The sequence below is a fragment of the Cupressus sempervirens genome, chromosome 8, assembly GCF_028749045.1.
Source record: "Cupressus sempervirens isolate cs-2001-9-10 chromosome 8, ASM2874904v1, whole genome shotgun sequence".
Classification (NCBI taxonomy): domain Eukaryota; kingdom Viridiplantae; phylum Streptophyta; class Pinopsida; order Cupressales; family Cupressaceae; genus Cupressus; species Cupressus sempervirens.
The window spans coordinates 9,916,761-9,988,849 of NC_143125.1; positions in this window are offsets into that span (position 1 = coordinate 9,916,761).

Consider the following 72,089-nt stretch of genomic DNA (forward strand, 5'->3'; position numbering starts at 1 on the left):
GTGGGATAAGAGAAATGAAAAGAAAGGGAGTCACAACAAATTTGAGTGCTTATGGAAAGGTCATTTCAAAGTACATGAAGTAATTGGACCTAATTTTGTGAGATTATATTACCTGGATGGTGAAATCTTGCCATATACCTACAATGAGCAAGATCTAAAGTTATTTAAGTTTTGAAAGTTTTCCCTTTCTTTGTACATATTTAGTTTAGGTTCCTTTTTTTTTCTTGCTTTTGTTTCCTTGCTTTAGGTTTGCCTACCCAAGTTTCTAAGTTCTCTAGTTTTTGTTTGAAAACTAGTCCCCAAGTGGAGCCCATGTTAGTTCAAGGATTTTTAGAGTCGTTATTTCTTTTGGTATATTTTTTTGATTCACTCCTTGAATTGTTTATTTTTGAACCATCAATTCGGCCTTTTGTCAGTCTCTTAAATTGAGATGAAATAAACAATTTTTAGTAGCTCATTAGTAGACCTTTTCCTAATGGTATCTTTGTCTCGTTCTTTTCCTATAGTTGACCAAGTTTGACCTGTAAAACCTCCATGAAAAATGTATTTTTTTATCATGCCAAAAGGTTCAAAGTTTCTTTACAAAGGAGTCCTGAACCTCTTTGTACCCCTTGTATTTGTTTCAATAGTTAAATGGTTCTTTGGTTCAACTTGTTTTTTATTATCACATGAGACTTTTTGGTGGGCCCTAGTTGGATGCACTATGAAGTTCAAGGAGAAATTGCAACAGATGGATGTCATTCTGGAACTAACACACTCATGTGCAATTTGATTATTTACAGAAAGGTGATAGATAGTTAATGTTTTGAGATAGAGTCATCATTAATAATCACCCCAAGATATTTATTAATGGATTAAAAGTAAAGATTTGGTGCATGTGAAGTAAAAATATGACTTGAGCCCCTTGCTTTGTAATTAATGTTAAATGTTGTAGTAGTCTCATCCACCTTTTTCACGACATGTAAGGATTCATTATGCTTATTTCATAATTAATGCCTTTTCCCTATCTCAAAGTCTATATGAGGTAAATATTTCTTTCTACAAAGAAATATAAAGTTTCCTTAGGTGATTTAAATGCTAGCTGTAGAATTCTAGAGAAAGAAGCTTTCATAGTTGTTGCTCATCGGGAAACTTTCATATTTCCCATTCCTTCTTTTTATCTTTTTAATGCAAGTAAGAGGTGTAAAATCCAAAGGATATCCTACTATACCTTTTTATAACCTACTCAAGACTAGGGTAGAGATGAATTGGTTTTTTCCACACACCAACTTCACCCTCTCAAACTTTCCCTATCTTCCAAATAGTCTAAAACCTTCCACAAGCCACAAATTCTCACACACACACGTGTGCCTCACTTCCCCTACATTCTCTAGGATCTTAAGCCTCTATACAACCTAATACATCCTTCTCCACTATTCCACCAAGATTCTTTGCCAACTGACAAGTTTTGGGCTACTTCCTAAACCAAAAACAGAAGTTAGACTAGGATGCCTAATAGGGGCTCAATCCTAGTAGCCCTGTTTCACCCAAACTAGCACTAAACTTCACAAAATTAAAAACAACTTCCCAAATAAATTTTAAATCAATTATGTCACAAAAAACTATATTTTAATCCTCAGATGGGTTATGGGTCTCAACTCTTAATCCCTTTTCTCGTGAGCCATAGTTTATAGGCTTTAAGGCTTGAAAACATTGTTTAGCCTTTTAGGATTCCAACCTTGAAACCCATGATGGATTTTCTCCTTCCATAAAAATTGGAATCATGCCCTCTTAATAACCACTAAAACTCCAACCTCCAATTCTCCTTATCTACTCTATGTGTCTATGTGACACAATCTTAGTCAGACAACATGTCCAACAATATGATTTTTGAGACTTAGCCGTTAAAGAAACAACATTTATAGATAGGTGCAAGTAGTTAAAAAAAACCATTGGTATCTTCTCCATCCTTATACCTTCCTACTCACCAAGAATCAAAAATTTTTACCATGGAAATTAGGAGATATACAATATTTTCATTTAAACCCTTATTGTAGGCTAGGGTAAATAGCAGATCAATAAAAATCCAAATCAAACAAATTTTTTCTCCGATTCAAAAAAACAAGTGATTTCCTTCACTAATGAACAAAGATAAAACTTTCTAAAAATGTAACCAATCACCTATTATCACCTCTACAACAAAATGAGAAAGATGCTTGCTGACTGTGTGTAGTTTTCCCTCCAAAAGATGTATAGTTTTCATTCCAAATCTGTACATGTACTTCCAACCCCTAACTAGGTTGAAGATAAAAAATTTATCTGAAATCACCCTTGATCTTACAACTTCATCTACTCATGTTCGATCCAAACTAAGTTTTGACTGTTGGACTTCTAGTTTGCAAGAAAATTGCAAAAAGTTGCATGACAACATTTTATTGCAATTTTTACAATTTTACAATTTTTGAACAACCTTTACATAAAAACTTCAAAATGTCTACCAAATGTTGGAATTACAATAGGAAAGGTAAACTTCTAACGCTGAGGGGGTGAATCGGTGCTTTAAACTTTAACCTATAAAATATTCACCACATATCCATCTCATACATTTAACAAATAAAATGAGAAAGATGCTTGTTGACTGTGTGCAATTTTCCCTCCAAAAGATGTATAGTTTTCATTCCAAATTTGTACATGTACTTCCAACCCCTAACTAGGTTGAAGATAAGTAATTTATGTGAAATCACCCTTGACCTTACAACTTCATCTACTCATGTTCGATCCAAATTGAGTTATGACTGTTGGACTTCTAGTTTGAAAGAAAATTGCAAAAAGTTGCATGACAATGTTTTATTGCAATTTTTACAATTTTACAATTTTTGCTCAATCTTTACATAAAAACTTCAAAATGTCTACCAAATGTTGGAATTACAATAGGAAAGGTAAACTTCTAAGGCTGAGGGGGTGAATTAGTGCTTTAAACTTTGACCCATAAAATATTCACCACATATCCATCTCATACATTCAACAAATAAAATGAGAAAGATGCTTGCTAACTATTTACAATTTTCCCTCCAAAAGATGTATAGTTTTCATTCCAAATCTGTACATGTACTTCCAACCCCTAACTAGGTTGAAGATAAAAAAAATTATGTGAAATCACCCTTGACCTTACAACTTCATCTACTCATGTTCGATCCAAACTGAGTTTTGACTGTTGGACTTCTAGTTTGCAAGAAAATTACAAAAAGTTGCATGACAACATTTTATTGCAATTTTTACAATTTTACAATTTTTGCACAATCTTTACATAAAAACTTCAAAATTTCTACCAAATGTTGGAATTACAATAGGAAAGGTAAACTTCTAAGGCTAAGGGGGTGAATCATTGCTTTAAACTTTGACCCATAAAATATTCACCACATATCCATCTCATACATTCAAAAAATAAACTGAAATACCATGTAAAACATATACATCTAAAGCATGTAGGTAAGTAATTATGCACATATATATGAGACAATATATGATTACCTAGAAACCCTCCAATGAGAAGGTAAAACTAGGGTGGGTATGACACCCACAAATCTTCACTACTACAATAATAAAGTGTATCCAATGAAGGTTACAATGTTTGACCATGAAATATGATCTACCCTATGAAAGCTCTACCCTATTAAAGGCTTATAAAGACTATTAGGTCTTACCTTGTTAGAAGTGTTCCTTGTTAAAGGACTTCTACTCACAATTAAGTAAGCACCTTGTTAGAGGATTTCAATATAGCCTATTAGGACTACTCTGTTAAGAGATTTAATTGATTCCCCTATTAGAATGTCTCAACATTGATCTTATGATTAGCACTCTTATGCTTGATGACAGATCATCTCTATCTTGTTGTGTACTTGATCTTTCTTTATCAGATGTCTCTCTATTATTCACTATTTCATTCCTCCATTCTCCTTTAACTGATTCTACAATACAATTCAGATCATGATACCTTGGTCACCATAAATGTCTTGGTTTGCACATGAAAAACTCTCCTTGATCATTCATTCATTCTCTTTTATGCTCATAGAAATTTTAGGGTTTGGCTTCGTTAAGAAGCCCTAGGTGACTTAGGGTTATGTATGCATCAATGGCTATGATTCATCCATATTGCCACTTAAACCATCCCTTTACCTTATTGGGTGCATATAATGCATAGGGATTCCAACTTAAAATTTGTCCTTATCGCCAAAATATCATAATTCAATCTTTAAGTCAGCTCAAAAAATAGTTTGTATAGTAGTTTGTGCCAATACAAATAACTATGACAAAACTATATTACTCGGCAACTGAAGTCTCTGGTGCTCGGCACACACTGACTTCAATACTGTCACTCGACGTTTGAATGACTCAGCATGCACTACTTTCTCAATTCCTAAATCACTTGGCGCATATTGTTTGCTTAGCACTTGAGTGACTTGGCTCTCACTATTTACTTGAAATGCTCTAACTTATATGTTGTGCTCGACATATGTTACTTGTTCGGCATAAACTATGTAATTGACTTATGTGTATAGACACTCACTAGTCAAAACCATTCTAAGATCAACAATCTCCCCCTTTGAAATGAATATCAAAAACACTTGATCATGTATTAACACTCTTATTCTTACAAGAATAGATAATTGACTATTCGACTTCTATACAAAAATTTCAAAATATCAAAATTTTGCAACTTATACCTCAAAAATCTCATAACTCCCCCCTGATTTGTTTGATCTATTATGTTTTGTATTTTGTATCAAAATCTCTCTTGTTGAGGAGATTTGCCTCAACTAATACTCTTTAACATGCTTTTTTCTCTTACTCCCCATTACTGCTCTTACTCTCCCATTCTTTCTCTCTCTACTCCCCCATAGCTCTTATTACTCTCCCATTCTTACTCTCTCTCTACTCCCCCATAGCTCATACTCCCTCTTTTTGACACTGATGTTAATGGGTCATACACTAATAGTGTATTTTTCCAAAAAGGATTTATGGGCCTCAAGAATAATCTTAAGAGAGGCATCCCAATTGTCAGAAGCTACCTCCAAAGACTTAATTTGGATGGCCAACTCAATAGCAAGGTGTACTTGGCCATCTAATGTAAAAAGATTGGGATCTTTCTTCATAATATTTTCTACATAGCCTAACTCCTTGTGTAGAATCTCCACATGAGGAGTCAATGTAGTCTGGATGCTTATCAGTTTAGCCCTTATGTTTGCTTCATCTATAGCTAGTATTGCTAACTGACTTTGGTTTTGCAACAGGGTCCTAAAGTGTTTCTCACTTTGAGCTGGACTCATGGACAATTTAGCTCTAGATGATTGCATTTGACTTTCCAAGCTTAGGATGTGATTCCTTATTTCCTGTGTGAACAGTGTAGGATTACACAGTTTGGTGTACAAAGAGAAAATGTCTTCTAGCACCTTCTTTACACTTTCTATCTTAGTTACCAATGCAACTTATGTAAGTGTTATTTCACTAGATATCTTCTCATTTACTTTACTTTGAAAGTTCTTCTCAGACCATTCTAATAATTTGGCATTAGTATCAAGGTCGGTCTCACTTACTCTTTCCACTATGTTGGTCAATTGTTCAATGATTGGCTTTGTTTCATCTAGAGTAGGTAGACTAAATGCATCTAAGAAGATGTCTTTGATATCAAGAAAAGTTTGCTTCTACCTATGCTCCCTTCTAAGTAGTTCTTGATGTTTCTTTCTTTCTAAAGCTTCTTGAAGTATACTCATCTGCTCAATTGTTATTGCCACAAGATCAAGCTTGGGCAATATAATTTCTTCATCTAGGTTAACATCTCCATAGGTTATTAACTCTTTGCCTTGGATGAACTAGCACTCTTCACACAAGTTAAATCCTCTTTTTCCTTCTTGAAAAGTTTGACTAGAATGAGTACTAGATTCTGGAAAAGTTGCTAATGTTTGAATTGCTTCTAGCTCCTTTGGCTTGGGTGTTAAATCAATCTCTTTAGGCTTGTCCTTTTCTGCCTCATTGATTTGAATTGCACCTTGTTCTTGTGTTGGAGGTGCAGGTGAATATACCTAACCTATTTGACTCTATGTCTCATTAGTGAGTAGTGTTTCCACCTTATCCTCTCCAATTGTCTCAATCTTATATGTTGCAACTTTTGGTACATTTTCTGAGACTAGAGTGCCATATGCCTATGTACTAAAAGTGCATTTTTTTGTCTCCTTCCTCTAATATACAACCAAGGGTTGTAAAGGTTGTACACTAGTGACTTGAGGAGTGATTGTAGGTAGTTTTTGTGTTTTCACCTCCTCCCTTGCAGTTATAGTCATGAATTTTTGAATTTCATCTACACTTACCAATATAGGTTTGTCACATAATTTGGCGTGTAGTGTGGACTGGTCAAGTATCTTTTTCAAATCTTCCTCTGTTAAGGGATTGATATTCTAAGTATTAGGATCTGAAACATCCTTTACTATAATAGTTTCAATACTTACACTTATTATCTATGGAGGGATGACACTCGACATTTGTGTATCTTGTACACTTTGTTCTTGTTGTTGCTCTTCCTTAGTCATTGCCTAATCATCTATATTTGTTGCTCTTCCTTAGTCATTGCCTAATCATCTATATTCATATCAATGCCTCCCTCAACTATGCCTTCTTCATTGTCATCATCTTCATCATCTTTGACCTCAATAGGTTCTTGTTCACCTTCTTTGATTGTGGCTAGTCCATATGTGATCTTCCACATGTGTTTGGACTTCTTTATCGCTTTAGATATTTATGCTTTGCTATGTTATGGCATAACTTGAGCGGGGTTTGTCTCCCTAATTTACCTTTCTATATCTAAACAATAGTGTCATTTTTGCTCAACTCTTTCGTATAGACTTTTAGGTATGGAGCTAGAAATTTCTAGAGGAGTTTTCTTAAAAGTAGCCATCATGGCATATATTGCCACCTCCACTTGATTCTTCTCAACTTTTCCAAGATTTTAAAAATCAATGTGCGAGAAATGTAATAAATCAGCATTGTTTCTAACATTCTCACATAAGTTATCCAAATATTAATATGGATTATGAATCACCACTTGGAATTGGTTGTTGTCATCAGATTTAGTCCTTTCCTCATCAGATTTAGCCTAAGCAACATATTTTCTTCTAGGTATTTTATGTGCTTCACCTTTCTACTCTCTAGGCTTGGCTTTCTCTTTAGCCTTTTGTGCAATGACTTATGTACTGGCCCTTGTGGTAAGTGCTATTGGTTTGGGTTAGCTTGGTCTAGCAACATTTTTAGGTCTTGTCACTACTTGTTCCTTGGCCTTTCTCTTCTTCTGATTAGTAGGATCAGGTGCTTCCTCACCTTCTTCTTGCTCGGCACCTTCTATAATCTATATTTCTTCCTTTAGTTGATCCTCACCCTGACCTTGTGTCAATGTCAATGATGCTTGAATCTAAGTGACTTCCTCCTCTTCATCCTCTTCCTCTTCTTTTTCCTCCTCAAAACCTTCACCAAATTTTTCTTTTAGTTTCTTTTAGTTTCTTCACTCCATAGTAATGTTTGATTTGGCCAACTCATAGTTACCAAAAGCTTTGGCATCTTTGTCCACTGCTTCTACAAGTAATGTTGTGATCGTTGTGGAGGCCTCATCATTAATCCTCATAACCTAATGGCCTTAGCCATCTCACTCTAGGAATTGTTGTTTGAACAAATGTGTGATCAACATCAACTAGGAAACAAGCATCATCATAATATTTTTCCACTGATGACACTAGAATTCTTAATCTCTTCTTCATGGTTTTTTTGAAATCCTCAAAATAACTAGTCATTACTGACTCAAAGTTATCACCTAACTATTCAATGAACTCTCCTATTTGAATTTCAATAGTCCTATTTGTCTTTCATTCAACATTACCAGATGTAGGAAATGTGTTCTGTATATAAAAGAAGATACATACCAAAAAAGATCCAAATTTACACCGAGCACTCTTTGTTTTCCTTATTATTCCCATATTTTTAATCAATTGTTGTAGCTGCAGCTCGACAAGATCATATGTATGATCCTTCTTCACAATATTGTAACCCATATCCACTACAATTTAGGGTACACTATTCAATCTACTTGATCAATAAAACTTATGTGCAATTACCCTCACTACAAAAGCTATTAGCGAATTTTTGATTGTGTCTATGGTCATTCCCCTCTTGTTCCACATAGCCCCTGTGTTATTTTCAATAACTTCTTTGGACTCACTTCTCATAGTCTTTGGATGATCTAGGATTGGATACCCTCTTACCCTATGAATTATCCTCTTTGTAATTTTGATTGGTCCATTATCTAACCACACTGAGCTATCATGAATTCTACTCAAAAAAATCTTGATCCACTCAGTTTTGAAAACATAGGAAAATCTAGGGCACAAGTTAACCCTTTCTTTTCTACAATCTTGAATTCTTCCCTCAATACACCATTTTCACATAATCTTCTAGACTCCTCTCTGATTTTCATGTCACCAATACTCCCAATCTTACAATTATAACATTTTCTGACATCTTGAATCATTAAAACTTGCAGTGGTATCATAGATAACACACTAGAGGGGTCTTTTTTGTATCTTATGTTTGGAATAGGCTTAAAAAAGGTGGTTTTATCTCATTTCTAACTAACTAAACATTTAAAACCTCTTTTCCCTCTACACCTTTCATTTTGGAAGAACTAGACACCATTATATAAATCTAGGATTTACAAAATTTGAAACAACGTAGCTTGGCACACGATAAATACCTTGTAAATTCTAATGAAATGATGTCGAACAACTACTCAAATCTCTTGCAAACACTTTGGATGAAATTTCTAGATTTCCTTTAGCTCTTCTTGCTCTCTCTCAAATTTGAATGATTTTAAAAGAGCATAAATTGATCAAATAGCCCTTTAAAACACTACAATTAATGCTAAGTGCTTACACAATTGTAAGCTTGGATTAATTAATTTCTAGCTCACTTGACATTCACTTATCTTTCCATTCACTTCGCAACCATTACGAGCTCAGCATCAACTAGCCAATCTGTTAGCTCGACATCCACTAGCATTTCACTTGACAACCATAGGAAAAATTTCATGCTTTTGAAATAACATGAAAAACTAACAAAACTTAAAGGTTTTTTTTAATTCCTAGTAACACTTTGTATCTTTATTCGTGCTTATGTAATCTTTTCAAAACTAAATACTTGGAACTGATGTATGATGCATCCATTTTAAATATTAGTCCTGCATACCTCTTGATTACTTAGTTTGATGAGGTGTGATCATCTGACCCATTGGGTGAAGTGATCCCTTCTGCACTTGATGTGCTAAATCCTCATTTCTCTTCCATGATTTGTTCATCTTATCTCTTACATTTTCAATGTCTAGCTTGGCTTTGCCTTTGTTGAACTCACAACTTGGTTCCTTTAACCTTGTTGGACAATATCGACTAATGTGACTAGTCTTCAAATAGCTAAAAAATGTGGTTTGACTCAACCACCTTTTGTAGTCACTCCTGAAGTGTGTCCCAATACAGTTTTCAGGAACATGTCTATACTCTTGACAGTAGTGACAACTATACCTTGTGTTGTAATCCCATTTATAAGATTTTCCATTTTACTTTACCTTTGTTTGCTTGTTTGATGACCACATGGATTTGGATCTACACTCAAAATCTCTATGTCCATACTTCTGATAGTTATAACAATATCCTTCAAATCTTTGAGTGTGTATGGTCTTGGTTCTACATTCATGTGCCTGATGACCTTTTTGTTGCACATATGGTAGTGACCCATGCTCTTTTGCTTAACTTTTTGATTTACATTTTTTCTCTTGCACACGTTGGCAATATGTCCTTTCTTACCACAATTATGACATGTAGGTTTGGAATTCTTACCTTTTTTACTCCTTTCTTTAGCACTTTTGGATGATTCTCCTTCTTTAGTACTTGTGTATGGAAGTCTAGATGTATCATTGTTAGGTCTACGGGATCTCATCAATTTTTCAAAGTACTTGATGGATTCACTAGGTTTATTGAAACTTTCAGTAAACTCTTTTTTCCTTTTTAGATCATTGCTTAATTATTCATTCTACAACTTTAGTGTTGTTATCTCAATGTCCTTGGCATTCAGTTCATGATTTGCAACCATTATTTGACCCAAAGTTTCCAATTGTATGTTAGTGATCCTAGTTACCTCAAATGATCTCTCTTCCAATCTACTAGTCAAAACTCTTTTGTCATCTTCAATCATGGCTTTCTCTTCCACTACTTTATTTTTTTGTTTGGTCACCTCACATAGTAATATGGCTTGTGATTCTTTCTCTAACTTAAGATTTATGATTTCTTCAGCTTGAATTATGTTCTTTTCCTTTAAATCTGTAACTACTGCATCAAATTTATTGGAGTATCCATTCGCAAATAACTTACTAGTGTCCATCTCTTTGTATTTTGTGTCATTTTTATCAATAGAAATTTCTTCCTTCTTCTCAAAGATTTCTTTAGATCTTCTCTTGCTTCATTCAGCTGATGTAGAATGAGTTGTATTTCAATCTCTTGGTTCTCAATAATCTTTCTCAACTTATAGATTTTTATTTTTCAAGATCTTTCCTCAAAGCTACAAAGCTTCTCTTTCAGAGAACTATGCTCTGATACTAATTTTTGGAATTAAAATAGGAAAGGTAAACTTCTGGGGGGGGTGAATCAATGCTTTAAACTTTGACCCATAAAATATTCACCACATATCTATCTCATACATTCAACAAATAAACTAAAATACCATGTAAAATATATACATCTAAAGCATGTAAGTAAGTAAGTATTCACACATATATGACACAAGCTATGATTACCCAGAAACCCTCCAATGAGAAGGTAAAATTTGGATGGGGTGACACCCACAAATCTTCACTACTGCAGTAATAAAGTGTATCTAATGAAAGTTACAATGTTTGACCATGAAACATGATCTACCTTATGAAATGCTTCCAAAGACTGTTAGGTCTTACCCTGTTAATGGATTTCAACACCATGTTAGAAGTGTGTCTTATTAAAGGACTTCAACTCATAATAAAGTAAGCACCTTGTTAAAGGATTTCAATACAGCCTGTTAGGACTACTCTGTTAAGTGATTTAACTAATTCACCTATTAGAATGTTTTAGTATTGATCCTGGGATTAGCACTCTTATGCTTGATGACAGATCGCCTTTATCTTTCTATGTACCTTATCCTTCCTGATCAAATGTCTATTTGTTGTTCATTGTTTCCTTTCTCTATTCTCCTTTAACTGATTCTTCAATACAATTCAAATCATGATACCTTGGTCACCATGAATGTCCTAGTTTGCACATGCAAAACTCTCCTTGATCATTCATTCATTCCCTTTCACACTCATAAAAAGTTTATGATTTGTCTTAAGAAGATCTAGGTGACTTAGGGTTAGGTATGAATCAACGGTTGTGATTCATCCATATTGCCGCTTAAACCTTCCCTTTACCTGATTGGGTGCATGTAATGCATAGGGATTCCAACTTAAGAATCATCCTTATCACCAAAATAGTATAGTTCAATCTTTAAGTCAACTCAAAAAATGGTTTACATAGTAGTTTGTGCCAATACAAACAACTATGAAAAAATTTTGTTACTCAAAAATTGAAGTCTATGGTGCTCGGCACATATTGACTTCAGTACTATCACTTGGCATCTGAATGACTTGGCATGCACTACTTGTTCAATTCCTAAATTACTTGGCACATACTATCTTCTTAGCACTTGAGTGACTCAGTACATGAGTGACTTGGTACTCACTATTTACTCGGCATGCTCTACCTTATATGTTGTGCTCAACATATGTTACTTGTTCGGCATGAACTAAGTAAATGACTTAAGTGTATAGACACGCACTAGTCAAAACCATTCTAAGATCAACACCAAAGTACCCAAAAACATGTAACAAGATTATGAGACTTGAAAATGATGATTTTTGGTCAACTCCCAATGTTTGACCAATCATTGACCACCCTTTGACTTTGCTTCTAACCCTATTAGAACATGAAAACCACTTGCCTAAATGCATGATAAGAATGCTTAAACTATCTTGGGTCATCATGGACACTTATTGACCTCCATTACTCTCTTCCTTGGTGTTTGACCACCTTATTCGGGACGTAGGGACCCTACCCATACTCCCCTCATTTGAGAAGCTCAAGTCCCTTGAATTGCCAGATGTTGAAGAGTTGTGCCATGCTTAATAATATCTTCTTCAATCATCCATATTGTTTCCACCTTATGTAGGCCCTGCCATTTCACCAAATTTTCCTTGTATGTCGTGTTCCTATTCTTTTTTACTATCTTAGTATACAAAATTCACTCCAACAAAAATGGTTGATTGGATGGGAGATCCTTTATCCATTCTACTTTATCATTTGCCTTGTTGTTGCTACTAAAATCCACATTGTTGTCCCCTTTTTTTAATTTTAGGTTTGCAATATTGAAAATTGGTGATATGTGAATCCCTTGTGGTAGTTCCAACTCATAAGCATTGTTCCCATATTTATGTAAAATTTTGCAGGGACCTATCTTTTTCATCTATAGTTTCTTTCCTGGTCCTTTAGGTAAGCTATCCTTATATAGGAAGGCCATCACTAGGCCAACTACCTAAAAATGAATCTCCTTCTTATAATCTTCCTTGTCCTTTTATTTAGTTACTTGTTTCTCCAAATGATCCTTGACTTGATCACATACAGTCTTCATCAATTCAATAAGTGTCTCTGTTGTAGCACTTCTAGACTTCATTTTTTGCAAATCCCTTAGTTCCAAGGGTCCTCTAGGATGAAAACCTTATAATACTTCAAAAGGTGTTCTTCCAGTAGACCTATTGACCAAGTAATTAGATGCATATTTATCTTGACTGAGCAATTGATCCCAAACCAAACCATGTTGTTTTGTGAGACACCTAAGCAGATTTCCCAAGGATCTATTCACCACCTCAGTTTGGCTATCATTTTGAGGGTGATAAGATGATGAATAAGCCAAATGGGTGCCAAGTTTCTTTCACAAGGTTCTCCAAAAATGCCAAATGAATTTTGTGTCTCTATCAATCACTTTGTCAAAGGAAGTCCATGAATTCTGACGACTTCTCTGAAGAAAAGTTTTGCAATTTGAGATGCATCATGGTTGCTCTTGCAGGGTATAAAATGAGCCATTTTTGTGAACTTATTAACTACTACAAAGACCATGTATAATCCTCTAGTATTTTTAGGTAACCCAAGGATAAAATCCATGCTTATGTTGTCCAAAGGTTTTGTAGGTATTGGAAAAAGATGATATAAACCTACATTAGATGATGTACCTTTGGCTCTTTGGAAAATTAGACAACTTTCCACATACCTCCTAACTTTATTCTACAATCTAGGTCAATAGTAGAACCTTGCAACTTTTTTTAGTGTCTTTTCTACTCTAAAATGTCCTCCAAGAGCCCCATTGTGTTTTACCTTGATGATATTTTATCTCATTGATGACTTAGGTATACATAACATGCTACCCTTAAACAATAAATCATCTTGCAAAACATAATCAGAAAATTCACCATGAAAAGTGTGAGCATACTCCAAAAAAGTCTTATATGCCTCTCTAAAATTAGAGTCTTCTTTATACAAAACCTTGATCTGCTCCAATCCCACACTTTTTAGTTTGACCTCTTAGACTGCTAGTACCCTCCTTCTCAAAGCATCTTCCACCTTGTTGGTTGTTCCTTTTTTTTGTTTGATTGAAAATGTAAATGCTTGAGTCTGCTCCACCCACTTAACATATCTATGGTTGATTTTATCTTGCCTATTTAGGATATTAAGAGCATGATTATAGGTATATACTATGAACTCCTTGGGCATGAGATAGTGTTTCCATTTCTTCAATGCTTGAACCATGGAGTACAACTCAAGGTCATACATAGAATAATTTTTCTTTGCTTCATTCAATTTTTATGGAAAAAATGCAAAGGGATGATTCTCTTGACCAACAACTGCTCCTATAGCATACTTTCTAGCATCACACTCTACAGTGAACAACTTGTCAAAACTTGGTAAAATTAGGGTGGGTAATATTGCCACTTTCTTCTTCAAAAACTAAAAACTCTTCTCTGATATTTTAGTCCACCTAAACTTACATTTGATCCCTCCTTTTATGGTATCAAGTATGGGAGCTTCTATACCATTCAAACCTCTAATGAATTTTCTATAGAAGGTAGCTAGGCCATGAAAAATCCTAAGATCCCCTACTACCTTAGGACTTGGCCAATTAAAAATAGCTTCTTTTATTTCCAAAAAGTGAGATTCTAAGTCATGAGGTCTACCCTGCTTATGTTTGGAAATACTTGTAGTTTTTATAGTAAGTCACCTATCATATCAGATACAAACCTCCTAGAGGTTAATTTAGAGGGAATAACAGAGAGGTTGTGTGAAAGACTTTCATAACCCTTTTCCACCAAATTTTTGGATTGTAATTTTCTAGCGGCTTCAACTTCCCACCTGCATATTCATGTCCAAAATTGATTCAATAATGTATTCAAATGTTTGATGTACCTAGCAATAATATTCTAAAAAAAGATGGGAGTGTCTTGCTAAGAATTACTAGAGAATCTATTTATAAATCATTATGCCTTGAAGAACAATAGTTTTCCAACATGACTCCCATGTCATCTTTGGTGAATTTTTTAGCAACTTCAGATGTCTATAGGAATGTCAATGCAAGCAGCTAGACTGTATCATTTTACAAAGGTGGTTCTAGGTTGTTGAAAACTCTTAAGAAGGATCATATGTCCCCACGAGTTCATGACATAATAGTTTTGCTACAGTAAATATGTGGTTCTCCGTATGTCTGTTTGTTTACATCTAGATAGTGTTGGAAGAGTTGTATTTTTTTTTATTGGACCGAGTTAATTTCTAGCTCTTTGAGGAATCAACTCAAGTGGGCTTTGAACCTAAAGAAAGATTTTTATATGTCCTCATATTTGATGTATATGTTAGCCAGTACCCAAGATTTGGAATATTTACCTAATGAACCCTAGATATAAGACATCATTTTGTATAATTATTGTCCAATGTTGCATAAAGACAGGGCCTTGAATTTTTTTAGAAAAGCCCATGATATTTTCGCTGGCAAGCTATGTTTTGAAATGAAGGGTTCTCCTCATCATAGATTCTCTCATGAGTCTTAGAAACTTGTTCAATCCTATGGGGGCATATACATTCAGTATCCTAAATTTTCTTATTTGATGATAGGAGGCTTTGATGATGAACCCATGCGACTCCCCAAATATGTTCTTGATTGTTTTATCCTAGCAGAGGTGTCTCAAATATTAGTTGTTGTCATGAATAAATTTTTTACTGAAGAAGCATTGTATGTTATCTTCCCACTTAAATTAGGCAAACTAAATTGTAGACATATGGAGGATTACATATGTATAAGTTCAGACTTAGTCAACTTCTATTTTGGCTTCCATCATGCTCGGCATGATTTTGATAGTAAAGGGATATTTCATAGCTTGTTTGGAACAAATATAAAGTTTTTTCATGTTCATAATGTTGAAGACTTTTGGGATGATTGTGCAGATGAGTTGGAAGTATGGGAAAGAGAATCCTGTAGGTTTTCCATTTCTTAGATTAAGTTGTATCAGCTAAGTATGGATGTGGACACCACAAGTGTCAAAGATGATAAGTTAGATCTTATTGACACTCAAATGGTTGAATCCATAGTTTCCAAAAAAGTTGTAATAAACTAGGATTCTGAAGGGGAAGATAACATTCTTGAAAGGACAAAAGTTGTCTTTAAAAGAAAAAATTCTTGGCTAAAGATGAAAAAGAACAAACATGTTAAAAAATCAACTGATCCCAAATGTTCTAATGCTACCCTTAAACTTGCAAGTAATAGGAGATCTCCAAGAACTAGCAGTGTGAAGGGTACTTATACTTGCTCAGTGCAAAAAACCCATTCCAAGAGAAAAGTTAGGATTTCAACATGAGTGGGACTTAATGAAGCTATTTAGGTCAACAGTGAACTTGACAAAGAACAATTTGGTGAACTTATTGGCAATCGTCAACGAGTCTAGATAATAGTGGGCACATCTCCTTAGAAAATAGAAGTTATGAATACTCCAACCAAGAGTAATGAACCTCAAAATGTTGTTACTTCCACTCCAAATTGGTTCATTTCCTTGGTAAATAATAAACAAAGCTTGGTACCTATTTTATTTCCAATAGATGATATTGTGAGCAAGTACACTACTAGGAATCCAAAATGTAATAGAACTATGAGCACAGCCAGGATAGGATTTGACAATGCCATAAGAAAAAGCATTGTGAAAGTAACTACATATAATCACAAGGAGGGTACAAATGAGATTGTGTAGTGCCTCTCCCATTTGACTTTTGTAAGTCATCCTAATGGATGCAACCTTTTTGATCTCTCCTAAAGAAGGGATCATGATTGGGACCATGACTGGTCTACACCCTTGAGGTGATTGGATTTATGTTTCTATATCAGTTACTTTGGTTATGCTTATGGCTGATCTATGAGATTATGATGTGATTTTTGTTTCATTGGGGTTTGTGCCAATGATTACCAAGATCAATGTGGTATTATGAGGTTGTTCCATGATTACCATGAGATGCATGCAAAGATTGCACTGTATACTATTACCATGCTACACTGGACTAGGTTTCTATACCAGGGTTAGTCACATTTATGACACTGTTCACTTATGTGTTTTAAGTGCCTTTTCATGTTGTTTAAACAACCATGATTAATTGCTTAAATAATTAGAAATGGGTTGTCCATGTTGGATTCATTGGTTTTGTGTTGCAGATATTTACCTTGTTATGTTTTGATCAGAGAAATATTTGTTACTTATGTTTTACTTTTGAGATGACTTTAGGGTCGGTGTGTACATGAAATGTGGACCTTAGATCCTCACACACACTTTAACATGGTCATTACCTACGAGATCATCCCAGAATAAACATTGTATTGTTTATCCTAAAAGTCTAATAGAGTGACCTATTGCATTCTAACTAGAAGGATTATGCCTTTGCTCTTAGAATGAGAAGCGGGGAACTAAACCTCTAGAATGAGGGATTTATGTAGCTAAATGAAAGTGCAAGTCACCTAGATGAGAGATGCAATTGTTAATTTAAGAAATAAAATAACATACTATGCTAAATGGATGCATATTTAAAATCTAAATGATATTACAATGCAAGAAATAAAGCTATGAGAATGTGAGCAAGATGAGCAAGAATTCCAACATAAGTTTGATGCAAATTCCAAAATTCTCCTCTCGATAATGAGGAATGGAGAACTTCTTTTATAGAATCTAAGAGATGATCGATGGTCAAGATTAAATGGAATGGATGATCAAGATTGAAGAGGAGAGCTAGTCACAAAGGAAACTTCCACATAAAAAGGGAGTTAACTAGTTGCCTTTGAATGGAAAAAGGAGTTAATTGATTTAATTTTGAGTTGAAAGGGGAGTTAACTGATTTAATTCCTTTCCTAATTTTAATTCACCTAGAGTTTCCATTTCTAAACTGAAGAGAAGATTTTGTTGAGAATAATTAATTTAATAAAATAGAATATGACCTCATAAATGGATAAACTTTAATTAATTGAATAATTAAATTCAATAACTAAAAAGAGGAGATATCTTATTAAATCAAATATATTTAATTCCTTTGTATATTAGCTTAAAAGGTAATTTTACTTTAATTAAAGTAGAACACTTATAATTAAATTAAATTAAATCAATAGGTTTATGTAGCTAATTTGAGTCAATACTTAGGAATTAAAGAAGTAATATGATTAATGTAGATTAGGGTTTTCTATGTTTTGACACCTAGGTGAAGTAGTGATTATCAGCATTAGAATTGCCTAGTAAAATAGGACTTAGGAGTAAGTGAATAAACCAAAGTTGGTTAATATGGTAATGTGCCAATTTTTGGGGTATTAAATTTGCCCCTCTTTGAATGAATGTGCAAGCAACACGTTCAGTTCAAAGAAATCAAAAGTATGATGCAAAGATCAAGAAATTAAATTGGTTCCACAATTGATAATACAGAGACCAATTGATAAGCTTTTAAAGGTTATCTTTAGAATCAAGCTTAAAATTGATAAGCTTTTAAAGGTTATCTCTAGAACAAAGCTCAAACTTAAGGAATTTAGATAGAACACCTAGATATTAATTTTATAAGCTTTTAAAGATTATCTCTAGAATGGAGCTTAACCTTAAGGAATCTAGATAGAACATCTAAATACCTCAATTGACAAGCTTTTAAAGATTATCTCTAGAATGGAGCTTAAATTTGAGGAATCTAGATAGAACATCTAGATACTTAGGTTGAAAATCTTTTATAGATTATCTCTAGAATGGAGCTTGACCTTAAGGAAGCCAGATAGAACACCTAGATACTTAAATTGATAAGCTATTAAAGATTATCTCTAGAACAGAGCTTAACCTTTAGGGATTCAGATAGAACACCTATATACTGAGATGATAAAAGATAACAAGATCCAACCATGAGTCATAGAATCATCCCCAGAGCAAGGCTTGATCCTTAGGAGTTAGGGTTTAGACTGTTCTGATACCTGTCCATTGAACTCTGATAAAAATTACTATAAGATGTGATCAACTGATGAAAAAATGAGATAGATGAGAAATGATGTCAGATAGAGGTGAAAAAGATGCCCCAAGTGATGAGATGCACCGAATGATAAGGACATAAGGTTCAAATTGAGTTGAAATTCAAATTCAATGATGTAATCATCTTGCCCCCTTCGGAGTGAAATCAAAAGATGACACACTAGAAATATGATATAGAACAGTATAGCAAGAGATACAAAAGTAATATGTTATTCAAAAGAATATAGAAGAGATCAATATGATCAGAAGAAAATTTGGAGTCAATTCAGAGTGATTTTGAGGTCTAGAAGACCACGTTTGAATAAAGGTTTACCAGAGTTGACTTTAGTTGACACTTTTAAAATTTTTTTGGAAAAAGTGAAGGAAATGTGATTTGAAAAGATTCCAAGATTCACAAAGCATCAAAAAAATGGACTACACAAGCATTTGATTGTGTCAGTCCCAAAATTTAAAAATGTGATTTTGAGTTGTTTAAGTGTGTCAAATTTCAAATTCGATCCCAAAAATGGATTTAGAGCAGTCAAATTAGCTAGGGGCATGATTTTTGCGTGAAACGAAGCACTTCAAAAAATTAGGCCAAAACCTATATAAGGGCCCACAAGGTCATTTTCAAATCATTTTCACTTTTGTCTATAGTGAAGAAGAGAGCTCTAAGGTGAGGATAGTGATTCCATTGTCTACACATCATTTTGAGCACTCTCGATGACATAGCTGGCCGATAGACTATGGGTGTCCAGTGAGTAGTTGATAACCTTGCCCTATATTTAATTTTTCATGCATTTTGAGGCATATTTAGCACATTTTTATGTATTTTTTGAATAGTCATGTCAGTTCTCACATGGGGGCCTCGTTCTTCACGTGAAGCTAGCTACTCCTCGCGTGAAGATTCACTAGTTTGGTGTTTCTTCACAAGGGATGGTGAAGGTTCTCGTGGGGGAGATGCCCACTTCTTGTGCAAGAAGCCCAACATTTTGGGCGCATTTTTCTTGTATTTTAATCACTTCTCATGCATAGATTTGAATCCTCGTGCAAAGATGTGAAATTTTGCACGAGAATCTAGTGTGAAATGCAAAATTAAAAGTTAAAAATTTGATTTTTTATTTTGATTTTGCATGTTTGTTTTCAACATGTCTACTTGCCGAGGGGAGACTAACCATTTGCATATTGTATTTTCTCATGTGTGTAGGTTATCTTTGATGATATTGTATTTTGGTCCCATTACCTACCATATGGAGTTTTTTTGCAGAGCCTCGATGTCGCTAATATGACACACATAGATAGATTGGGGTTGTCACATTTATGCCAGATTCCAGTAGTGCTGGTGAATCACAACCTATTGATTACAGTGGTGGAGCATTTCCATTCAGAGACAAACACATTCTACTTAACACAGGGAGAAATGATAGTGACTCCTAAGGAAATATATAGGATTCTTTATATACCCTTCCATGGATCGAGAGTGGTGTACGATACAATTCCCCAGGTTGGTACAGAGGCACTTCGGGCCGTCTTTTAGTAGGACTTGATTATGTTGGAAATCTAATTGAAAAGCTCATCATTGTTAAAGATCAAAGAGGGAGATTGTTGTAAAATAATTTTTTCAATCATTGTTTTGTCATTGATGTCAAACCTACTATTTGTAGGAATGATATTTGCTTATAAGGTTCAAAGACTATCACTTAGTTGATTGATGAAGAGGATTTGATCAATAAGATGTAACAAGAGCACCTAAAGGAAGGGTTGAGTTATGATGTTGTAATAAAGTGCAAGGATCATCTAAGACAATGGTTAAGTAGTGTATTGATAACATTCTCAATGATATAGAGGATGGTCACACTTAGACATATTGGAGGAAGAAGTTGTAACAAAGTTCACTGCAAAGATTTAATCTTGATCATCAGTTGAAGCCGAGATAATCAGTTGAAGCTAAGAAAATTAGTTGAAGCCAAGAAAATTATTAGTAGAAGTCGAGTAGCAAACATTTTCAGTGTGTATCAAGTGATCTTCAAGTGCCAAGTAAAAGATTAGGTGCTGAACATCAGGAAAAAATTTAGTTGGTGCCAATTAATCTTCAGGTGTCGAGCATCGGGATAAACATAGTTGATGTTGAGTAACACAATATCTGTCGAGCACCAATATTTCAATAGTGTCAAGCTGCTGCATTATTTCAAATAATAAAGATTCACCAAATCTAAGCTGACTTCGTGGTTACATTGAATTTTGTGAACAAGTTGGAGGATAAGGATGATGAGTTGTTGGCATAGAATCCTAAGTAAACCATTTTTGGATGAATTCTAATAAATTATTTAAGAAGTTTCTAGAGGAAATAGAATATGGGTTAGATGCAATGAATCCTACCTAATCCATGCAAATTGAAATTGAAGAAAAGAAGAATCAAGCTAAGAAAAGGAACTCCAAGACTTTTATTTAAGAATTCATAAAGCAAGAAGAAGAAAGCTACTGATACTGTTGCTTCAGAAGTGTCAAATATGTGAAGAGATTGAAAGGGTGTCGAGAAGGAGACATCTAGGAGAAGGAAGAGCACAAAGGCTCTACTTCTACAAGTGGTCATGAAGAGATGATTGCACTAGTACATTGAATATGGAGACTCAAGGAGACAAAGCTTGAAAGATAAGGCAAGCAGTTAAGAGTTGTAGAGATAGATGGCCAGGCAAGGGTATGTGCAGAGAAGTGATCTGAGATCTACAAGATAAGTTGTATGTTGTAGTTAGGCCAAGATTTTCTAATACTCTCTAGCAATTGTATTAGATCTAAAAATCCTATGGACTTAGGTTGGCCTAACAACCATTTTTAAATCCTTTAACAGGGTGACATTCCAAGTGAGTTTTCTAAAGTCCTTTAACCAAGCCCACTTCTAATAGGGTGGTTAAATCCTCTAACGAGGTCACATTTAATAGTGTGTTTTAAACCTTTAACAGGCAGGCCTTTCATAGGGCATCACTTTAGAAGGGTGAGAATTGAGTAGCATGTTACTAGTGGTTTTTCCCAAATTGAGTTTCCACGTAAATCATTGTGTCATGTGTTGATTTCTTGTGTGTTATACTTGCATGTTGATTTATAGTAACTTGCTAATTAGATAAGTTAAAGCTTGAATGAATGGAAGATTCACAGATTAGCATCAATTTTGGCAATATTAATTAGCTGCTTCTTGATGCCTAACAAAGGCCAGCATGGATTGGAGTGTGGCTAGGGCAAGATGCTCTAGAGGATGTTAGATACCCTAGAGAGACACAGGTGGGAATAGTGCATGCTCGCACACATGTACCATGAGATGCATGAGATAGTGTATCATGAGTAGAAGAGCATGGCCACTAGGATTTATGTTCTTTAGATCTAGGCATGGGAGCATCTGCCAATTATGCGGCCAATTTTTGAGGATGAGAGGTAGCCTACAAAGCCTTATATTTGTAGGTATAGAGGCTAGCTTACGCAAGAAGCTCTGGGTAAGACTGAGAAATGGAGGGCCCATCTTGATGACTTGGTTTCTATTGTATAGCATCCTTGGAGAGAGACCGAGGACTAGGATGATGCACCCTAGGAGCTAAGTCATATGTTTGTATCATGGCCACTGATAGGTCAATCGACATAGATAGTGGAGTGATTCCCACGTACTCGTGTGTGGTGCCAGTATGGGAGGCCATAAGATATATCACAAGAGTACTGCTCCTATGCACGTTTGGCAAGAGAGGTCAGATGTGGATGGTCAAAGAGACTAGATCATCGAAGATCCATGATAGACATCATCAACTATGTTCCTAAACAGTAGGAATACTTTCCAATGCTAGCAGATGCAAGGATGATGCCAGCCTACCAGGCATATTTTGCTAGCCATCCCTTCCCGTGCTTCACAGATCTAGTGTGGATGGTAACACTGAGATAGCCAATGCAGGCACCTCAGGCTCCATTTTAGTAGGCACCACAACAAGTGAGGCATAGGGTACATCAAGTAAAGATCCCACCTCAGCCAATGGGGGTAGATCTAAGTGCAGGAGGTAGTAGGACTGGTGAGAGGTGATGACAAAGCCCTTGCATAGAGGAGCAGTAGCCCGCTGAGTAGGGTGATGAGGATATGTTGGATCAGCCTATTGCGGGAGCTGATCTCTTGGCACAGACATAAGATGCTCTAAGGAGAGCTAGAGAAAGGATTTAGACCGCATAGAAACAACTGAGGGATTTACAAATATAGGTGGCAATGTGGGATACGTAGATAGCAGAGCAAGATCAACAAATCCATGACTTGTAGGGTCAGCTAGAGCTAGTGACCCAAAGAGCTGAGTAGAGAGCTAAGCAGTAGTAGGATGAGATCTAGCTATAGTTGGCAAGAGCTATATATTAATTTGTGGCCTATGCGACAGTTGCCCTAGATGAGGCAGAGCAAGTGCCTCAATTTTAGTAGTATGCACAAGAGTCAGGAGGAGCATAGCCAGCGGCGAAATCTAAGATGCCTCCTCTGCTACCTCCTCCACCACCCGGAGGTGAGGGAGTCAAAGAGAGTTTGATTGATATTTTTCCAATTTTTGACCTGGCTCTATATCCATTGGTGTGCCAGCACCATTTTGCATTATTTTTTATCGACGTTGCTCAAGTAGCATCCATTTTTTGCACTGATGTACACCTTTGATACTGATATATATATGATATTTTTGAGTTGAGTACCATGTGCATGTGTCATTGTCCATCTTTTAATTTGATGTACATGAGATTTGTTTGATACTATAATTATGAAATGCAAATATGATGTGATGTATGAATGTAGTGATTACAAGATGAAATGATGAGATTATGTATGAAATGCAAATGTGAATGAACTAGTATCTCATGTAGTGTTCCATGTTTTTGTTGATAGTGATAGGTATCCATTAAGGAGTGAGAGGATGAACCAAATAACCAAACACTTGTGCAGCCATGAAAAATCATGATAATTTTTAAAAAACTGACAATTCCTCGTCATGAAGAATGCAAGTGAATCAATGATCAAACTTATGCAAGCAAAACATGTAATGCAGCCCTATGCTAGATACAACCTTAAACTAGATACAACCCTAGGTCTAGTTACCAAGCTTCAAAAAATTTCATCACTAAGCATACAACAAAACCCCATATGTCATACAATTCCCACTAACATTGCAATCATGGAAATATGAATAGGACATATGTTCTAGTTTTTTCAGGATTAAATGTAAGCATTTGAGGCACAAGAAGCCATAATGACCAAGACATTTGTCCCTTTTAATGTAACAAGTTAACATAAGCATTAGAGCATAAATGCTAAGATGACCAGAATGTTTCTTGCATACAAACACACAGGAGATCCTTCTTCTGCTAAGTAATTAGTAAGTAGTCTGTCTGCAATGGCCCTTGCATCTATAACCTAAGACAGAAGTTTTTCATATGTACTTGCAGTGACCTGTACATTCACTTAGCATTTTGAGTACTAGTATTTATTGTAGCATGAAGATTTCACTCCAACAAGCAAGGAGAAAAACCAACCTCACTGATTTGTCCATATAAAAGGAGTAGAGGTACACACAACCATCCAATATGATATGGAGGCTCTTATAGTGGACACCCTTCTTCTATGGATGCTTCAGATTATTTGAAACTAAACTACAAACAAAAAGAAAAGAAAATATCATGCCCCCAATCCTTGTTTCTCTAGTCAAAAAGGATGTCATCGAGTTGCTCAAAGAGACATGGTAAAAATAAAAGAGAAACAAACAACAAAAAGCTCAACATATCCCAAACAAATTCATCATTTTTGAGTTTAGTTTTTGTGTTATAGGATTAATGTCAAGTGTTAATGTTCAGAACATGTTTGAAAGAAATCTCTTCAGTGGGGTGACAACAATAGATAGACATAATTAGAACAACTAGTGACTAAAGTCAAAGAAGAATCTTCAATACGAAGAACCTTCGTAGGAACTGAGTGGCAGCAGACAGACACAATTAGAACAATTGGTGAGTGGCGCAAGAGATATTTTGTGAGAGGAAACTCTAGGTGAGAATAGCGACAATAGATAGATGCAATTAGAAAAATTGGTGACTAATGCGTAAGAGATTATTGATAAGAGGAATCTCAAAAAGTGACACTAGTGATAGTAGGAAGACACAGTTAGAAAAATTGGTGACTGGCACGTAAGAGATTATCCATAAGAGGAATCTCAAAAAAATGAAACTAGCGACAATAGGCAAACACAGTTAGAACAATTGGTGACTGATGCATAAGACATTATTCATAAGAGGAATCTCAAAAAGTGACACTAGCGACAATAGGGTGACACAATTAGAACTAGTGACTATCACATGAGATGCCTATGACACTGTAGGGTGTTGCCCCTAGGTTATGACAAGATTCAATTCATGGATACATGAGTGAAAGTAGTAAACTAAAGCAGGAAAGCAACTTTACATGAGCTAGGAGATGTGTTGCAAGATGTAGCATTGGAACAAGAGGCACCTGTTTACCAAGTTTTCACCTTCTTGGTAGAAATTCTACTTTTGCTACCATGAAGCCTGTTTCTAGGTTTTCACCAATGACAATTTTTATTTTTTCCAATTTTTTTTTTTATTTTTTTATTTTTTTTTTAGTTTTTAAAAAAAAATTGGTATTACCAAGCTACCTACTGCTAGGTTTTCACTAGGGTAATGACTTTTTACAAGACTTTTTGTAATTTTTATACCATTTTCAAGACATTTAAGTATTTATAGAGAGCTTTTGAGATCAAATCAGCTATAGAACCACTTTGAGTGGAGAGTGTTCATGGGCTCCTTGAACAACTCTCCCTCGGCTATAGAAAGTTGGTAAGCACCAGAGCCAAATACTGTAGTGACTATATATAAACCAAGCCAGTTTGGGTCAAACTTCCCCTTTTGTACTCATTGTTGTTGATTCTTAGGGTTTTCTCTCATAATAAGATCACCTAGTTGGAAGTCACGTGGCTTAACTTTCTTATTGTAACTTCTAGACATACACTATTGATAAGCTCAAAGATGATCACACACCACTTTTCGATGTTCATCCAACAATTCTAGTTCTTGAAGCTAAGATATTCTATAGTCTTCATTAGTGATGAGGCCCTTCATGGAGATTCTCAGAGCAGGAATCTCAACCTCAATGGGGAGTACAACATCCACCCCATATACTAAAGCAAAGTGCATTGTACCCATTGGAGTTCTGATACTCATTCTGTAAGCCCATAGAGCAAGATTAATCTAAAGGTGCTAGTCCCTCCTAGATTTACTAACTGTGTGATGCAAAATCTTAAGGATTGCCTTGTTGGATGCTTTCACTTGACCATTATCCTAGTGGTAATAAATAGAAGACCAATGTTGAGTGATTCTAAACCTTTTACATAATTCCTTAAGATCCTTGTTTTTAAACTATCCTCCATTGTTAGTAATAATAGAGGAAGGTACACCATACTGACATATGATATAATTCATGATGAACAAAGATATAGTTTTGACATTTGTTATCAAACGAGGGACTGCCTCTACCCACTTAGTGAAGTATTTTGTAGTATTAATAATAAAATTATGCCCTTTTGAAGAGGAAGGGTGAATCTAACCCACGAGATCGAAGGCCCATTGTTGAAATGGCCATAGTGTAACAAATGGAATTACATCTCTAGCTGGAGCATGAATTAGAATCTCATAGATTTGACATTGCTTATAGGACTTAGCATACTTGATCGCCTCTTGCTCCATGTTCGGCCAGTATTAACCAGCTCTAATAAGTTTATGAGCTAGTGTTAAGCTATTTGAGTGAGATTTGCAAATGCCCTTGTGTACATCTACTAATGCGCATTTAGGCTCATTTCTTTTTAGACACCGAAGGAGTGTTCCATCGAGACCTCTCCTAAATAAGTCATCAAAAATGATAACATACTATGAAGCATTACAGATAAGGTAACATGTTTCATTCTAAGTTAGATTTTCTAGGATGGTTTGGTCATGTAAATAGGAGTAAATATGGTGGTAGCAAGTTGAATTGTGTCCCACAATAGAATAGATCATCCTAGATTTAGGAGAGTCATAGGTAGGATAGAGTAATGTTTCCACCATGAACTCATGTCGAAGATCATTTTCTAGCATTTGTAACAAGGAAGCAAGAGTAGCCATGACATCAACCACTTTGTTGTCCTCCTGAGGAATCTGTTGAAAAGTGATATGAGCAAAGTATTTCTTCAAGTCTTCCACCATGCATTTATAAGGGTTTAATTTCTCATCCTTTGTTTGAGATACATCATTCACCTAGTTGATTATAAGTTGTGAATCACCAAATATGTTTAATTGATCCACTCTCCATTCAACTACAATATTCATGTCATTAATGAGAGCTTCATACTCTATGATATTATTGGTACAAGGAAATAGAATCTTGAATGCCTTAGGTATTAAGTACCTCTATGGTGTGATGAACAAGAATCTAGCACTTGATCCTTGTTGTGTGAATGAACCATCAAAGAACATCATCCAAGTTTGATGTGTGATTGTTAGAATTGATTCATTAGAAAAGTCAATACTAAGTGGAAGAGTACTCTCTATTGGTGCTTCTACTAACTAATTAATGGCTGCTTGTCCTTTGATATCCTTTCATTCAACATACTGAATGTCAAACTCGCTTAGTATCATGACCCACTTAGCCAATATTCCTGACCTGCTTTACTGAGTAAGTACTTTAGTGGATCAATTTTAGCAACAAGTCGCATAGTATGAGCAAGCATGTAGTGTCTCAACTTTTGAGAAGTGAAGACAACTACCAAGAAAGCTTTCTCAATGATGTTATAATTCATTTGATAAGAAATCAATGTACGAATTAGATAGTAGATAGTTTTTTCTTTGTTATCATTGTCTTCTTGTGCTAGCAAGATACCCAAAGATGATTCTATTGTTGAAATATACAAGATGAGAGGCTTCTCATGAATAGGAGGCATCAAGATTAGTGGATTGACAAGGTATTTCTTTATCTATGTTAAAATTTTCTCATAATCTTGACTCCAGTTATATTTTACATTTTTATGTAGCGTCTTGGTAAAAGGTTGTGACCTATCTGCTAGTTGTGAGATGAATCTGCAAATGGATTTAAATCTTCCTTGTAGGCCTCTCATTTGATTGATATTATGAGGTGGAGGCATGCCCATGGTTGCTTGAAGTTTCTCTAGATCAACCTTGATTTTTTTGCAGACACAATATAGCCAAGCAGTTTCAAAAATGTCACACTGAATGCACACTTCTTCAGATTAAGTCTCAGACTAAATTTCTCCATATGATCTAGGATATGTCCCAAATCATGAAGGTGAGTATTGCATTTTGCACTCTTAACTAGGGTATCATCAACATAGTCCTCCATTGTTTGATGCATCATGTCATGAAAAATTGTAGTAACTGCCCTCTAATATGTAGCACTAGAATTTTTCAATCTAAATGACATCACATTCCAATAGAAAGTTCCCCATGCATAGGTGAAAGCAATCTTTTCCTAATATTTTGGTGCAATTTTAATCTGACTATAACCAAAAAATCCATCCATGAGTGAGTACATTTAATATTTTGTCATCATATCCACTATCATATCAACATTGGGAAGTGGAAAATTATCTTTTGGACACACTAAGTTTAGATCTCTGAAATGTGTACAAACTCTAATAGATTTATCATGTTTGGAGACTAGAACAATCTTTGATATCCATTTAGCATAATCAATAGCCTAGATGAAACCAGCCTTCAAAAGCTTTTCCAATTTAGCTTTGACAAGCAATGGAACATGAGGATGCATTTTCCTAATTTTTTGTTTGACTAGTTTAACTCCTAGTGTAATGGACAAGTGATACATTATAAGATCAAGATCTAATCCTAGCATGTCAGAGTATGTCCATGCAAAGTTTATCATTTTCTATTAGAAGAAGGCAATGAACTCCTCTCTTTCTTCTGGAGAAAATGATTGTGCAAGATGTATCATGTGAGGATGTTCTTCTATTCCCAAGTTGACTGGCTATGTTGGTTCTATCAATATTGATGATCTCTCCTAAAAATGACTAGGAAGTGCATCAAATATCTCATCCATAGGTGCCTCAGAGAAGTTTTCACCCTTGGATACATTTTTTATTTTTACTTTTTTAGATTCTGAAACTACCACAATGCGGTTTTCATCATCATACCTTTTATTTCTTTTCTTTTTGATTGTATAACTAAGATATTTGATGTCAGCTTTAGTATTATTGACACTTTTTTTGTTGGTGGAATACGTTATAGGTTCAACAATGTTCAAGTAACAAGTAAGAGCATAGTCATTCTAGAATGTAGGGACTTCACTAGATGCATTAGAATTCCAGTCTATGAGCTTGGGATATGTGAGTGAAAGAGAAGTGACAGGTTTAATAACATTCACAGTATAATCATCAAATGCTTGGACAAGTAATTCAAAACCTAGAGTGGCTTTGTTTGTAAGTCTATTTGAATATCTTTGAGTTCTAACATCATTAATCAAAGACTTGATGACACTAGTCAGATAAGACCCATCTGACCTAACCCTAGACACTTCACCTACTTTGAGAAGGTTTTCATAAACATGAATTTGATCTATATCTTTTTCTATAGTCACCTTGGAGAGAGAATCAAATTCATATTCCTTAGAATCTATGCTACATGGTGATAGACTATAAAATTCTCCAACAATGATAGGGGCAAACTCTCCTTCATCATCTAGATTTTTACAAAGATACTCAATTTATAAAGCATGACTAGACCCTTCTTGTTCTTGTTGGGTATGATGTGAATCAATAGAGTCATCAAAAGAAACACTATCACCATCCATGGTGCTAACACGTGGTACAAAATCATCAGGTTCAACAAAGAATTTAGCATGATCATCAAGAATGGGATAAGGATTCTCATCATCACCATTTCCCTCATGGGCATTAGACTCAGCTTGTGACTCATTTTTAGATGAATTTTTAGGTTTTGGTACAAATTTGTTGATCCCTAGATGGAAGGGAATCTTCTTGAAGCCTAGACCAGATGTATCTAGGTTTTTCCTGGCTATCACTTTGACTGAGTCAATTAGACCATTTTTATTGCATCCAATAGGACCAATTCCCTTGTAGCCAAAGTGTTTCATAAGTTTAAGATTTCGACCATACTTCTCTTGAGTAATCTCATGAGACTATTCTATGAGGTCAACTAGAGTTTCCTCCTTGTAGATCCATGCAACAATAGCTCTATTTTCACTTTCCTCCTCAAGAGGGACTGTAGCTTTGACAAATTTACCATTATACTTGGTTTGAGGTTTTAACACAAAAGGTCTCTTCACTTCAGAGGGTCTCCCATAATGATGGGGAGATTCAAGAAGTGATGTCAATGACAGAATAGGTTCCATTTGATATTCACCCATTCCAGTTTCTTTCAATTTTAATGACTGCTTCATTTGCTTCAGCTTGTTATCATGATAATCTGTTGACTCTCTATTAGCAAGCATAAGGTTTACAATAGATTTTAGCATGTTACAAGTATAGCTAGTATTTGTAGGTATAGTGACTTCAGAGCTGTGAAATGGGAATTTTAAGCATTGATGATAAGTGGAAGGTACAACTTTCATCTCATGTATCCATGGTCTTCCTAGCACAATATTGTAAGACAAGGGAATGTCCAAGACTTGAAAAGTGACATCCCTTTTGATAGGACCAACTCAGAGAGGTAACACAACAAGACCCAAATATTTTTGCTCGACTTCTTCATACGCTTTGATAGTTATCTTACATCGAGGGTCAACAGACTCTTCAGAATATTCTAATTGTCTAAGCAAAGTAGCAGAGACAATATTCAAAATAGCTCCATTATCAATAAGCACATGTCAGACACAATTTTGGTGTATCATAACCTCAATGTGTAGAGGTTGATTATGTGATTAATTCAAAAAATTGGCATCTTCCTTAGAGAAAGTCATATAGTAAGGTGAAGTTAGATGACCTACCATAAGTTGGAACCTCTCAATATCAAGATCTTGAGGGACACTTGCCTCAATGTGGGCTTTATTGAGAATCTACCTATGAGCAGGCAAGATTTTCAATAGTTCAAAGATCATGATTTGAGCATTTTTCTCTATAACTTATCTAGTATACTGTAACTAGCAAGCTTTGTCCCTTTTCTAGATGGACCAGCAATAGGTTTATCTTTGTGTTTTTCTATCTCAGGAGTAGAAGGTGCAAGGCCTTTGAGTACTAACTTTACGTGAGAATGCATAATAGTGTTGGCACAAATTTATGATGACTCACTGTCAGATGTGTTGGAAGTGGGACCCCTTAAGACAAATGGTGTCTTAGGTTTGGTTTTGTCTTGTTTACTCTTGATAGTGATAACGTTACAATACTCAAGACCTATTGGTTCAACCATATGGACTATCTCATCATCCTTGTTACAGTATGTATAGTTGACCTTGTTGTTAGGCTTTGGTTTCGAGTTTTCTCCTTTTTTTTATTGAGGGAATGGCTCCTTGAAAACCTTGTGATCTGAGTTCTTATTATGTCCATCCACCACAATGTCACCATCATTTATTAGGTCTTGAATTTTGTGACACAAGTTGATATAGTTACTATTTTTTTGACCTTTGTTTTGATGGTATTCACAAAATGAACTTTCATTCCACCATGGTGGCCATGGTTGTGGATCATGAGAATTATCCAATGGAGAAATGAGCCTGTATTATAACAAGGTCTTGTAAACCATGTCCAAAGGTTCACTAAGAGGTGTAAGATCTCATTTATGGCATGTAGCCCATGAGTTCCTTGGTTTGTTCTCAAATGTCTTGTTGTTAGGAGGAGGTTTCTCAACATTCTTGGATGGTTTGAGATTATCTGTAAGATCGAATGTTGCCTTAGTAGGTTTAGGAGTAATTTTATCAACAACTTCGTCATGTAAAACCTCTCAATTTTTGTTCACATATATGGATTTGTCTTTATTAGAGGCTGACCCTTGTACAATGTCCTTTTGAAGGGTTATTTCACCCTTTTTAACCATGAATTCCTCTATCTAAAAAATCTGGTGTGACCATGTCTTCAAAGGTATGTGGACCTTGAAGTTGAACTCTATACTTGAAATTAGGCAAGAGGTTATCCATAAAGATGTCAAGTTTCTTTGTTTCCAAAATTTTGCATGAGTATTTAGTGTAAAGTTTTCTTCATCTCTTAAGGAATGTGAGAAAAGGTTCCCCAACCCTCTGTTTAAGGTTGCACAAGTCTCGAATATTAACCAGGTGTTGTATGTTGTGAGAGTATTGTTGGGCAAACAAGTTAGCAATTTCATCGAATGTTTTGATACCAACAGGGAACTGTGAAAACCACTCCATAGCCTGACCACCTAGACTCCTTGGAAATAGATGCATGAGATATGTCTAATTATGCATAAATTCCATAGAAAAGGCTCCAAATTCTTGCAAATGATCCTAGGGATTAGTGGTTCCAAAGTATTTATCATACTTAGGCAATTCAACTCCTGTTGGAAAAGGAGGCATGTTTATACTCTTGTCAAAGGGAAATGGACAAAGAGCATCTAAGGTGTACATTTTTTTAGGTTTTTCTTTGTCACTCATCATTTGAGCTAACTAGTCTTGCATGATTTTTAGTTGTTTTTGCAATTTGGAAGTCTCAGTTTCCTCTTCAGGTGTAATAATAGTTTCAACATTGAAATGGTGAGGTAGCTTGGCTCCTTCTTGGCCAAGTTTGAGAAAGTATTTCTCTTTCTCTTCATTAAGCAAGATTTCCATGACCTTTTGGAAGATTTTTTCTTTACAACATCTCTTAAGATGTTTAGGGAGTATTTCTACCTCTTATTCATTCTCATCAGTAAAGAGAGATTCATTATATCGTTCATCCCTCTTTTGATCTTGGTCTCTACTCTGTTCTCCATGTTCAGCTTCTTTATCAGCTATTGTAGGAATGTGATAAGTTTCAATGTACTTTAGTTGAAAATGTTGTCTAAATAAATATCCATTTGTGTTATTTGGAGATGTTGGACCTTTTCTAGTTTCAGGATCCTCTTGATACAAGGGGTTCCTAGTTTGTTGTAAGTTTATAGAGAATGATCTCTAAACATGAGATGATTTGATAGGTGAGGGGGATTTTGAAGATTCCTCACTAGATGAACTGGATATAGACTATGTATGAACTAAAGAGTGACCTCCACTATGATTAGTACCCCTAGCTCTCTACCTCGTCTAGATCTTTGGAGAAAAAACGTGTCTCCACTTCTTGTTGCCACAGTCATAGACAAGGACAAAAAGTGAAAGCCTTAAACAAGGACCTATAGAACATAGTCTCAAAAATCAAGATAGGTGTACTATATACTAAGGTATGAGTCATCTAAGTAATGGCTAGAACAGTCAAAGATGATGACTATCATGACACAGAGTATGACAAGCACAAAAGACCAAGGATAAAGAAAACAAGAGACAAGACTAGTTTATGTGTAGGTTGCAAGTCATTTGCTAAGAAAGAAGTTGATGTTTGACACTATTTACAGACAAAAAAGAGGACAAATGTTGTAGATAATAGACCACATTTAGGACATAGATAACTCTAATGGGAAAATTTGATAGTTTATAGGCAAGACTCTGTGTGAATATTCTAAAGAAACTGTACAAAAAGAAGTAGAGAGCTAGGTGAAGATTCAGAACAGCAGATTTTGAAATCATTTCTCACACGAGGACATGTGTTGAGCCACATGAGGATTTTCCAAACAATAGAAGTATAGGGTCTAACAAATAGGTCAACAATATCTTGTGTGGAGATTTTCACCAAGGCACGTGAAGAGCTAGATAGGGCCACATGAAGAAGTGCAAAGCAAAAAGGTTCCTGCATGAAATCTTGGAAAACTTAGCATGAAAACAGAGGACCAGATTGACAAGATACTAAATTTCAAAGATCTTTTTTGCAAGTTTTGGATAGTTCTAGATAGATTTTTATTCTTTTTGGCAAATTCCAAACAAGTAATAAGACCATTATCAAGTTTTGGACAACATTTTGGTTGTTTTGAACAAAACAATTAGTTTTCGGATAAACACAGGAAGTAAGAAGTAGTCTCAAACAACCCAACTGAGGACAAAGCATCTCATAGGGGTGGGGGATTCTTGACCTTTGGTTTGTTTTAATAGATTTGGACAAGTTTAAGACTTAATAACAAATACGCTTTTATCCATAAAACAAAAAAGATAGTAGAGAAGGCAAAAACGTTGTCCCACAACTTATGTGCATGTGCATACCTCACACAATCATGTCACCCCCTAGAGGGCACCCATGTTTTTGGTGTATTCGAAGGGCTCAATAACATATATGCTCCTATCACTAGATCTCTTTACTTGATTCAAAAAAATTATTGCATGATTTTTTTAAAAAGTGGTGAAGAAACTTTTTTTACCATCAACATCTTTTTTCAAATTTCAAAGACATTTCTGATATTGCTATTTAAATCAAGCCATTCAAACAAGTTATCACTATTTTGCATTATTTTCTTCCAATTTTATTGTTTGATAAGATTAACCATTTTTATTATTCTTCCCCCTCCTTGCACAAAGATTATGCCTCCTTTCAAAGGTGAATTGGGTAGCAACTAACTAAGAATTTTTTTCTTGGCTTCTATTCATACTAATCCTTGGTGACTTTGCAAGAAAAATTGAGGCCAACAGCCTAGACCAACATCTGTAAGTGCACACACTTGACTCGCAAGACTAGGGTCAACACTAACCAGTGCAATTTACATAGCCTCTTTTTGATATGCGATATTAGAATGAAGAAGAGGGAATTAATATGGCTTTGGAGTCCTTCCCTCAACAAAGCTTCTTTATTAGAGTGAGGTGGAATCTTTGGTGAAAGGAGTGTGCTCACTTGGGTTGTTCTCAAAGGTTGGATTGATTCGGTAGGCCCTCTAAAGGTTGACTCAGACTAGTGGTTCAGATCTAAGGGTCAAAGTTTCTGATTTCCCTCAAGGGGAAAGAACATACTCCTCTACCTCATTTCCTTGCCCAAACATGCAAGACATGTTAATCATTGAGTTAGCTTAATCAATCCCACCTTGTCCTATTCCAAGACTTTGATCCCCTAAAAGGAAATCATCATCTCTTCATTAAAGGCTTCATTTGGGAGAACCACTAACTTTCTTGCCTCCCTCGGATGTCATCTTTTAGAGGCTTCTCAATTTCTAATATACCCTTGGTCATGATCTCCAAGTTGTAAAAAGAATACTTCCCTATTCTCCTATCTGGCACCTTAAAAAGTTCACAAGCCCTATTTATAATATGTGTGGGAGGCAATAAAAGAAGACACAACATTTATGTGGGTTTGAAATAAGTCTTCATCATGTGTATCTTTGACAAGCGTCCTACATTCACACAATCAGTACATGTTTGAAATGTTTTAGATAAAAAGGTGTCTTCATCAAGTGTCTTACAAACCATGGTTATGCTATAGAAAAATAGAAATCTGAAAGATATGCTTGAAAGGAAAACTGTCTGTCAAACATCATTAAAAACTATAATCTAGAAAATTGTGTTGTTTTCAAATTTCATGTGAAATCTTGCACAAACCCGCACAAAGAAATAGAGTGCACTGCATGAGAAAACATGCCTTTATGCACTTCTCCAAGTGAGAAACTATAGAGGAAGATACAAAAAAATTAGATCTTCGAGTGAAGAAGAGATTTATTGTGTGAAAGTCTGGCAAAATTGTATGGATGAACGTGACAGAACAATAAAAATGCAAAAAAAAGAAACAAAATGAGGCTAGAAAACTTGATTTTTCTTGCCCCACGGTGGGCGCCAAAAATGTGTATGTGGAATGTGGGCCTCAAATCTTCACACACACTTCAACATGGTCATCACTTGTGAGATCATCCCGGAAAAAACATTGTATTGTTTATCCAAAAAAATTAACAGAGTGACCTATTGCCTTCTGATTAGAAGGATTGTACCTTTGCTCTCAGAACAATAAATGGGAAACCAAACCTCTAGAACGAAGGATGTATGTAGCTAAATGAAAGCACAATTAACCTAGAGGAGAGATGCAATTGTTAATCTAAGAAATGAATTAACAAACTATGCTAAATGGATGCATAGTTAAAATTTAAATGATATTACAATGCAAGAAATAAAGCTATGACAATGTGAGCAAGATGAGCAAGAATTCCAGCATAAGTTTGATGCAAATTCCAAAATTCTCCTATTTGTAATGCGAAATGGAGAGCTTCTTTTATAGAATCCAAGAGATGATCGATGGTCAAGATTAAAGGGAATGGATGATCAAGATTGAAGAGTAGAGCTAGTCATAAAGGAAACTTCCTCATAAAAAGGGAGTTCACTGGTTGCCTTTGAGTGGAAAAAGGAGTTAATTGAGAAGAGGAGAGCCAGTCATAAAGGAAACTTCCTCATAAAAAGGGAGTTAACCAATTTCCTTTAATTGGAAAAATGAGTTAATTGATTTAATTTTGAGTTGAAAAAGGAGTTAATTGATTTAATTCCTTTTATTATTTTAATTCACCCAGAGTTTCCATTTCTGAATTGAAGAGAAGATTTTGTTGAGAATATTTAATTTAATAAAAAAGAATATGACCTCATAAATGGATAAACTTTAAATAATTGTATAATTAAATTCAATAACTAAAAAGAGGAGATATCTTATTAAATCAAATATATTTAATTCCTTTGTATATTAGCTTAAAAGGTAATTTTAATTTAATTAAAGTAGAACACTTATAATTAAATTAAATTAAATTAAATCAATAGATTTATGTAGCTAATTTGAGTCAATACTTAGGAATTAAATAAGTAATATGATTAATGTAGATTAGGGTTTTTTGCATTTTGACACCTAAGTCAAGTAGCAATTATCAGCATTAGAATTGCCTAGTAAAATAGGACTTAAGAGTAAGCGAGTAAACCAAAGTTGGTTAATATGGCAATGTGCTAATTTTGGGGTATTATAGTCGGATGTTATACTTTGATTTCAATATCATAGATATTTGACTACTATATTGTTTAGTTTATCATATTTGCATGATGATGCCATTTTGAGATGACAATATGTTTTTTGATGATATCTAGTTATCCAAAATTTGGACATATCTCAATTATGTTATTTGACGGATTTAATGCTATGGTTATTTACTTCATTCTTATGTTGATATGCTTTATACGAACGTGAGTGATGTAAATGGATTATTTCAATATAATTAAATAAATGGTTAAATTAGGTGATGTAATGCAATTATTGCTTCGGCTATGTTATTATATGCAATTTCATTTGATTGCGTTGTTCAGTGTGCAGGATTTATATCCCTGGCAGTGGCACATAGAGTTAGTGATTTAGCCATTCATATTTCACCAATAGCATCCCTATATGGTTGATGTATCCTTATTTAATTGTTTAATTAATCCTTTCAGTGATCATTAAATTTGAACTCATTTGCATTATGTGATTAGACCAATAATCATGTTTGTGCATTTAGAAGTTCGCATTGTCATGAAAGTTGTTAAGGAAAGTTTTGTGTTTTGGGTTTTTGGGCTTTTAATTTAATTTAATTTAATTGCTGGCAGCTTTATTGTAGATAAATTCCTATTTCTAGGAATATCTTATTTTTATTTGGGTTGATTCGAAGTTTAACTAGGTTGGCTGGTTATTTGCCCTGATCGATTATTCACTTGAAAAGTGAATAAGTATCCAAAAACAAATTGAATTCCTCACTTCTCACTTTTGAATTAGAAAGTTTGAGAGTAAAACCCAAAATCCTCTTCATGAAAATTTACTATTTTGTTCATTATGGGAGCTATGGGCGTGGGATCTTCATGAGTTTGATCTTGTTGGATCCAGCTTGGGGAGACCTTGGATTGTCGTGATTTTTAGCTACTTTTGTGGAATTTTTATTTTATGGTTCACATTCTCATTTGCCCTTTTGGTTGTGAGGTAGGGCTCTCCTATTTTATTGTTCATGCTCTGTTTCAACTTCTATTTTTGGTAAATGTTTGTTAGGAGGCTAAGAACTAGTGTTCCCCTCTATTTTTGTGTGCTAGCTCTATCTAGTTGGGCAGGTATGAGAATTTAACTATTTTTTGGAATGATGGTTTGGGGTTTTGCACCATTATGTTGGTTGTTTTTTCATACAGACTCCAAACCTAGATTTTATTTGTTATTTGTGGCTTTTGTGCCCTAAGACCAAATGGGTTTTAATTTTGAAGCTTTTGAGTTTTGAGGTTTTTGCCTCAGTTTGCGTGCCACCTAGTTTTCTCAAGTTTTCTTGGCATGATGTTGGTTGTGCACTTGGATTATCCATAAGATGTCATTCAAACCATTGTCTTAGTTGTATATTTACATTGGGATGTGTGCCACATTCATACTCTCGATGTCATGTCTGGTTGAGTGATTTTATACCTGATGTTATGGTTTCTTTTGGACCTTTTTTTTGGTTTCATGGACATTGGTGGAACTCTAAATTTTAGCAAAATTAGAGCTTCCATTCAAATGTTATCTCCCATTATTTTTCTAGAAATTGTCTAAGTTCTGCACGGTGGTGATACACTTATTCAGCTATATCACAACTTTATTACTAAACTTAAAATAAGGACATTGATCCTACAAGCCTCCATTTGACATGTAATGTTGAAAATATATAATGAAACCATTAGATATGAGAAATTCAAGAAGAAATTTGTGTGATTCAAAGAAAAAACACAAATATGATGCATATGAATGATATATCATTATACGAAACATATGATATAAATAGCCATCACCAAAATATGATATGGAGATTCATGAGATAGATAAAGACCTATGTTGGATAGAGTATCCAAGCGGTGGGGAAAGTTCATGCACAACAACTACACATTATACACAGCCAACTAGATATGAAAAGTACAAAAACAACCTGTGACAAAAAACCATTATTACAAGGTTTTATAGTGCCACATATCTTTCATCATTTTTATTAATGAATGAAAGAAACCAAGTGCCCATGCATGACAAGCCTATTGAAATTTGAAGATTTTAGAAAGGTTGTTTTTAGACAAAATAAAAACCTTAGATGGCTCTGGAATTGCATATAGTGTGGCCACACAGATATAATAAGTATTGGGAAGATATGCCAAGAATCATTATCAAGACTTGTAGATGAGTTAAGAATTTGCATATGTCTTTTGTGAACAAATGTATTAGTTCCAAACTATGCATGCCTGGATACTACACAATAAAATGTTGAACAAAAAAATGATTATCAGAACTCAAGACTCAATAATGATTCTGTAAAACACAAAATAATATTAAAGGTTCTATTTATCACTTATACAAAGGTATATATGGCACAACTATAATATGGAGGAGAATCATGGCATTAGCATGCACCTATATAATTATTGATTGAAAATCAATGGCTCTAGTCTTATGTTTTTTATTAGATAAATAAGTTTTACAAGGACCCTGAAACCCAAGAGTTAAAACATTAACAAGGCTGATAATAAGTGTGAAAAGCCCAACCAAAAAAGTTTCAGTTCAAAGGCTGAAAATAAGCACAAGGCCCAGCCGATAGACATAAACCAAAGAAAAGACCAGGAACAAAAATAACAAGAAACGACCAGGGCAAAAGCCCTTACAAAAAGCCAAAAAAAGGCACAGATAGAAACAAAAGAATAGGTAGAGGATTAGTCCTCGTTCTTTCTCTCCAGGTCTTGCATGACTTGAGCTACCTCATAGGCCATCTTGTTCTCCTCAGCCTCTTGCTAGTGCGCCCTTCGATCCTCCTAGTTCTGACCATTCTTGATGTTGTCCTTAGCAGTGTTGACCCCCATACTAGCTTCTTCCCTGTCTTTACCATCCTCATAATCCTTCATAACTCTGTCTTTGATCCAGCCCGTTAAAGATATGATGTTGTTGTTATTGGAGCTTAGCATCGTAATCATCTGATTCGAGAGATTATGATTGTAGATTTTGAGGGTGTTAATCCTTCTCTCCACTAGACTAAGCCTCTCACCGTTGCCATTTCTTTTATTAGAGTCTGCTCCATTCTTGTTATCCTCCATATGACCCACCTGCTCTTTGACCTCCTCCAGCTCATGGGAAAGCCACTTGATTGATCTAAAGTTATCAATCATGCTATTGCGGGCATTGTTCAAGAGATTTAGCTCGGTTTCCCTAGCTTTGTCTAAAATAGCCACAATCGCCAGGTCTATGAATTCTCCAAGCCTCGTCTCTTCTTGGTTATCCACAAGGATCTGCAGGATCATGGCCTCTCTAAAAATGCCCATTTTTGAGGACCTAACTTTAAATTTTTTCCAAGCTTTCCTCTTGTTATTTACCTGCACCTCCCCACCCTTAGTCTCAGAATCCAAATTTTGTTCCTCAAGTTGTAGATGAATATGGATAGGTGAAAGAGGCAGCGAAGACATGTCTTGTTCTTGCTGCATTATCTCATCCTCCAGACCCTCCCTCTGCATTTCTTCCCTCCCCAGTCATCCTTTATTTCCTCCTACGTCTCCATTTCCTCCTCTTTCATCTCCACATCCTCCTCATCATCATTGTCATCCTTCACATCTTTTATAGGATGCTTCTATGCATGATCCCTAGGACTTTTTCTACTAGGGGTGATGGAGGAAGGTGAGTTCTTGACCTAATGGGTGGCTTTTTTATTAGCAAAAGAAATCATGTCATCCTCAGAGCTAAAGCTTTGTATGTCATCTGAGTCTAAAGAGAAGCTAGAGCTTCCAGAGGTCACATTCTCAGTCTGAGGGGGAGCCTTGCTTATAGTCTGAGCCTTAAAATGCTCATCAATAAGCAATAGGAGCCCCTCATGCAATGCGAGGTTATCAGTAGGCTTCTTTTTGAAGCTAACCACTGCCTTGCTCAAAGAAGTTAACAAGTAAAAAGGAAAAGAAATTTTATGGCTGCATCAAAAATGATTCAAAAGAAAAAAGTGGTGGGTACGAGCCCTATCAAACCTAGGGTCCAAAGTAATATACTCTATAACAACTCTCAGAACATACCTCCACAGTTTCTTCATGGTATCAGGAACATAGTATGTGTCAATCTTCTTCAGGGCTTTCAATTCCTTCTCATCCTTAACAAAATCTCACACAGCATTAGCCGAGAGCTTCTTGTCCCTGAAAAACTTAAAACCCTCAATCAGGATTTCAGAAATGGTCGAAATCACCTCCTCAGTGATCATGAAAGAAACCCCATTCACCTTCACTCTTCCATCCTTCCATGAGCCAATCATACTATTGGTCACCTCCTGATCAAAGCCATTCAATTTTGTAATGTATCTAGTAATGTCGCCCTGATCTAGCTACTCCCAAAATTTATCCCTACTCTTCCATTTCTCAATTTTTCCCACTGGCTCCTTTCTACACCTTTTGCCAGCCATATCTACACTCTACACACCATCAATTCTCATATGCACCTCGCACTGCAATAGATTGGAACCTCTATGAATAAACAGAATGCAGAAAGAATTAACCCTTCTGTTGCTCCTATTGTAAATGTAATAAACGACCCAAAAAGCATGTTGACTAGTCTGTAATAAATTGTAGCAATTACAATTTCCTATGCTAAATTTTTGGGAAGTACCCTTTCCCCTTGATCCATTCATACTCATAATTGAAAATTGATCTTCTCTGTACTTCCTTGGATCTTGTCCAATTCGATCATGCTTTTAACATCCGCCAGCAAAGTATTTCTAGGATGCCATATCATAATTTGGCTTGCACCGACTCCAATATTTGCAAGCTTGTCAGCAACCAGGTTAGCTTCCCAAAAAATATGAGTGATGTGGGCTCTACTGAATTTGGCAAGGGTCTCATGAGTCTCATCAATAAGATTTGCAATTGAACATGATGGCTAGGAGTTTCCATTAATACATTTTATAATGTTGTTTGAATCCCCTTCAAGCCAAAGATTAGTAACTCCAATTTCAAAAGCTAGTTTGATAGCATTACACGTAGCATTCACTTCCGCAAAGTGGTTGGTTTGATAACCCAGCAGGAGGGAAAAATCTGCAATACCATATCCATTTTCATTCCTTATTATGCCTCCACTTCTCGAGGAGCCAGGATTTCCCTTGGATGCTCAGTCGAAGTTGGCTTTATGCCAACCTTCCGAGGGGAGAAGCCACTTGGCTTCCTGTCTTTTCATCTTTCTGTCTTTTGCCTTCTCCTTTTTTCTACCACCTAATTCTATATCTCCCCCTTTCCTTACTGAATAGTTTTCCTTAATGTTAGCAAATGTTTTCTTTCCTATCACTAAAGCCAGCTCTTCTTTATCTCTGAAGATTTTGTTATTTCTCTCCTTCCAGATGCTCTAACAGAAATGAGGCAGGATCCAGGAACTTAATTCCTAAAGTTGAGACCTATTGAACATACATTTCCATTGACTAAAGAGATCCAGGAGTTTAAAAGGCACACACCAGCTGAAGCCCAAGTCTTGGGTGAGGAAAACCCAAATCTCCCTAGAGAAAGAGCAATGAATGAACAAATGATTGCCAGTCTCTGTCTGATCTTTACATAACACACATTTTCTTGGCATAATATGTCCTCTAGTCTTATGTTAAAGAGAAAATAATTTGTTTCTTTTTAAGAAAAGAAATTATTTTTGAGTTTGAAAATCCACATTCTTTCAAACTTGTAAGGTATAAATATACAGTGAATTATAAAGAAATACAAGACAGATTCAATTATTCAAACATTCACATTCACAAGAAGTATTTTATTAAATTTTGTATGGAGGGATAACGAGCAACATTATGACTTTGTAATATAAATTCATTTATTTTATTCTAATAATAAAATTAAAATGTATTTTCTTTATTATTTAAATGGCATGGATAAACTGCAGATGAATCGTCCTTTAAAACTATTTTTTGGATATATATACACAATTGAAATGTCAAATAAGTGGACATGGTCATTTATCATTTTAAATGTGATCATCATAGATATAGTGAAATATCGAAGTGTTTTTGTATCTATGTCCAGCTTGTCTCCCTACCAAAGGAGTTAAAATTTCATTTGGACTAATTTAAGATTGCATTAATATTTGATTTGTCACATCTTGATTTTTTAGTTGTTGGCAGTATAAGTGCATAAAACATTATAAAGTTGTATGTGAAAATTCACTAAAGTTGACTCTATTGCCCAGATGAGCAGAGGCACTGATCTTTTTATTATTGAAGTTAGAAGATCTATAATGTCCTTCCTACAAGTATCAAATTGATTATTATTCAATTATATAAAACATTCAACCATTATCTAGCATCCAGTTTTCATTTTAATTGAGTTCAAGGATCTTACCAGCTAGAGAACTCCAAAGCTTAAATTCACTTTAAAAAAGCTCTAAACCAAGTGATTAGGTTCAAGCAAAAGGTTTAACTACCTAGGTGTAGTGGAGCCTAAAGTATAGGGGAATCGAGAAGTATTCTCATTTGTTGGCCAGAACTAATTGAAAAGTCCTATCAAAGAAGTGGCAGGCTCTTGGATTTCCAATCTGTGGTTTTGGGAACCAACAGATTGGCAACTCTACTAGGGAGAGTTGCTCACAAGAAGTGTTGTGTAGTTACCCAGAGTTTTAGATTTTGTAAGACTAGAATCAAAAACAATTATATCAGTTCATTCAAAAGCATACTATGCTCGATGTGAGAACCCAGAAGATCAATACATTCCTTGAAAGAGGTGTCGACTCTATTCAATAAAGTTTTAGTTGGTAACTCTACTGAGGAAGAGGACTTAGAAGGAGATGATTTGATTACCTAGCATGGAGAAATTATACTATGATTAGGAGGAATATCTATGTTACACCATGGAGGAAGAATACATACACCCTTTAGATGAATTTTTCAATTTGGAAAGATATGAAGACAAGACATTGACAAATTTTTTTATAAGGATGGTGGATATTTTTTGAGAGGTACCTTCAAACATTATGCCTCCATGCAAGGAACTCATAAGGAAATTTTTTCAATTGGGAATCTCACCAAAAGATCCTGATTTGATGCTTCTCTTCCAAATATTGGATGAAAGTCCAAGTTATATATCTCCTTTGGATGCATATTTGAATTTAGAAAAGCAAGAAGATGAATCTGCAACACAATTCTTCATAAGAATGTTTAATGCTTATCAAGAAATACCTTTAGAATATAGACCTCCATCATTTGATCTTCTCTATAGGATGCAAGAATTAGGCCTCTTATATGATCATCAATTTCTTAACTTTCTCAAACTTATGTATAATGAACTTGTTGCAGAGGAGAACGAATTCAAGACTAAAGTAACATATGAGTCTAATGATATTTTAGATTTAAATGGAGATGAAAATTTTGAAGATTATGGAGGAGAATCAACCCATTATGATACTTATATGCCTACAAATGACAGTGAATTTGAAAATGAGGAAAAGGATTTTTGTACTGTAGAGGAGATTTTAGCCTTGTTAGATCTAGAATATCATAAACATATTGAAAGAAATCATCCAAAATTTTATCTGAATCACCATTGTGAGCAAGGTGATGGATTAGTGCATTCTCAAGAGGTATTGGATAAAGGAGATAATAATTCACAGGGATCATATAGTGAGGTTGAAGTAGAACATCATATGGTGTATGAACAAGAGAAAATTTTAGAAGATAATGTTGATGACCCATTTTCTGATCTAGATGAAAGCTCTCATGACAATATGGTTGAATTCTCTAAATTCTTGAACCCATTGTTCGAAGAGCAAGTAGAAAAGGATATGTCTAAGTTCTTTATGTTCTCAAATCCATTGTTTGAGGAAGATCTTCCATGTAGCCAAATCCATCAGCATCATGATAAAGATGGCAGGTCTGATTTTGAAATTGATGAAACTCATGAAGTGTATTCAAAAGATGAGACTTCTTTCAATTCATCCTATGAGCAGGAGTTGAGGCAAATACATGGAGTGATAGAATCAAAAAGGTGTAGTGAGGAGAATATGTTGGAGAATAGTTCTAAAAAAATTTCAAGTATCATATCTAATGGATTTCTTAATGAGAGAGAGGTAACATTTCTTGAATGCAAGTTATCTTCAAACTCTTTTTGTGAAGATGGGTTTGATTGTGTACATAAAGATCTTCTATTTAGAAAAGACCATGTTGCACCTCATGATCTCTCAAAGGAAAGTAAGACAGATACCAAAGACTTCATTGATGAAATGGACCCAATGAATATTCTTCATGAGGATGGCACACCTACTAAAAGTTTGATGTTTGGGCAGCAGACTAAAATAATGAAGAGCAAGCATATCATGATCAAAAGAATGAAGGTCTTACATGATCAGAATTAGGTGTTTGATAGAGGAAAGTAGTAATGTTCATTTTTTTGGGGGCCTAGGGCCACCCAAATTCACCATGCATCATGTTAAGCATGGATGCTTAGTCTGCTCCAGAAGAGATAGCTGAATTCTCATTATACCCACTAGGGGCATATGTCCCTAGAAAGAGCCACTGATGGAACTCTAAATTTTAACAAAATTAGAGCTTCCATTCAAATTTTATCTCCCATTATTTTTCTAAAAAATGCCTAAGTTCTACAAGGTGGCGATACACTTATTCAGCTATATCACAACTTTATTACTGAGCTTAAAATAAATACATTGATCCTACAGGCCTCCATTTGACATGTAATGTTGAAAATATATAATGAAACCATTTGATATGAGACATCAAGAATAAATTTGTGTGATTCAAAGTAAACATGAAAATATGATGCATATGAATGATATATCATTATATGAAACATATGATATAAACATCCAAAGCCAAAAGATGATATGGAGATTCATGACATAGATAAAGACCTATGCAAGAAAGAGTATCTAGGTAATGGGGAAAGTTCATGCATAACAACTGCACATTATACATAGCCAACCTAATATGAAAAGTATAGAAACAACCTAGGACAACAAACAACTATCACAAGGTTTTACAATGCCACATATCTTTCATCATTGTTATTAATGAATGAAATGAACCAAGCACTCACGCATGACAAGTGGATTGAAATTTGTAGATTTGAGAAAGGTTATTTTCAGACCAAAAAAAACCTTGGATTACTCTCGAATTTCATATAGTGTGGCCATGCAGATATAATAAGTATTGGGAAGATATGCCAAGAATCATTATCAGGACTTGTAGATGAGTTAAGAATTTTCATATGTCTTTTGCGGACAAATGCATTAGTTCCAAACTATGCATGCTTGGATACTACACAAAAAAATGTTGAACAAAAAAATGATTATCAGAACTTGAGACTCAATAATGGTTGCTATAAAACACAAAATAATATCAAAGGTTCTATTTATCACTTATACGAAAGTATATATGGTGCGGCTATAATATGGAGGAGAATCATGACATTAGTGGGCACCTATATAATTATTCATTGAAAATCAATGGCTCTAGTCTTATGTTAAAGAGAAAATAATTTATTTCTTTTTAAGAAAATAAATGACTTTTGAGTTTGAAAAGTCACATTCTTTCAAATTTGTAAGATATAAATATCGAGTGAATTATGAAGAAATACAAGACAGATTCAAATATTCGAACATTCACATTCACAAGAAGTATTTTATTAAATTTTGTATGGAGGGATAATGAGTAACATTATGACTTTGTAATATAAGTTCATTTATTTTATTTTAATAATAAAATAAAATGTTTATTGTTTATTATTTAAATGGCATGGAGATTTAAATTGTAGATGAATCATCCTTTGTAATTATTTTTTGGAATTCTAAATACAATTGAAATGTCAGATAAGTGGACATGGTCATTTAGCATTTTAAATGTGATCATCATAGATATAGTGAAATATCAAAGTGTTTCTGTATCTGTGTCCAGTTTTTCTCCCTACCAAAGGAGTTAAAATTCCATCTAGACTAATTTAAGATTGCATTTATATTTGATCTGTCACATCTTGATTATTTAGTTGTTGGCAGTATAAGTGCATAAAACATTATAAAGTTGTACGTGAAAATTCACTAAAGTTGACTCTATTGCCCAGATGAGCAAAGGCACTGATATTTTTATTATTGAAATCAAAAAATCTATAACTTTCTTCCTACAAGAATAAAATTAATTATTATTCAATTATACAAAACATTCAACCATTATCCAGCATCTAGCTTTCATTTTGATTGAGATCAAGGACCTTGCCAGCCAGAGAACTCAAAAGCTTAAATTCATTTTAGAAAAGCTCTAAACGAAGTGATCAAGTTTGAGGAGAAGGTCTACCCGCCTAGGTGTAGGAGAGCCTAAAGTGCAGGGGAATCAAGAAGTATTCATGTTCATTGGCTAGAACTGATTGAGAAGTCCTATCGCAGAAGTGACAAGCTCTTGGATTTCCAATCTATGATTTTGGAAACCAACAGAGATTAGAATTCATGCAGAATCCATACTCCCAGATTGAAGACGGTTGAGTGATTTAATGATGTATAGTTTTATTGTCTTTGGGATTTGTGTAGAATCTATCTTCCTGAGTTATTTTTGGTTGAGTGATATTTTTCTTGTATTCCCATCCAGTCCTTGTGTTATGATCTTCATGATGGTGGTGCACCACACATGAGTACGTACGTGTACATTTTTTGGGTGACTTGCGAGGCCTGATCTTCCATGGCACTTTTGGAAGTTATGATCATTTGGGGTTGGGTTGGGAATATGCATGCCTACAGGCACTCATCATTGGATGAGCATGGGTAGGGTAGGATAGCATATGGAAGAGGCTTCTATCTTGTAGCCTAGTGATCATTATGCCCAAAGGGTTGGAAGAGGAAGTTTTAATTAAGTGATAACTAAATAAAATGTGTGAGTGGTTATAAAATTTAAGATAATTAAAACAAGACTATGTGCCTTCTACTGGGGAGAGCAGTTGCCAAAACTAGCTTGGGCTTGTTGATGCTGAGTGACTCTCCATCATGTGAGCCCCTACTTAGTAGCCCATTAAGTGTCTAACCAAGACTTTTAGTTTTTGTATTGTCTATTTCTTTGGTTTTGGTCATCATACTATCTGGCGTGAGTGTTAACCATGGACATTTGTTTTATGTGTGTTTGTGGTTGGATCATTATCTCCATGAGCATGGTGGGAGTGGACCTACAAGTTCCATGTGGTTGGGAGGTGTAGCTACCCATACCATTTTTGGACACTGATGTACAGAGATGACCTTTTTATCCTAGTGTGATCGTTGCTAGATGTTTTCACTTGATACTTCAGGTTCCAGAGTATTCTTTTTTGTGATTTATGATTTCATTGGAATGCTTGGATATCATGTTTAGATGATGTTAGTTTATTTAATGCATTCTCATATTATGATGTTTACCATATGATTAGATGATGTGAATTGCTTTATTAGCATATCTATTGCTTATTGGTTTAGCATGTTAGATTTCCTATTCATATGATGTTAGCATATGATAGATGATGTCATCAATTTATTGGATTATCTAATGCTTTAATTTTAGCATGTTAGATTTCCTTAATCTTATGTTGTAGCAAGTTTTAATTGTGACATCCTCATAACATAACACCGACAATCTGGTCAGTAGTTTGGGATGTTATGTGTGGGGGATGGCTAGGATTCACAATGGTCTTATGATGCTATTGACGATTGGAAGGAACTGCGTACTTAGTTTGGTTGTGCAGTTATTGCAATGTTATTTATATACATTGTGATGTTGCTTTTGTATACTGCAATGTTTCTTTCAGTATGTCCTTTTTACTACTATGGTTTAGATGGATAGTTGTTTCTCTTTCTTGTTTCATGGCATCTTGTTGTTTATGTTTGAGTGTCCTTGCCTCGAGATGTGGATATGGTAATCCCCGGTGTGGAGGAAATTTATTTCCTATCTTTTTCCCTTCATTTTTTTGGCTTTCTATTTTGGGATCTCATGCAAAATCATGCTTTCTCACATTAGAATCATGATCTTGTGTGTTTTTTTGGGTTTCTTCACATGGCATTGGGCACTTTCTCATGCGAATTGGCCAAGTATCTTCTTGCACTAGGTGGCGTACATCCTCGCATGAAAATTTATTTCTTCATGGAGCATGTTGTACATATTCACACAAAAAATTGTCTGCTATTGGTCCTTGTGCGAAAAATAGAGGGCATCTCCACTGGTTTTCAGGGATCAATTTTTGGCTATTCTAGTACTCTTTTGGTTTACTTAATTTTCCATGTCTTGATAGATCTTAGATTCTTAGTATTGTTGTTGTTTTGGATTTTAGTTTCCTTTTTTCAGTGTGTCAGTTTGGTAGTGGCATTTGGAGATTCATTGGTTTTTAGGATTATGGTTAAGTCTTTGGTTGTGATCTTTGTGATCACTGTATGATGTTGACATGTGCATTCGTACTTGTAAAAAAAATATCTTGGTTTGAATTGAATCCTTGTTCCAAGGATCTTTAGTCGAGACATTTTAGATTGATCTGAGTAACTTTGAGGCTACTCACGTGGACCTAGGAATAATCAACCATGAAACAAAAGAGCATTGGGTGGAAGCATCAACTACGAATATTGTTTTGCAATCTCAAAAAGATGGAATTGAAGAGAAAAAGTTGAAGGCAAAAATAAATGCAATGGTTGAATATATAATAAGTTCATTGAAAGGACAAAGTTCAACATCCAATGATCAACCATTACTCATATTTGATCCAAGCACATCTGAGAATAAAAAATTTGATGGATGATTTGAAAAGGGGGAAATCTAGGATTGTCATTGTCTATAATTGGATTGATCAAGTGGTAAACCTAGTTGCTAAGTACATACGATATTTGCAAAAAAAATTCACTCTTGCTAAGGTCACACTTAATGAATCTCACCTTCAATTGACAATTTGGAAAGCAGAAGTTGAAAGGTTGTTCATCATGGTCACTCAATTGGTAGAGGTAGAAGAATATGGTTCAAAAAAATTCCTAGAGGAGAATCCATTGTAACATGTCAATGTCAATTTGATTCATGTTTTGTAGAAAAACATAGCTTGGAGGGTGTCTCATTATGGTTCAACCATCCCTCATATGTAATCTTTCGAGAATGAGTCCAAAACTACACTAGAGAGTGTGAACATGGAATTTCATACAATTAGTTCAACCCATTATGCACCTTTCAATGGAGGTTCTAATGTTGAGACATTAATCAAGCAATATGAAGAACACCTGAACCTAGTTAAAACCAATGCTTATCTTACCACATCTGATCTTACCAAGGTAGCCAAAGTTGAGGAAATGATAGACATGTGAAATTGACAACTTCTTGAGCACCTCAAGATTGTGACTAAGATGAAATAGGATAAAGATACATTGAAGAATCAACTTCAAAGTATAAAGAGTCCTATGATGTCTGAGTTCATGAATGTTTTTAGGGGATGGATGTTGGCATGAGGACCGATCAACTCAAAGGATTACAAAGGTGAAGAGGAACCACTTAAGCAACAAGTCAATGACTCTCTTTGAAAAAATTATTGCTTTATGTTTTTGAGAGAAACTCTTAATAGTTAGTTGTTGGGTCTGCATACCTATGGATTGGTTATTTCGACTACTTTCTTAAAATTGTCTGAGAATTGATCTTTAATGGAGATTCTCAGACATAGCTCTATATATGCACAAAACTCAGTAGTAGTAGGGTTTGGCAGTTTTTGATTGATATTAAACTGAAGATTTTAGTTTAGTATTTATTTTTGAATTCTCTAAAAGTATTTTGAATCATCAGTAACATACAAAAATATAATGATCTTTGAATGAATGAAAGGTCCCATAAACTATTCGAAGACTTTTTGCTTTGGGTAAGCCGTTGTTGGTTTATTTTAAATCAATTTTGAATTATGGAGCTACATTTTGTTACTGGATATAAAATGATGCATATTCTAAATATTTAGTTGATATGTTATTGTTTCTCTTGAATGAATGTGTTGATGGAAAAACTATGTATTTCCATTGTTATATGTGTGGTTTGTACTATTTCATTTGTATTTATCTAATTTCTTTGTCTATCCAAGAATAGACAGGATGATTTATTGCTTTTTGGTTAAAAGTAATTCATATTGTATAGTGGTTTTGTTGAACATTTGATAAGGGAGTTGAACTTTAGTAAAATTTAGAGAAGAATTAGTGAATAGCAATTCTTCAACTGTTGGAAAGTTGTTTTTGTCTTGAGAATTGGGCATAAAGAGTTTTAATAGTTTATTTTATAGAAACAAAAAATCCATTTACCAATAGGTGAGTCCCAAAAAAAAGACTATATTTAGGATTTTTAAAAATAAGAAAATTTATTTTGCATAAAAATATCACTGCATCAATTTTCTTGTCCAAGGTCGTATGACCTTGATGCAAAAAAAAAAAAAAGTCTCAAATTTCAGTAGCATCCAAATTGTATATATTTTATATTGAAATGGGGGTTTTCAAATGCTCTAAGTTCAACATTGATGTCCATTTGGGCTCAAAGGTGTCCAAAAAATAGGTCCCCTAAATCCAATACAAAACACTTCTAAAAACAAAAACTCTCTGAAAGAAAAAAGAATATATATATATATATATATATATATTTGAAAACCAAGCCAAACCTCTCACAAAAAAAACAAGTACATGAAGATCTAGTGCTCTGATACCATGTTGAAGTTGATGAAAGATCAACCCCACGGGTCTGAAGAATCACCTACAATCAAACACGTCACAAAAATAGAGGAGCAAAACCTATGAGGCTGAAAATCCCATATCCACAGATGAGATGTTCTTCATGAGAAAAAAGAGAAATTGTTATTAATCAAAAGTGAATGAATGTACAAAGAGAGATCAATCCTTATAAAAGGAGATCCAAAACCCTCAAAGGTAAAACCTAGGTTGCATGATAAGAATTAATAAAATAATTAATTATTATATGCTTGAAGTTTAGCTTAAGTAGAATAGAGTTAATTAGAAAATATATAATTACTCTAATAGTAAAAAATATGAATAATAATATTATTATAGGTTTGGTCGGCCTCAGTGTTTAGGTAAAAGAAATTTAGAACCTTTTGGGCAGTGTAAAATTTCCTATATAAAGAAGGCTCATAGGGTTTCCTAGAATATTTATGGGATGTTGGTGGTAGCTCTCGCTAATAGAATATTGCAAGGAAAATGCCCATGTGTCTTTGCATTTTTTATTTCTAAAAATTTGCAATTCCATAGTTTTGGAGATTATAAGAAGCCATTTTTTTTCTCTTACAACCATGTGTTTATGTTATTAAGGGGAGTACCCTTCATTATATACATGTCATGGGATTATCTTTGTGAATTGAGATGCCTATGCATCTTTGGTGGCGAACTTGTGCCACGACATCATTTGGCACTGTCATCTATCAAATAAACCATACAAATTCAAAATGAGTACACACAAGTGACAAGTATACATTTGTATAAACAATCTAAAATACTTAATTACCTTCCTCTTGTTGATGCCCAACACATCAACCCCCTCACATTTCTCCCTAGTGGCGACTAGTGAAATTTGCATTAGTATATAGTAATATAATCATAACAATTAGAAAACACATGTATATACTACTAAAAAATGGAAACCAATTAGTACATTAGAATGTATATGTACTATGGTAGTTTCAAGGCTGAATGAAATTGTAGAAAAGGGAGAACCCTCCACCTATGCCATCTCCTACTTTTTCATCAAGTGAATATAAATGAAACACATATATATCATAAGTGAGCAAGCATTATAAGTAAATTCTACTATAAATATGGATATTTGAAATTAAATACATGAAAATTTAAATGTTTAGTCTTACCATAATAGTAGAAGTCCATGGCTCTACATGCTCCTCCTCATTCTTTATGTGAATCGTATGTCCATGAGGTGCTTTAATGTTTGTAGTGTCTTGTGTTATATCATCCACCTCAAAGACATAGTCATGTGCATTACTTTCAGTGAGGGGACCAAAGCACAAATAACTACACATAACACAATTATGGGGTACACAAACATGTGATTTGCAGGAGGATGTGGAAGGTCCAACCTCATCAGCGTGAGGAGGAAAAAATGTTTCACTTTGCCTAACGAGTAGATCATTGAAGGTGTGAAAAGAAATAATAGTCTTTGAATCAGCCTTAACAATAATATCAGGATGTTGCATTGTATGAGGGGATGAAATGTCAGGGATGATGTATGTGTTGGATTTTGCCAATGTGAAAATGGCATTTCTTGAGGAGCACCTAAGACTATACCATAGTTTGATATCATGCTCCAATATTTTACCTTATGACCAAGAAAAATTTCAGCTACAATTTTCTTTAAAATTATATTAGGACATCCAAATTTTTGTGGGATGGTCTCTCTAAAAACCATCCACCAATGGTTCCAAAAGTTCTGATGTGTTGCATTATCTTTGCACCACTTAATTGACAACTTGAGCTTTTTTGGGTCAAATCTTAATCCCATTTGGGGATCCAGAAAAAGGTTACATAGGTCATGTTTAGTGATATTAAGGATCATAACCTAGTCATAATTAATCCAATCATCAAACTCGGCATTCATGGAATCACACCAAAGAAGAGCAACATTATGTTGCTTGGTAAGTGTCTCCATGTTTTCAATAATAGAATTCAAGGTGGAAAATATGGGATGCATTGTGGAGATATTGGCATAGGTTGTCTCAAAACCTCTAAGCCAAATCAGATTTTCTCCTATAAGGTACTTTAAAGGTCAACGATTTAGGACTGGCTCATATTTTTGAGGTGGGAGATTATTTTTAGGTGGTTGGGGATGGGTGTGGGTTGTTTGGAGGTGGTTGTGGGTTGTTTGTGGGATCATTAGGAAGGTTTTATAGTTGGTTTGATTCCATGCCTAATTATAATACAAATTAATATGAAATTACAACCTACTTTTAAAAAATGACAAATAAAATCATATAAACCTCAAAAAAATAACAAATTTTATTTTAAAACATGAAATATAAATTTTTAAAAAGGAAAATATAACATACATATTCAATATTTCAACAAATGTGTATCAAGGTTTCATATAGTTGATTATTCTATCTGATAACTAAAAGTGTCTAGATTTGTTATTGCACAAAAAGATCAACTTGTCAATTCTTGATACAACTACTAGACTTAGAGAACATAGGAGGCAATTATCCCATGTCACAAATCCCAAAGGGTAACATTTTTAGTTAGTCCAAAAATATCCCCTCAACATTACTCAAGGAGATTTAAACTTTTGACCAAGCTTTGATACCATGTGTTACAAGCTAGGGTTGTTGTTGCACCAAAAGATCAACCTATGAATTCTTGATAAAACCACTAGACTTATAGAAAATAGGAGGAAGTTAATTCATTTCATGAATACTGAAGGTGAACATTGACAATTAGTCAAATAGAAAAGGCCTACATTCTAGGTTTTCACTACGAAACTAAGAATGTAGGTTGTAGGTTTATAAAAAAAATTATTAGTAAATATTATATATGTGATAATGTCAAGCATCTAATATTATTGGATATCCAAATGGCCTTGGGGTTTCATTTTTCTCTAGCCATGTGTACTAACACCCATACCTTCTAAAAATTTAACAAGCTCTTTAGTGCACTTTTTGATGTGTGAAAAAAGGATTTTTTGCACATCACCACTTTCTGGCATAACATGATCCTACACATACCCTTGATCTTAAGTCCTTATTTTTTGTGAATTGTGAAAAGACATACATGCTTACTATTAAAATTCCTAATATGGTTGATAATATTTCTTCTCATTCTTCTAATTAAGGAAAATAATCTTTAACAATTCCTCCTACACAAATGCAAAAGATTTCTCATGACTTTGAGAAATTTGAATAACACCTTAAGTCAAGAGAACCCCTACTATTGAAGTTGTTTCCTTAGTTAAATTCTTAATGAATTTGATTCATAATGATGAACATGGAATTAATTTCTTGATAACCATTTACATCTTGTTAATACTAATTTTAAACCTATAGAAGGATTATTCTCGAGGTCTAGGTTATACTCAGCCTTCCAATAGTATTGAGACATCAATTCCCATTCCTACCTCTATAGCTACTATTTTCACTTATCGTCCACCTTCATAAATACATCTATTTTATACATTAATCATATTCATGTTTTTCTTGAAAATATTCCTAATCATTGTGCTCCTCCACCTTCAAGTGTTCCATGTGTTTCACAACCCTCATCCATTCGCTACTACATTTGAGTCCATTTGTTGATGCTATTTCATCAGACCAAGTGATGAAAAATTATCACTAAACAAGTCATTGATGAATAGGTGTCAAACTTTGTGACAGAATCAAAAGTTGTTACAATACCAAGGACAAATACCGTTGGTAGGTCACAGTCAAGTAGGTCATAAAAACAACATGATCATTTATGTTACCATTGGCCTTGGGACATCATATCATCATTCATGAGATGATAATTAGTTACATTTTCCAACAAGGATTTCGTCAAATTTTTTTAAAATGGTGTGTGGCAAGAGAATATTATATCACTACCAATGTGAAAATCATTAACTAGAAAATCTTTTTCCTCACATAATTATACTATGCCAAGGTCATCAGACTTTGAAAAAAGAGCATTGGTGTGATCTACAATTTCAAAAATATAGAATAATAAGAAATATGAAAGCACATTATGGATTTATTAAAATTTTCATCATAGGAAAGGAGGTCCACATTAATTATGTTTTAGTTATACATACTAAAAAAGTGTTGTTATTATGATTTTGACAAGGGTAGGTGTATGGATGCTTCCATGAGACATAATAACATGTACATTGTATTACCAGCTACAATGAGGTATGTAAATGGTTTCCTGAGAGAAATCTAACGCAAGAACAAATCGGTTTCCAAAATTTGCAAAGAACCTTTGAAACAAGTATTTTTATTGGGCTTAGAATATACTACTCGTCAGAGCTACTATAACCTATGTCATATCAATACATATAAAAAGACTTCCCCTAATATAAGTTCTATGAGATTTTTGGAATGTGGAATCCAAATTAGCTCACAAAAAAAGAGTGAGCTTGGGTGCTTGGGAAAGCATTCATATTTTACTTCATTGTGTCTTTTCACTAGTAAACTTTAAGCATGTCTGCCTTGTAACAAGGCATTGTAGCGTTTGAACTATACTTACTAAATTGACTCGTGGAAGTTTTTTCCCACAATGGGTTTCTAACATAAACATAATATTAAGGTAATGTTCTTGAAATAGTTTTTTTTATCATTTAACTTTATTATTCATTATCTCATGCTCTACATCTATTGCATTTTGAGCACTATGTCAAGTAAAGCAACATATGTAAGCTAATTTGACAAGAAAAACATTTCATAAAATGTATGAACACATATGTATGATCATCCCCCCCCCCCCCCCCCCCCTCGGAAACATAACTCTAAATTCCCTTTTCAAATCTAACATTAATCCATCTATAAAATATAACATTCATCATTATCATATGAAATAAATAAATTATGAGCATCCATAAAGTAATCTCATAATATCCAAAGCTAACATGTAATATTAATTCATTTTTTAACATTCGTTAACACTATCACGCAAACATATGGCATTAAATAACATGTGAAATAAGGTATTTAAACATGCCTCAACCAATCATTATTGATTTTGGACCAGCTACTTGCTTAGTTTGGAATTTTGTTCTCGCCATAAATCATAAAATGCAAGAACAATTGCAACAAAAAGAGCACAAAAATATGATGATCATGCACCACTAATTTTAATGTTTCGTAGGCATAATTTTTCTTACAATCTTGTGGCTCAATCTCCAATTTTTCAACATGTGTGTTGAATAACTATTGGTGGATTGTAAGCCAAGAAAAATAGAAATATAAACTTTAAAAAGATGTATGTAAATGTAATTAATTTAAAACTTCAATTTGATAAACTTAAAAAGACAACCATGGAATTAGAAGAAACTATTGTGGTTTATACTATTTTTTATTATAGTTACAAGTGATAAAGTTATATACTTTTGATTTTTGGTATAGAAACAATGGATGCAAACTATTGATAATCATCCATACAAAAGATAAATTTCATTAAATGGAAAACCAAGAAAGTGTGAAATGTATAATAAAGATATGGAAAATATCAATAATGAGGAGAGAAAAATACCTTAAACTGATTATGGGTGCACAAGCAATGGAAATGAATTATTGAATAGAAGTTCCCATTTCAAATCATGATTTATCTATTTTGGGCTTAAGAACTGGTACAACAGTCTAGTTGAGGGGTTCTGGCCAAAAAACAAGGGGAGAAGGAGAGGGTATACATGTCATAAGGGATAGACTTTTGGTACAATTATAGTTTGAGAAGGTGATTGGGTATCGAGCTTCGCTTTGTTTCGAGAATAGTTTACTATTTTCTACTTAACATGGCCAACCATGTGAAGGTGGAAGCTCAACTGCCCCTGCCCCCCCCCCCCCCCCCCCCCGCCGCTTCCCCCAACATAACTCTAAATTCCCCATTAATATTTAACATTCATTCCTATATATTCAATGTAAAATACAAGTGGGGGATAGAACATGGGCATCACCTAATCCACCTGAAATACCTTGATCAAGGTGACATGGCTAATGGTTACGCAAAAAAATTGTAAAAATAATATGTCCATATTTTTGTTAATGACATAAAAGAGTTTTTAAAATAAAGCATTATTGAATTTTATTTATAATTAAATATTTCATTACTACTTATCAGGTCAAAAGGATTTTGCGATAATAACATCATAATCCATGTTGAAACCTCTTTATATCCTTGTGTAATCTAAATTAAGAATTTCAATTTATGGGAGAAAAAAAGTGAAGAAGACACCTATGTAATAATATTTTTTCAAAGATCATCAAGGTTTTGTAGTTTAATTCTAAGACAATATAATCTCAATTATATTAGGCTGACTAATAGAATACTTCATAATAATATTTCAATGTACGAAATGAAGTATGATTAGAATAGTTCATAACAAAGTTTAGCCCAATTACATTAGGGTGACTATTACAATAGTCCATAATAAAGTTCATCCCAATTACATTACATCCATAAAAAATCATAACAATTTTTTTTTTATAAACAATTATTTCATAATTTGAATAGGTAAAGGTTGACAATCATACTTTAGTTCATACATTATAATGTTGGAATTACAAGTGGGAAGAGTAAACTTTTGAGAGGTGGGAGGGGTGAATCAAGAGTTTAAACTTGGACCCATAAAACTTTCACCATTCATTCACCATACATTATCAAATAAGTTGAAATAACATGTAAAGTATATGCATCTAAATCATGTAAACATGTAATCAATCACACACATAACACCAGATATGATTACCTAGAAACCCTCTAAGTGAGAAGGTAAAATTGGGGTGGGGATGACACCCACAAATCTTCACTACTACAACAATAAATTTTATCTAATGAAGGTTACAATGATTTGACCATGAATCATGGTCTACCTTATGAAAGATTTGCATTGTTAAAGGCTTACAAAGACTGTTACGTCTCACCTTGTTAGAGGATTTCAACAACCTATTAGAAGTGTGCTTGGTTAGAGGACTTCAACTTACAACTAAGTAAGCACCTTATTAAAGGATTTCATTTAGCCTATTAGGACTACTTTGTTAAGAGATTTAATTGAAACCACCTGATAAAATGTCTCGACATAGATCTTGTGATTGGCACATGCTGGCTTGATAACAAATCACCTCTACACAATGTCTTTTGATCCTTCACAATCAAATGTCTCCAATGTTCTATCCTTTGTTTTTCTCTAACTAATTTTGCAATTCACTCTTACTTCTAAGTCATCTTGAATGCTCTAGAAACTATCTTGTTCAAATCCTTCAATTTGATCATTCACCCCTTGTTATTTCATAAAGACTTTTGGGCTTTGTCTTCCTTAAGAAGACTTAGGTGGCTTAGGGTTAGGTATGAATCTATGGCTAAGATTCATCCATTTTTCCACTTAAACCTTCCCATTTTTTGATTGGCTGCATGTAATTGCATAGGGAATCCAAATATAGATTTGGCCTTATCTCCAAAAGATTGTAATCTATCCTTAAGTCAACTCAAAAATGGTTTACATAGTTGTTTGTGCCATTACAAAAAAATATGTCAAAACTGTTTCACTTGACATATGAAGTCACTGATGCTCAGCATGCACTATTTTGTATAATGTGGCTCAACACCTACATTACTCAGCATCTATTATTTACTCAGCTCCTAAATCACTCGACATGGTATATCTGCTCAGCACTTGAGTGACTCGGCACTCATTGCAACTCGGCATGGTCTAATATTTACATGTTGTGCTCGACATGTATTACTAGTTTAGCATGAGCTAAGTAAATGACTTAAGTGTGTTGACACTCACTTATCAAAAATAAGCTGAGATCAAAATGTAATTGTGTTATGAACTATTAGTTCATAATTGGAATAACTAAAGACTGGGAATCATACTTAGAATAGCTCAATTATTATGAACTATTCTAATTATACAAGTTCAATCCAATTTTGTTATGAATTGTTCTAATTATAAAAGTTAAGCCTAATGTATAATTTAGATCATTATGAACTATTCCAATTTTGACCGCAAAATGAGTCATTGACATCCAATATTGTAGCATTCTTTTAGAATGATCATTAAGAAGTTATGTTGTGTTTTTCTCCTATCAAATGATGAAATTCTTCCTCTCTAACATAATTTGTCCCACCAATCTTTTAAGAATGACTTCTTGACAATACTAAGTTGCAGTAAAAAGATAACCCCCTAGCTCATTTATACATGGATATATTAAATATAGGTTGTTTGAACTTGTAAAAAAATGGAACTATGCATGGTAGTTAATGGTGTAAGTCTTCCTCTCCAACTAACATAATCCTATCTATAATTGTGCATTTGGAAATGCACAATTATATTTATTTACAAGTTCAAACAACTTATATTTAATATATCCATTTACTGCATATGACACAATCATAGGTTTCCATGAGATGACATTTCTTTAAAGAATTCTATGAAAGAATAATGTGCCTTGTCTATTCTTCAGCATTCTGCATATGTATCTACTAGTGCATCACCATTTAGCAACTATGAGATGTTCAAACAAGAGGAAAGAACTAAGAGCTTAATTATATTGACAAAAATTTCATATGATCATATGAAATGAAATGGTCATGTGAGTATGAAGAAACTAGAAAGACATTATGTACAGATGAAGGAATAAAATGGACGATTTTGGAGTACTCGGAACATACACTTAGCATTCAGTATGCATATATCATTATTCAAGATCAAAAGGGTGTGTGGGATTATATACACACACAAAATGTGTGTGGGATACCTTCTTAGCCTCTTGGAAAATCTAATATGTGGGTTGTGGGGAGATGTTGTGTTGACTTCTTATATGGGTGTTAGGAGAGGTGGAAAAATGAAATTGTTTGAAACCTGATTTATGTGATTTGAAAACAAAATTGCCTAGCTTGAACCTAATTTTATTTGAAAATATTGCTTAAAATATATGCATATACATATACATATGCATGCATATACATATACATATATATGCATATGCATATTCATATACATATGCATCTACATGCATATACATATACATAGGCATAGGCATATACATACATATACATATAAAGGCTATCATTAAAAGTAAAAAATTAGACAAACACCAAATCATTTTTGTAGAGACCTAAATTTGATTACACCACTTTAGTAATCCTATTTAGTTATCTCTAAAGGCATTATTAATTAAATTCTTATTTAATTAATCCTTTGTCATCCCCTAGCTGATTAATTTAATTAATCATCTACAGTCCTAATTGATAAATCAAATAACCTATCATTTATCAATTAAATCCTTTTCTCCTATCTAATTCCAAAAATCCCCATTTATTAAATAAATCTATTTGATAAATAAAATTCTCAAATCTAAAAACCCCTAACCTATGCCTAATCCTCCATTTAGCCTAATCCACCCCATCCACCCTTACTAACCTAGCTTAGCCACTAACTCACCCAACCTCATTAATGTTATCCAGTTGCACATCTCTAACATCCTTAATCTAATCCTAAACCCAAGCCTAATCCACCCCCTAATGTTGTCACATTCCCTAAACAAGTTTAAGACTTTCCTAAACCAAATCAAAGTCCCCTCTCCAAAATATCCCAACCACCAAGCCATGAGTGCTCTTACAAACCATAAAAGACTCTTACAAGCCCACTCATGACTCTTACATCCCTCTTCCATACTCAATCTCCCTCATCATGCCTTTAACCAACCCCTTATCCTACCCTCTCACACTCATCCTCCTTGTGACAAGTGTCACCTTCCCATCGGTGTTAAACAAGCACAATCCATGTGCTCCCCTTTGAGTGCATCTTAGCCCTCCTTAACCATCTCTCCATCCTTTCATCTTAGCCTTCCATCCCTCTACCCTTTGGCCTATAAATTGAATCCCCTCCCAAGCCATTTCATCACAATCCTTGAGCTAAAGTTACCATGCTATTTTGAGAACCAAAGTCATCAATCTTAACCTTATAATGCCAAATTGAGAGCTCACAAGGCTACCAATTTTCCATTACCCATCTCCACCATTGAAGCAATTGGAAAAGCAATTGAGCATACATCCACATCAAAGGACACATCTACAAAATCAAGGAAGCATGGAGTGTTTTTTCTTTTGAGGTTTGTATTTCTTGTTTGCTTTCTTTATCTAAGCATATATGTGGATTTAGTTTTAGTTTGTGAATGTTTCTCTTATTGTTAATATTCTTTGCACACTAAATCGTGTTCTACATTTTGGCACGCCCGATGGGACCCCACTATGGGGCATTTATTTATCCATTTCAATCTACATGTTACTTTTATAAACTAACCCTCTAATGCTTGTTGTTGTTTGAGTAGGTTGTAGGGTGTGTTCCTTATTTTTCCAGGTTGAAAGGTGCACTTAGGAAGAAGACATACCCTCTAAAAACTCAAAAAAAATATTAAAAATTTTAAAAAAATTTGCGCGTTTCAGTTCTTTTTCCGTAGTGTCATCTCTGCAGATTGGCGTCTACGCCTACAAACTATCATCTCTGCCAGCTATTCTGTCATCTCTGCAACCTCAACTGTTGTCTCCATAGATTGGAATCTACACCTGCAAACTTTCATCTCCGCCAGCTATTCTATCGTCTCTGCAATTCCTCAACTGTCGTCTCCGTAGATTGGCGTCTGCGCCTGAAAACTGTCGTCTCTGCCAAATACTCTGTCGTCTATGCCGCTGCCAACCTGAATTGTCTTCTCCATTGCCACCAACCTGAACTATCATCTATGCCTCTTTCTCTATTGTCTTTGTAGATCGGCATCTCTGCAGATTGACGTCTCTGCAGATCAACGTCTCCGTAGTTTGGTGTCTGTGCCTGATGAACTGTCGTCTCCGCCTGTCTTTGTTGCATTTTTGTTTTAACATCTTTGTTTTTGCACTTTGTAGTTTTTTTTTTAAAAAAAAGAGTATAAATCGAATTTCAGCTTTTGGTGGTTCTATAGAGTAGAGGTTATTTTAAGCATTTTTATGCCTAGAAAAAAGAACAAAAAAAGTTGATTTTATTTTTTCCATAGTTAAGCTTCAAATTTTGAAATTTTTGGCTTACTAATCAAATTGGCTTTTTGTAGTTATTGCAAGTTGGAGCACATATGAAACCACTAATCATTTTTTTTTTGCAGGTTCTCTTTACATGGTTTTAATGCGCTTGAAAAATGAACTTGAATGTTTAAACACTTGTCTTTGAATGCATGTTGCTAAAATGAACTTGAATGTTTAAACATTTTTCCTTTGAATGAATGTTTCTCAAACATAATCTTGAATGTCATGGATTAAAATCAACCTTTCTTAGAATGCATGCTTAAAACAAATAAACTCAATCTTGAATGCAAGGGATCAATGAATCAATACAATATCTCACACTTCAATTTTTGGGCATAAAAAGAATCTACATTCTAAAAACTTCCTAAATTAAAAAAACCAAATAAAGACGCTCAAATTGAGTTTGTAGTTGGACTCACCCTCTTTAATCACCCATCAATTTAACCATTAGTTGCAATCTCAGCGCCATCTATGGGGATGGATCCACCTAAGAGGGTGTTAAGTGCTCCACAAAGATCAAACTTCACTTACTTGTGTTTTTATTAGTCTTTCTAACTTAGAAAAATCCTTGAATGCACATTAGGCTTGCTAACACTTCATTTGGGCATTAAAATTTGAACAAATCTTGACGTGGAGGGCCTCTGGGCGCGCGCTTGAAATTGAGTTTCACACATCTTTGTTTTGGGCTTAAAATAAACTCATCTTGAATGCCTTAAAGAAAATCAATCGAAACTTGACATGGAGGGCCTCCGGGTGTGCGAATTTACTTTTTGTTGACCCTAACTCTTCTTCTTGCTTGCATTCTTTGATCGATTTTACTTTTGTTGGCACATTTGAAGTTGGAATTGAACATTTGCATCTTAAACATGAGTGCTTGCAAAGTCTAGATCAGAAAACATAAGCGTCAGTTGGAAAAGAATTATGTCTTTTAGCCCAAGATCATCCAAGTCTTCTCTCCCCTTGTTGTCTTTCAAGGCCATCTTGGGTGCATAAGATTAGGATCCAAAATCTTGTTCAAATTTTTAGGAAGCCTTCTTGGAGATTTCATCACCCCTTGGGATGACCTCAACTCCAACGTTTCGACGAAGTATAAGAATCAGGAGGTGAATCGAAAGACACCTCTCTTGGGATCACGTACCTTGGGTATATTGAGGACTCCCTAGCTAAACCAACTGTCAGACTTGCAGACAACCATTTAGGATGTTAATGTGTTTGAAGTGACCGATCGAAACATTTGTATAACATACACACTCCTTGGCGCAAGTATCACATTCTGAGAATCACAGACTTCTATCTGGTTGTTCCTATCTATTGCTTGTTTTTTTATTTTGTTGAATGAATGTTTGCCAAACTTGGTCGATCCTAGCTTAGGGCATACTTACCATAGTCACTTCCTATTCCAGAAGTCGAACGAGTTGAAGCAAAACAACTGAGATGTCTCAAAGCCAAGCAGATTCAAGAATTTATGTCGAAACAACCCAAACCCAAACAGAAGTTTCACAAAGTCAAACTCAAGCCATCTTAGGCATACCAAGAACTTTCAACCAAGAGAAAGGAAATAACACCAAGCCCTCAAATTTCCAAACTCCATAAAGCAGAAGACAAAGCTGTCGACGAAGCCCTTCAAGAAGCCCGGTTAGATCTCACTATCAAATTTAGCCAACATCCAGGAGTTAACCCTACTTATGCCTTACCAACTAAGCATGATTTCTATGATTAGACCCCTTTTTTTCTCTACATCTTCTTGCCTAAGTTGCACTTCAAAGTCATCTTTGTAGGAAAGCCAACCATTCTAGGTCATCCCCTTAAGCATTTTAGCTCATCCATCTCATTTAGAACCAAACCATCTAGCCAGCAATCCAAAAATCACTCGCATCCAAGCTTTCAAAATTGTTGTCACTTTGCCAAAAGTTTGCCATTCCTAACATCTTCCAAATCCAAAAATCTGACCAAGTTTATCCCTTTGACAGAGCTTTGTCTAGGGTAATCTAGCTTTGTCACATGTTATCCCTAATCACCTTGAGCTAAAGGTTGGGATCCACAAGTGGTCAATCTCATGTTCTTCCTAAAGGATCATCAGTCTATTTTTAAGTTGACACAATCACCACCAAGCTTGCACATAGGAAAGCAGACCTTTCGTGCTTTGGCAACATATCTTTGAAGTTAGAATCCTCAACCCAATCCTCCTTAGGTTTTGTCATATAGCTTTGTCTCAACTTAGGAGATCATTTGCATAGAAAAGCCTTCCCCCTTTGCATCCACCAGCATTGTTGCATCTCATCCCTAGGAGCATTTTCATGCCACCCGTCACTCGCTTAGCCAAGAAGAAGAAGGAAACAATGGAGCCCTATCATCTGGATCAAATAGCATCGCTCCCCTTGAGCACTCAACCATCCTCCAGCCCAGAGAATGCTATACCATCACCTACTAACATTGAAGCTTTCATGAACCAACTAGGAAATGTAGTATTGGTAAATGCCATTATAGACAAGAACAAAGAAACAATCATGGCTAACTTTCGAAGGGACAATATAGGAGCCTTCGACTTTGGAAGACCTCCTCCATTATCAGATCCATCTCACCCGTTGTTCAGGAAGCTACCACCACCCATAGGCTCTTATGATTCAAATTATCCTCAATATGTGCCAAAAGAAGAGCCTCAAGCCAATCCATATGATCCAACAGACCCAAACATACCATCCTCCACCCAAGTTGAAATCTCCATTCCACAAGCCAACCCAGCCACCACCACTCCATCCTTGGTTCATACCTCTCCACTCCAAACTATCTTTGCCCAAAACACCTTGCCATTCACTCCCTTCACTATTGCTGTTGTTGCTCTCCAACCCAGCCTTCCAAATCCACCCATCTCCCAAAACAGTGCTAGCATCTTTGGCCAACCTCAGCAATATACAATAGAAATGCCACCTATGGGCCAAGTAATCAACCTTTCATCACCTCTAGCTTGTTCACCATAGCCCAAAGCACAATTATGTGATTTCCATTAGGTCCTTGGAGCTCAGTGCCATCAGTCACAAATCCACAAGCTACTACCCTCACCCCACAAAGCTATCAAACCCCACAAGCTACCACCAATGTTTTTCCAAGCTCTCAAGTGACCCAAGCTCCTACCACCACTCTGCCAAGCTTTCAAATCCAGCCACCAAGCTATCGGACCCCATCAGTTCCATTCCCAAGCTTTCAATTCTTGCCACCTCCACCACCAACTAATCCATTACCTCCTATTACCAACTACTTTTCAATGCCACTTCTAGGAGGTAATCCACCACCCCAACCAACCACCAATTATTTGCAAATACCATCCCAAATGGGGTTGCAACCCACATATATTGGTCAAACTTCTCAAATCCAAAGTCAAGTTCCACAAGCTCCCCGATCCATTCCCCAAGCTTCACAACCATCTTATACTATACCTTCACAAAGCAATCCATTTATCCCATAGCCAGCTTATGTTCTGCAATCCCAACCTCAAATCCCATATCAACAGCAAGCCTTGCAGCACATGCAGCAATATGCACCACCTCCACCTCAGCAACCCGTCATCCACCATGTAGCTGCCCAAACAATGTACAGTCCCTATCAGCAAATCCTTCACAGCCATCCATATTCAGTGGCCCCATCTAGCACATACCTACCTCAAGGCACTCCTACATTGGGGGCACCCTAGCCATCACCTATCAATTCAAAATGGGAACAAATGAAGACAGCTCTGAAAGCCATCCAAGAAGGGAATGATCTGAAGACATTCAAGTTTGAGACTGTGTGTCCTTATCCATTTAATAGAGCCATTACTATAACTCCATTCCCCAAGCATTTTGAGATACCTAAATTTGACAAATTTAGAGGAAAAGGAGACCCAGTCACCCACATCAAAGAATTTTACATGCACTGCCAAGAAGTGGCATACAGTGACGTCTTCCTCTTGTGCCTCTTTCCCAAAAGCTTGGTCGAGCCAGCTCTTGAATGGTTTTATAGAATCCCATATGGCACAATTAAAAATTTCACTGAATTGTCTAAGGCATTTGTAGCCCAATATGCCCATCTTATTGAAACAAAGTTATCAATAGTTGACCTTGTCCACACTAAGCAAAAAAGTGGAGAAAACCTTGCTGAATACTTGCAAAGATGGCAAACCCTTACCACCCGCATATCCTACACCTTGCCAAAGTGCCATGTGATGAAAATATTTATTGATAATGCCCATCTGAGCTTGGCTCACCACATGACCATGAACTATTTGCGGACCTATAAAGATATCAAAGAGAAAGGAATGATCCTTGAGCAAGGACTCATTAAAGATGGTGTGGTCAATATTTACAAGAAAACCAACCAAAATCAATCACATTCCAATGGCAAGTCTAGGTATTTGAACAAAAACAAGCATGTTGCAACAGATGGCATCACTGACACCAGACATGTGAATATTGTTGGTCCTTCTCAAAATCAGTCCAACCCACCATATCAACCAAACAATCAACAAGCTATCAAATACCAACAGCAAAGTAACCAAAGCTATCAAAACCACAATCCAAGACCCAACTTCCAAGGATCTAGCAATCAACCTAATGCCATCAATGTAGCTACAGGGAAAAAGCCCAAATTCCAACCTGCACCTAGAAACTATACACCCCTTGGTGAGCCATTGGATGTCATTTTTGAGAAATTAGTCAAGGAAAACCTCATCCAATTTCATCCTATCTAGCAAATTGATCCAGGCCAATCCAAAGCTACATGGTACAAAGACAATGAGTACTGCAAATTTCATAGGGTAAAAGGTCACACCACCCTCAGATGCATGAAACTAAAAGTATGTGTAGGACCTAATTGATCAGAAAGAAATCACAGTTGGAGCACAAACCTCTCCCAATGCAGGCTTGCAGATCTATCAAAATGCATTTCCTCCTCACAATAACCAAAATCCTGGAAAAGCACCTATCCAAGTCAACAACAACAACATCAACAACCACCAGCAAAACCAACAGCATGGGAAGAACAATGACCACACTTCATCCTACATAGACTATGGTAGCCTCATAGGTTGTATATCTGAGAAAGAGCCTTCTGTCAATGTTATCAATATCCAAGGACCAAACAATGAGTGTGCAGCCACCACTCGAAGAGTGCAATTTAACATCGCAGGCCCACCAGTTTCACCAGCACCATCAACTCCATCAAAAAGCCAGTACAATATCTTCGAACACCTTGGGAACATGCCAGCCCAAATCTCCATTTTAGACCTTCTTCGCACCAGTCCTGTGTACAAGAACATCCTTGACAGTGCTCTTAAAGAATCATGTGTCCCTTTAGATATCAATGCTACTGATTTTCGTAATCTTGTTGGACACCTATCCTCCTCATGTGCCCTATCATTCAAACCCACCGACATACCCGTGGTCAAACCAGATCACACCCGTCCACTTTGCATAGCCATCATGGTATCTAATTTTGTCGTGAAAAGAGTAATGATAGATAATGGATCAGCCTTGAATATTTGCACCCTAAAATTCATAAAACAAGCTAGGTATACTAAGGTAGATATCATCAGTGAGGTTATCACCATCAAAGCTTATGACAACTTGGAAAGAACCACAGAAGGAACTATTTTGCTGCCAATCAAGGTTGGGCCAGTCATCCAAGAGACACTCTGCCATGTTATTGATCTAAACCTACAATTTAACATCCTCCTTGGTTGCCCATGGATTCATGCCATGAAATCCGTTCCATCCACTTACCATCAGTGCGTCAAATTTCCACATCAAGGCACTGAGGTAACCATCCATGCCGATCCAGAACCCTTTGCTTACTGCAATGCGGTTGAAGCTTCATATACAAACCATTGCCCTAGAATTGATATCGGCACATCCATCGCCAGCTCATCCCACACTTGTAATGACCCAGAAAACATCCTCGCCTCCACCCTGTCTATCATAAAGATCAATAACAAAGGCTGTGGAGAGTATAGTCTATCAGATGCATTTTTTGTCGGGGCACTCCCACTTGATCCACATGCCCATGGACGACCAACATATCACAAAACTACAGAGATTCCACCTCCTTGATACAAATAGTTTGGCCCAACAACCTTTGTATCCTCAAAAATCCCTCTTCATGAGGAGCTCACTCCAGATATCAACAATTGGTTACATAAGGATGCACCTCTAAAAAATCAAGCACATCTTGATCACTTCAGCCAAAAGTATCCACAAGAACATAAGCTCATCACTAAAAAATGGAACTATCAAGGTGGTGGTCTAGGACCATAAGAAAGAGGCATGCAGTGCCCCATCGATGCACAAAAGTGAGAATCGAAGTCAGGTCTTGGCTTTGGCATACCCACAACTGGGGGCACCAATATGGATGGTCACACTTTTTTGAACATTCACTGCGACCTTGTCGAAATCAAAGACATTCCTGAGGAAGTTGAAAAGAGAGCTTACGATGATCTCCCAGACCAAATCTCCCTCGGAGACTCTATCCTCCAAGAACTATCCATCCACCTCATTGACCTACCACTCACCCATCCACAACTCATAGATTGGGGCCAACCAAGTGTCATACACTTTGATGAGTTCACATCAGAGGAAGCACTTCTAAGATTCATGGGAGCTGAAACTCCTCACAAGAAAACAAAGCAAGATTCTGCCTATATCTATAAGCTAGATCCCAAGGGGTATTTTGGAGAAAATCCCCAACCTAGTTCTGATACACCCAAAACTAGAACTAGGGTAAATTTGAGACTAGCTAAGGCAGTGAAGAAAGCCCCTCAGCAAGAAAATCCAGAGTCACAAGCAAAACATGAGGATTTAGAATTACCTCCTCAAGATAATCGACTAGATGTGAATTCTATTCTAATTGAGGATACTCGAGAAGTCAACATCAGTTCTTTAGAGATCCCTAGACTTGTTCACATTGTTGCATCCCTATCACAAGACCAAGTTGAACTCCTCTTTGAGGTCTTAAGAGAGAACATTGGCCAATTTACATGGTCATATCAGGACATGCCAGGACTTGATCCAAAGCTTATAGTTCATCATCTTGCAGTTGATCCAAAGATTAAGCCTGTCAGACAAAAGCTTAGAAAAATGCACCCCAAGGTAGCATTACTAGTCAAAGCTAAATTAGAAAGAATGTTAGCTGCTAAGGTTATCTGACCTATCGACTACTTAGAGTGGATCTCCAACATGGTCCTTGTCACTAAGCCTTCCGGTGACATCAGAATCTGCACTGATTTCAGAGATCTTAACAAATCTTGTCCAAAGGATGATTTTCCCTTGCCCAACATAGATATGATTGTAGATCTTACAGCTGGACATGAAATTTTGTCCCTCATGGATGGATTTTCTAGGTATAATCAAATCAAGATTGCAGAAGAGGATCAGCATAAGACAGCATTCACTACCCCTTGGGGAACCTTTTGCTACAACATGATTCCTTTTGGCCTAAAGAATTTTGGGGCTACCTATCAAAGAGCTATGACAGCCATTTTCCATGATCTTATCCATAGCATTTTGGAGGATTATGTGGATGATATCTTGGTTAAATCTCACACCTTCATAGATCATCTTGCTAACCTAGAGAAAGTCTTTGATAGGTTAGCCAAATATCATCTCATGCTGAATCCCAAGAAATGTGTCTTTGGGGTTACATCTAGCAAGCTTCTAGGCTTTATAGTTTCTAAATGAGGTATAGAGATCGACCCCAAGAAGGTCAAGGCTATCTTAGACATGCCTCCTCCCCAGACACTACGATAGCTTCGCTCTCTTTAGGGAAAGCTTCAATCCATTCGGCACTTCATCTCCCAACTTGCAAATAAGTGTACACCATTTACACATTTACTGAAGGATGAAAACTTCAAGTGGGATCCTTTATGTTAGTGCAGCTTTGATCAACTCAAGTAGTATCTCACTAATCCCCCTATCTTGGTTCCACCAGTTCCTGGTCATCCCCTGATTTTGTACATATCAGCAACGCCTACTGCTCTAGGGGCACTTCTAGCACAGCTTGATGACTATGGCAGAGAAAGAGCCATCTACTATATTAGTAGAACCCTAGTTGGTTATGAACTCAATTATACTCCTATGGAAAAAGCTTGTTTGGCAATTGTTTTCTCAACTCAAAAGCTTCGCCACTACATGCTAAGTCATACCATCCAACTAGTCTCCAAGATTGACCCTCTCAAGTATATGCTCTCTAGAACAGCACTTACAAGTCGTTTGGCCAAATGGGTTATGCTCCTTAGTGAATTTGACATCCAGTATGTGAACAATAAGGCAATCAAAGGGTAAGATATAGCAGATCACCTAGCTGATGCACCTCTAATAGATGCATATCCTTTGATCACAGAATTTCTAGATGAGCATATCTATCTAATTGAAGAATAGCCCCCATGGAAACTTTATTTTGATGGCTCATACACATCTCATGGATCAGGGGCAGGAATATTGTTGGTTACACCTCAGGGAGATTACATTCCAAAAGCCTTCAAGCTACAATTCCCTAGCACCAACAATATAGCAGAATATGAAGCTCTCGTAGCAGGATTAAAGATAGTTGCAAAATGGAACATCACTGAGTTACAAATCTTTGGCGATTCTCAACTCATCATCAAGCAAGTCCTAAATGAATATCAAACCAAAGATGAAAAGCTATTACCCTACAAAGAGCTAGTTGATCAGCTAACCCAGCATTTTACAAAGCTTCAATTTACACAAGTGCCTCGAATGCAGAACAAAGCAGCAGATGCTATGGCTACTATCGGCTCGCTCTTGGAAATTCCCCAAGCAGCTACACAATATGAGTTTTTAGTCGAGCAACTCCTCACACCTGCCTATGCGAATGAGGATTCAAATCGTGTTTGTATCTTGGTTGGTCCCCAATACCTTTGGTACCATGAGATTCACACTTACCTTAATGATGGTATCATATCCCCTCACCTCACATGTACCCAACGCCAAAACCTCATCCAAAAATCATCCCGCTATGTTATCATAGCCAATACCCTATATCGTCGAGGTTATCACGATACTCTCTCTCGATGTTTAGATGAAAATGAGGTCGCAATGGCATTAAAAGAAGTACACTCTGGACTTTGTGGTGCCCACACAAGTGGTATTGTCCTAGCGTGACAAATCCTTAGAGCAGGCTACTATTGGCCTACCATTGAAGAAGACTCTTGTGACTTTGTCAGAAAGTGTCTCCCATGTCAGCAGCATGCAAATCTTGTGCACGCTCCAGCACATGATCTACAGCCTATTGTACCACCTTAGCCTTTCGCTTGTTGGGGCCTTGATCTAGTTGGAACCATCACACCTCTCTCATCTGATGGACATAAATGGATAATAACAGCTACAGACTATTTCACTAAATGGGTGGAAGCAATCCCCCTAGTCTCAGCTATAGGAGTTCAGGTCTCCAAGTTCATCTTGTACCACATTGTTTGCCACTTCGGCATGCCATCCACCATCTTCACTGACCACGGAGGTAACTTTGAAAATTTCAACATGGAAGAATTATGCACTTCCCTCCACATCCATCACCACTTTTCTATCCCATATTTCTCACAAGGTAATGGCCAGGAAGAGGCAACTAACAAAACCCTCCTCAAAATCCTAAAAAAAGTTGTCAATGATTCCGACCGCGATTGGCACCTACAAATAAATCCAGCTCTATGGGCC